The sequence below is a fragment of the Phyllobates terribilis genome, unplaced genomic scaffold, assembly GCF_046119375.1.
Source record: "Phyllobates terribilis strain yellow unplaced genomic scaffold, ASM4611937v1 Scaffold_3099__1_contigs__length_90560, whole genome shotgun sequence".
Lineage (NCBI taxonomy): Eukaryota > Metazoa > Chordata > Amphibia > Anura > Dendrobatidae > Phyllobates > Phyllobates terribilis.
Window position 1 is genome coordinate 14,741 of NW_027365853.1, and position 72,089 is coordinate 86,829.

At 51.1% G+C, this 72,089-nt stretch overlaps 1 protein-coding gene and 1 long non-coding RNA gene across 2 annotated transcripts; both read right to left on the reverse strand.

The window, feature by feature from the left end:
- Nucleotides 1–24,660: 24,660 nt before the first annotated feature.
- Nucleotides 24,661–28,862, reverse strand: LOC141247535 (uncharacterized). The gene is made up of 3 exons (XR_012310985.1): nt 27,540–28,862; nt 26,120–27,502; nt 24,661–26,045 (listed from the first exon to the last, which is right to left on the reverse strand). It is a non-coding gene; the product is annotated as an uncharacterized lncRNA (long non-coding RNA).
- Nucleotides 28,863–49,686: 20,824 nt separating this feature from the next.
- Nucleotides 49,687–57,191, reverse strand: LOC141247536 (mothers against decapentaplegic homolog 6-like). The gene is made up of 4 exons (XM_073669229.1): nt 57,074–57,191; nt 56,514–56,989; nt 52,342–52,452; nt 49,687–50,446 (listed from the first exon to the last, which is right to left on the reverse strand). Exons 2-4 carry the CDS (start codon nt 56,932–56,934, stop codon nt 49,911–49,913), a joined length of 1,068 nt encoding a protein of 355 aa, XP_073525330.1. The 5' UTR covers nt 56,935–56,989; nt 57,074–57,191; the 3' UTR covers nt 49,687–49,910.
- Nucleotides 57,192–72,089: the final 14,898 nt, after the last annotated feature.

Consider the following 72,089-nt stretch of genomic DNA (forward strand, 5'->3'; position numbering starts at 1 on the left):
ACAGCTCTTTGATGTCACAGGTCCTGTGTATGGTGACTGCGGCATGTCATGTGATGTCACAGCTCTGATGTCACGGGTCCTGTGTATTGTGACTGCGTCATGTCATGTGATGATGTCACAGCTGTATGATGTAACGGGTCCTGTGTATTGTGACTGCGGCATGTCATGTGATGATGTCACAGCTCTATGATGTCACGGGTCCTGTGTATGGTGACTGCGGCATGTCATGTGATGTCACAGCTCTATGATGTCACGGGTCCTGTGTATTGTGACTGCGGCATGTCATGTGATGATGTCACAGCTCTATGATGTCTTGGGTCCTGTGTATTGTGACTGCGGCATGTCATGTGATGATGTCACAGCTCCATGATGTCACAGGTCCTGTGTATTGTGTCTGAGGCATGTCATGTGATGATGTCACAGCTCTGTGATGTCACGGGTCCTGTGTATTGTGACTGCAGCATGTCATGTGATGTCACAGCTCTGTGATGTCACGAGTCCTGTGTATTGTGACTGCGGCATGTCATGTGATGATGTCGCAGCTCTATGATGTCACAGGTCCTGTGTATTGTGACTGCGGCGTCATGTGATGATGTCACAGCTCTATGATGTCACTGGGGTCCTGTGTATTGTGACTGCTTCATGTCATGTGATGATGTCACAGCTCTATGGTGTCACAGGTCCCGTGTATTGTGACTGCGGCATGTCATGTGATGATGTCACAGCTCTGATGTCACAGGTCCTGTGTATTGTAACTGCGGCATGTCATGTGATGATGTCACGGGTCCTGTGTATTGTGACTGCGGCATGTCATGTGATGATGTCACAGCTCTATGGTGTCACAGGTCCTGTGTATTGTGACTGCGGCATGTCATGTGATGATGTCACAGGTCCTATGTATTGTGACTGCGGCATGTCATGTGATGATGTCACAGCTCTATGATGTCACAGGTCCTGTGAATTGTGACTGCGGCGTGTCATGTCATGTGATGTCACAGCTCTATGATGTCACGGGTCCTGTGAATTGTGACTGCGGGGTGTCATGTGATGTCACAGCTCTATGATGTCACGGGTCCTGTGAATTGTGACTGCGGCGTGTCATGTGATGATGTCACAGCTCTATGATGTCACGGGTCCTGTGTATTGTGACTGCGGCATGTCATGTGATGTCACAGCTCTATGATGTCACGGGTCCTGTGTATTTTGACTGCGGCATGTCATGTGATGATGTCACAGCTCTATGATGTCACAGGTCCTGTGAATTGTGACTGCGGCGTGTCATGTCATGTGATGTCACAGCTCTATGATGTCACGGGTCCTGTGAATTGTGACTGCGGGGTGTCATGTGATGTCACAGCTCTATGATGTCACGGGTCCTGTGTATTGTGACTGCAGCGTGTCATGTGATGATGTCACAGCTCTATGATGTCACGGGTCCTGTGAATTGTGACTGCGGCGTGTCATGTGATGATATCACAGCTCTATGAAGTCACGGGTCCTGTGTATTGTGACTGCGGCATGTCATGTGATGATGTCACAGCTCTATGATGACACAGGTCCTGTGTATTGTGACTGCGGCATGTCATGTGATGTCACAGCTCTATGATGTCACGGGTCCTGTGTATTTTGACTGCGGCATGTCATGTGATGATGTCACAGCTCTATGATGTCACGGGTCCTGTGTATTGTGACTGCGGCATGTCATGTGATGTCACAGCTCTATGATGTCACGGGTCCTGTGTATTTTGACTGCGGCATGTCATGTGATGATGTCACAGCTCTATGATGTCACAGGTCCTGTGTATTGTAACTGCGGCGTGTCATGTGATGATGTCACGGGTCCTGTGTATTGTGACTGCGGCATGTCATGTGATGATGTCACAGCTCTATGATGTCACGGGTCCTGTGTATTGTGACTGCGGCATGTCATGTGATGTCACAGCTCTATGATGTCACGGGTCCTGTGTATTGTGACTGCGGCATGTCATGTGATTATGTCACAGCTCTATGATGTCACAGGTCCTGTGTATTTTGACTGCGGCATGTCATGTGATGTCACAGCTCTATGATGTCACAGGTCCTGTGTATTGTGACTGCGGCGTGTCGTGATGATGTCACAGCTCTATGATGTCACAGGTCCTGTGTATTGTGACTGCAGCATGTCATGTGATGATGTCACAGCTCTATGATGTTACAGGTCCTGTTTATTGTGACTGCGGCGTGTCATGTGATGATGTCACGGGTTCTGTGTATTGTGACTGCGGCGTGTCATGTGATGATGTCACAGCTCTATGATGTCACGGGTCCTGTGTATTGTGACTGCGGCATGTCATGTGATGATGTCACAGCTCTATGATGTCACGGGTCCTGTGTATTGTGACTGCGGCGTGTCATGTGATGATGTCACAGGTCCTGTGTATTGTGACTGCGGCATGTCATGTGATGATGTCACAGCTCTATGATGTCACGGGTCCTGTGTATTGTGACTGCTTCATGTCATGTGATGATGTCACAGCTCTATGATGTCACGGGTCCTGTGTATTGTGACTGCGGCATGTCATGTGATGTCACGGGTCCTGTGTATTGTGACTGCGGCGTGTCATGTGATGATGTCACAGCTCTATGATGTCACTGGGGTCCTGTGTATTGTGATTGTGGCATGTCATGTGATGATGTCACGGGTCCTGTGTATTGTGACTGCGGCGTGTCATGTGATGATGTCACAGTTCAGCAGCGGATGGTGTTGCGGCGGTGGTGCTGACTGATCCTGGTCTCTTCTGCTATCTCGGTGTGGCCGGCTGGCCCCCGTTCGCACGGAGGACTGTCAGGTATGTTCTCGTCTGCAGAGCTTGCTCTCTGTTACCATGGTGACAGCACTGTCACAGGCCCCGCGCCCGGCCATGACACATCTTCTAATGATCCTCCCCCCACACACACACTCAGGGAGGGATTACAGGATAGACCTGTTCTGCAGCATCCCCTCCATCCAGTCTCCCCTCCCCCATCCACCCGCTGGGCACAACAACCTGTCCTGCCTCCACCCTCACCTGATGTCGGCTGGTGCCAGCCCTCTGCCACACAAACAAGCCCGAACACAGGGCCAGACCCTCACCCGGCTGTGCGCAGAGCACAGAGTCCTGTTAAAAGTAAGTGCCCCCGTGTGCAGAGTTACCATATGTGGACACCTCAGTATCTGCCGCTCAGGGCACGACTACCGTACACGGACAGAGACCAATACAATGTCTCATCACATACACACCGTTCCCTTCTGTGGCATAAGTAAGTGCCCCCTCCATCTATCACTTCCATCACTGGCCCCACCACTACACGTGGAGAAGAGTTCTCACAGTGTGTCTTCTCGAAGAAACTTTATCCTACAAGACGCTGTCACCACTGCTGAGATCATAGTGCAGGAGGAGGCCATCATGGAAGAACACATCTTCACAGGTCATTGCAAGAAGGAGACCACCACTTCCCAGGAGGAACATCAGAGGAGGACTAAAGATTATGAAAATTCCCTCTTGAGGTCTACCAGGCCTTTGACCACTTCACATGACCACTCCTTGGCCACAGCAGCCTCAACTGTGAGGACTAAAAAAGGTACCAAAAAGTAGGGGAATGGTATTTGGCACATCCCAAGAAGTGTTGTATGGCCAAGAAAGCAATGAGGGTCAATTGGTCGCCCCTTAGCAGAAACAATGTAAATCAGAAGGTTGGCCATGTTGCTGAAGACCTTGTTCTGCTGGTCACGAAAGAGGACAGTCCACACATGAGGCTACTGAAGTTTGGGAGAAAAGGTAAGTACATTGGTGAGATAAACCAGGACAGATATATGTAGAAGACTTCTGAATATGTGATAAATCCCCATAGAGCGTTACAATGACTACATTTTGGTGCTGACCATCACAGATATTGGTATTGACCATCACAGGTCATGAGAACATCCTCCTTTGCTACGAAAATGAAGAGAAACAAGACCCACTTCAACAAATGTTCTTGTATATGTGGCCTCACACAGAAAAGGTGGTAAATATGACCACAAGGATGGTCTGATGGCCCGATCAGATTAACAAGAAGATGACATCTGGACACAAAATATAAAAAAGGGGGAAAAACTTGGAGCATGCGACAACAAGATGAAGTTAGACCGGTGTCTATTTCCGAAAGCTTTCTGTGCCCTAGTGAAGAATGTCGGCAGACAACCAGTCTATGGTGGTAGCCAAAATATCTTCAGAAGTAGAGGGCTAACAAGACAGCTTTATTAGGGCGAGGGATTAGTCAGAATAGGAAATGTTGGGGGAAATATTAATTGTCCTGTGATGCAATTTGACCCGATCAATTTACTTAGCCGCCAAACCAGTTAATGGCACGTTAGTGATGATGGTGGACCTACATTTACTCTAAATGTTGGGGTCAGACTGGGACAATCCTGGCATGTTATGTCGCTCCTTACAGAACAAAAATGCATTCTGGTAACGATATGACCAACGAGGGGTATGGACACACTAGCCTTACACCTATCACTGCGATACTAGGAATCGGTGAAGCTTTGTCCTCCGCGTGATGCATTTTTCCAGTTATCTTCCATCTTTCCTGTAAGTGGTGGCTGGGAGACATATATAGATATGACAAGCGCAATCTTTCAGGAGATAGAAGTCGCCCACTTTCCACCAGTGCGCCTAACCACAGCCCCACTCTCAGCTCGACTTCATAGACACCCCACTTCCCTGTGGAAACCCAGATATACACACCACCAAGACCACCAGACAGGAGAGAAGACAACCTCCGTCACGAAGATTTCCGCTGCAACCAGGCTTATATATAACTGCACCTGTGATGTGAGGAGCAGATACCGCAAGACCCCCACATTACAAGGGAGAGGGAAGCTGAGATTGAGCGGGGGCGACAGGAAACAAAGGGGGGCAGACTACAAAGAAAAGCTTAAAAGGGGAAAACTGCACTTCATAAAAGAATGTGTAATGAGTGCATAGATGAGATACTTATATACACGGCTCAAAAACATAAAGGGAACACTACAACAACACGATGTAACTCCAAGTCAATGACACTTCTGTGAAATCTACCTGTCCAGTTATGAAGCGACACTGATTGTGAATCAATGTCTCCTGCTGTTGTGTAAATGGAACCGACAACTGGTAGAAATGATCGGCAATTAGCAAGATACCACCTGTAAAGAAGCGGTTCTGCAGGTGGTGACCACAGACCATTTCTCTGTTCTCATCCTTTTTCGCTGTTGTTTTGGTCACTTTTTCATTTTGCCATTGCTCTCATCCCTAGAGGTACAGTAGCATAAGGCGGTGTCTACAGTACAACCCACAGAAGTTGCTCAGGTAGTGCAGCTCATCCAGGATGGCACATCATTGCGAGCTGTGGCAAGAAGATTTGCTGTGTCAGCGTAGTGTCCAGAGGCTGGAGGCGCTACCAGGAGACAGGCCAGTACAGCAGGAGACGTGGAGGCCACACACAATACTCAGCCTCATCAGGAGCATGCCCAGGCGTTGTAGGGAGGTCATACAGGCACGTGGAGGCCACACACAATACTCAGCCTCATCAGGAGCATGCCCAGGCGTTGTAGGGAGGCCATACAGGCACGTGGAGGCCACACACAATACTCAGCCTCATCCGGAGCATGCCCAGGCGTTGTAGGGAGGTCATGCAGGCACGTGGAGGCCACACACAATACTCAGCCTCATCAGGAGCATGCCCAGGCGTTGTAGGGAGGTCATACAGGCACGTGGAGGCCACACACAATACTCAGCCTCATCAGGAGCATGCCCAGGCATTGTAGGGAGGTCATACAGGCACGTGGAGGCCACACACAATACTCAGCCTCATCAGGAGCATGCTCAGGCGTTGTAGGGAGGTCATACCGGCACGTGGAGGCCACACACAATACTCAGCCTCATCAGGAGCATGCTCAGGCGTTGTAGGGAGGCCATACAGGCACGTGGAGGCCACACACAATACTCAGCCTCATCAGGAGCATGTCCAGGCGTTGTAGGGAGGTCATACAGGCACGTGGAGGCCACACACAATACTGAGCCTCATCAGGAGCATGCCCAGGCGTTGTAGGGAGGTCATACAGGCACGTGGAGGCCACACACAATACTCAGCCTCATCAGGAGCATGCCCAGGCGTTGTAGGGAGGTCATACAGGCACGTGGAGACCACACACAATACTCAGCCTCATCAGGAGCATGCCCAGGCATTGTAGGGGGGTCATACAGGCACGTGGAGGCCACACACAATACTCAGCCTCATCAGGAGCATGCCCAGGCGTTGTAGGGAGGTCATACAGGCACGTGGAGGCCACACACAATACTCAGCCTCATCAGGAGCATGCCCAGGCATTGTAGGGGGGTCATACAGGCACGTGGAGACCACACACAATACTCAGCCTCATCAGGAGCATGCCCAGGCGTTGTAGGGAGGTCATACAGGCACGTGCAGGCCACACACAATACTGAGCCTCATAAGGAGCATGCCCAGGCGTTGTAGGGAGGTCATACAGACACGTGGAGGCCACACACAATACTCAGCCTCATCAGGATCATGCCCAGGCGTTGTAGGGGGGTCATACAGGCACGTGGAGGCCACATACAATACTCAGCCTCATCAGGAGCATGCCCAGGCATTGTAGGGAGGTCATACAGGCACGTGGAGGCCACACACAATACTCAGCCTCATCAGGAGCATGCTCAGGCGTTGTAGGGAGGTCATACCGGCACGTGGAGGCCACACACAATACTCAGCCTCATCAGGAGCATGCTCAGGCGTTGTAGGGAGGCCATACAGGCACGTGGAGGCCACACACAATACTCAGCCTCATCAGGAGCATGTCCAGGCGTTGTAGGGAGGTCATACAGGCACGTGGAGGCCACACACAATACTGAGCCTCATCAGGAGCATGCCCAGGCGTTGTAGGGAGGTCATACAGGCACGTGGAGGCCACACACAATACTCAGCCTCATCAGGAGCATGCCCAGGCGTTGTAGGGAGGTCATACAGGCACGTGGAGACCACACACAATACTCAGCCTCATCAGGAGCATGCCCAGGCATTGTAGGGAGGCCATACAGGCACGTGGAGGCCACACACAATACTCAGCCTCATCAGGAGCATGCCCAGGCGTTGTAGGGAGGTCATACAGGCACGTGGAGGCCACACACAATACTCAGCCTCATCAGGAGCATGCCCAGGCATTGTAGGGGGGTCATACAGGCACGTGGAGACCACACACAATACTCAGCCTCATCAGGAGCATGCCCAGGCGTTGTAGGGGGGTCATACAGGCACGTGGAGGCCACACACAATACTCAGCCTCATCAGGAGCATGCCCAGGCGTTGTAGGGAGGTCATACAGGCACGTGCAGGCCACACACAATACTGAGCCTCATAAGGAGCATGCCCAGGCGTTGTAGGGAGGTCATACAGGCATGTGGAGGACACACACAATACTCAGCCTCATCAGGAGCATGCCCAGGCGTTGTAGGGAGGTCATACAGGCACGTGGAGGCCACACACAATACTCAGCCTCATCAGGGGCATGCCCAGGCGTTGTAGGGAGGTCATACAGACACATGGAGGCCACACACAATACTCAGCCTCATCAGGAGCATGCCCAGGCGTTGTAGGGAGGTCATACAGGCACGTGGAGGCCACACACAATACTCAGCCTCATCAGGAGCATGCCCAGGCGTTGTAGGGAGGTCATACAGGCACGTGCAGGCCACACACAATACTGAGCCTCATCAGGAGCATGCCCAGGCGTTGTAGGGAGGTCATACAGGCACGTGGAGGCCACACACAATACTCAGACTCATCAGGAGCATGCCCAGGCGTTGTAGGGAGGTCATACAGGCACGTGGAGGCCACACACAATACTCAGCCTCATCAGAAGCATGCCCAGGCGTTGTAGAGGGGTCATACAGGCACGTGGAGGCCACACACAATACTCAGCCTCATCAGGAGCATGCCCAGGCGTTGTAGGGAGGTCATACAGGCACGTGGAGGCCACACACAATACTCAGCCTCATCAGGAGCATGCCCAGGCGTTGTAGGGAGGTCATACAGGCACGTGCAGGCCACACACAATACTGAGCCTCATCAGGAGCACGCCCAGCCGTTGTAGGGAGGTCATACAGGCACGTGGAGGCCACACACAATACTCAGCCTCATCAGGAGCATGCCCAGGCGTTGTAGGGAGGTCATACAGGCACGTGGAGGCCACACACAATACTCAGACTCATCAGGAGCATGCTCAGGCGTTGTAGGGAGGTCATACAGGTACGTGGAGGCCATACACAATACTCAGCCTCATCAGGAGCATGCCCAGGCGTTGTAGGGAGGTCATACAGGCACGTGGAGGCCGCACACAATACTCAGCCTCATCAGGAGCATACCCAGGCGTTGTAGGGAGGTCATACAAGCACGTGGAGGTCGCACACAATACTCAGCCTCATCAGAAGCATGCCCAGGCGTTGTAGGGGGGTCATACAGGCACGTGGAGGCCACACACAATACTCAGACTCATCAGGAGCATGCTCAGGCGTTGTAGGGAGGTCATACAGGCACGTGGAGGCCACACACAATACTCAGACTCATCAGGAGCATGCTCAGGCGTTGTAGGGAGGTCATACAGGTACGTGGAGGCCATACACAATACTCAGCCTCATCAGGAGCATGCCCAGGCGTTGTAGGGAGGTCATACAGGCACGTGGAGGCCGCACACAATACTCAGCCTCATCAGAAGCATGCCCAGGCGTTGTAGGGGGGTCATACAGGCACGTGGAGGCCACACACAATACTCAGCCTCATCAGGAGCATGCCCAAGCGTTGTAGGGAGGTCATACAGGCACGTGGAGGCCACACACAATACTCAGCCTCATCAGGAGCATGCCCAGGCGTTGTAGGGAGGTCATACAGGCACGTGGAGGCCACACACAATACTCAGCCTCATCAGGAGCATGCCCAGGCGTTGTAGGGAGGTCATACAGGCACGTTGAGGCCACACACAATACTCAGTCTCATCAGGAGCATGCTCAGGCGTTGTAGGGAGGCCATACAGGCACGTGGAGGCCACACACAATACTCAGCCTCATCAGGAGCATGCCCAGGCGTTGTAGGGAGGTCATACAGGCACGTGGAGGCCACACACAATAATCAGCCTCATCAGGAGCATGCCCAGGCGTTGTAGGGAGGTCATACAGGCACGTGGAGGCCACACACAATACTCAGCCTCATCAGGAGCATGCCCAGGCATTGTAGGGAGGTCATACAGGCACGTGGAGGCCACACACAATACTCAGCCTCATCAGGAGCATGCTCAGGCGTTGTAGGGAGGTCATACCGGCACGTGGAGGCCACACACAATACTCAGCCTCATCAGGAGCATGCTCAGGCGTTGTAGGGAGGCCATACAGGCACGTGGAGGCCACACACAATACTCAGCCTCATCAGGAGCATGCCCAGGCGTTGTAGGGAGGTCATACAGGCACGTGGAGGCCACACACAATACTGAGCCTCATCAGGAGCATGCCCAGGCGTTGTAGGGAGGTCATACAGGCACGTGGAGGCCACACACAATACTCAGCCTCATCAGGAGCATGCCCAGGCGTTGTAGGGAGGTCATACAGGCACGTGGAGACCACACACAATACTCAGCCTCATCAGGAGCATGCCCAGGCGTTGTAGGGAGGTCATACAGGCACGTGGAAGCCACACACAATACTCAGCCTCATCAGGAGCATGCCCAGGCGTTGTAGGGAGGTCATACAGGCACGTGGAGGCCACACACAATACTCAGCCTCATCAGGAGCATGCCCAGGCGTTGTAGGGAGGTCATAAAGGCACGTGGAGGCCACACACAATACTCAGCCTCATCAGGAGCATGCCCAGGCGTTGTAGGGAGGTCATACAGGCACGTGGAGGCCACACACAATACTCAGCCTCATCAGGAGCATGCCCAGGCGTTGTAGGGAGGTCATACAGGCACGTGGAGGCCACACACAATACTCAGCCTCATCAGGAGCATGCCCAGGCGTTGTAGGGAGGTCATACACAATACTCAGCCTCATCAGGAGCATGCCCAGGCGTTGTAGGGAGGTCATAAAGGCACGTGGAGGCCGCACACAATACTCAGCCTCATCAGGAGCATGCCCAGGCGTTGTAGGGAGGTCATACATGCACGTGGAGGCCGCACACAATACTCAGCCTCATCAGAAGCATGCCCAGGCGTTGTAGGGGGGTCATACAGGCACGTGGAGGCCACACACAATACTCAGCCTCATCAGGAGCATGCCCAGGCGTTGTAGGGAGGTCATACAGGCACGTGGAGGCCACACACAATACTCAGCCTCATCAGGAGCATGCCCAGGCGTTGTAGGGAGGTCATACAGGCACGTGGAGGCCACACACAATACTCAGCCTCATCAGAAGCATGCCCAGGCATTGTAGGGGGGTCATACAGGCACGTGGAGGCCACACACAATACTCAGCCTCATCAGGAGCATGCCCAGGCGTTGTAGGGAGGTCATACAGGCATGTGGAGGCCACACACAATACTCAGCCTCATCAGGAGCATGCCCAGGCGTTGTAGGGAGGTCATAAAGGCACGTGGAGGCCACACACAATACTCAGCCTCATCAGGAGCATGCCCAGGCGTTGTAGGGAGGTCATACAGGCACGTGGAGGCCGCACACAATACTAAGCCTCATCAGAAGCATGCCCAGGCGTTGTAGGGGGGTCATACAGGCACGTGGAGGCCACACACAATACTCAACCTCATCAGGAGCATGCCCAGGCGTTGTAGGGAGGACATACAGGCACGTGGAGGCCACACACAATACTCAGCCTCATCAGGAGCATGCCCAGACGTTGTAGGGAGGTCATAAAGGCACGTGGAGGCCACACACAATACTCGGCCTCATCAGGAGCATGCCCAGGCGTTGTAGGAAGGTCATACAGGCACGTGGAGGCCACACACAATACTTAGCCTCATCAGGAGCATGCCCACGCGTTGTAGGGAGGTCATACAGGCACGTGGAGGCCACACACAATACTCCGCCTCATCAGGAGCATGCCCAGGCGTTGTAGGGAGGTCATACAGGCACGTGGAGGCCACACACAATACTCAGCCTCATCAGGAGCATGCCCAGGCATTGTAGGGAGGTCATACAGGCACGTGGAGGCCACACACAATACTCAGCCTCATCAGGAGCATGCTCAGGCGTTGTAGGGAGGTCATACCGGCACGTGGAGGCCACACACAATACTCAGCCTCATCAGGAGCATGCTCAGGCGTTGTAGGGAGGCCATACAGGCACGTGGAGGCCACACACAATACTCAGCCTCATCAGGAGCATGTCCAGGCGTTGTAGGGAGGTCATACAGGCACGTGGAGGCCACACACAATACTCAGCCTCATCAGGAGCATGCCCAGGCGTTGTAGGGAGGTCATACAGGCACGTGGAGGCCACACACAATACTCAGCCTCATCAGGAGCATGCCCAGGCGTTGTAGGGTGGTCATACAGGCACGTGGAGGCCACACACAATACTCAGCCTCATCAGGAGCATGCCCAGGCGTTGTAGGGTGGTCATACAGGCACGTGGAGGCCACACACAATACTCAGCCTCATCAGGAGCATGTCCAGGCGTTGTAGGGAGGTCATACAGGCACGTGGAGGCCACACACAATACTCAGCCTCATCAGGAGCATGCCCAGGCGTTGTAGGGAGGTCATACAGGCACGTGGAGGCCACACACAATACTCAGCCTCATCAGGAGCATGCCCAGGCGTTGTAGGGAGGTCATACAGGCACGTGGAGGCCACACACAATACTCAGCCTCATCAGGAGCATGCCCAGGCGTTGTAGAGAGGTCATACAGGCACGTGGAGGCCACACACAATACTCAGCCTCATCAGGAGCATGCCCAGGCGTTGTAGGGAGGTCATACAGGCACGTGGAGGCCACACACAATACTCAGCCTCATCAGGAGCATGCCCAGGCGTTGTATGGTGGTCATACAGGCACGTGGAGGCCACACACAATACTCAGCCTCATCAGGAGCATGCCCAGGCGTTGTAGGGAGGTCATGCAGGCACGTGGAGGCCACACACAATACTCAGCCTCATCAGGAGCATGCCCAGGCGTTGTAGGGTGGTCATACAGGCACGTGGAGGTCACACACAATACTCAGCCTCATCAGGAGCATGCCCAGGCGTTGTAGAGAGGTCATACAGGCACGTGGAGGCCACACACAATACTCAGCCTCATCAGGAGCATGCCCAGGCGTTGTAGGGAGGTCATACAGGCACGTGGAGGCCACACACAAAACTCAGCCTCATCAGGAGCATGCCCAGGCGTTGTAGAGAGGTCATACAGGCACGTGGAGGCCACACACAATACTCAGCCTCATCAGGAGCATGCCCAGGCGTTGTAGAGAGGTCATACAGGCACGTGGAGGCCACACACAATACTCAGCCTCATCAGGAGCATGCCCAGGCGTTGTAGGGAGGTCATACAGGCACGTGGAGGCCACACACAATACTCAGCCTCATCAGGAGGCATGTCCAGGCGTTGTAGGGAGGTCATACAGGCACGTGGAGGCCACACACAATACTCAGCCTCATCAGGAGCATGCCCAGGCGTTGTAGGGAGGTCATACAGGCACGTGGAGGCCACACACAATACTCAGCCTCATCAGGAGCATGCCCAGGCGTTGTAGGGAGGTCATACAGGCACGTGGAGGCCACACACAATACTCAGCCTCATCAGGAGCATGCCCAGGCGTTGTAGAGAGGTCATACAGGCACGTGGAGGCCACACACAATACTCAGCCTCATCAGGAGCATGCCCAGGCGTTGTAGGGAGGTCATACAGGCACGTGGAGGCCACACACAATACTCAGCCTCATCAGGAGCATGTCCAGGCGTTGTAGGGAGGTCATACAGGCACGTGGAGGCCACACACAATACTCAGCCTCATCAGGAGCATGCCCAGGCGTTGTAGGGTGGTCATACAGGCACGTGGAGGCCACACACAATAGTCAGCCTCATCAGGAGCATGCTCAGGCGTTGTAGGGAGGTCATACCGGCACGTGGAGGCCACACACAATACTCAGCCTCATCAGGAGCATGCCCAGGCGTTGTAGGGAGGTCATACAGGCACGTGGAGGCCACACACAATACTAAGCCTCATCAGGAGCATGCCCAGGCGTTGTAGGGAGGTCATACAGGCACGTGGAGGCCACACACAATACTCAGCCTCATCAGGAGCATGCCCAGGCGTTGTAGGGAGGTCATACAGGCTCGTGGAGGCCACACACAATACTCAGCCTCATCAGGAGCATGCCCAGGCGTTGTAGGGAGGTCATACAGGCACGTGGAGGCCACACACAATACTCAGCCTCATCAGGAGCATGCCCAGGCGTTGTAGGGAGGTCATACAGGCACGTGGAGGCCACACACAATACTCAGCCTCATCAGGAGCATGCCCAGGCATTGTAGGGAGGTCATACAGGCACGTGGAGGCCACACACTATACTCAGCCTCATCAGGAGCATGCCCAGGCGTTGTAGGGAGGTCATACAGGCACGTGGAGGCCACACACAATACTCAGCCTCATCAGGAGCATGCCCAGGCGTTGTAGGGAGGTCATACAGGCACGTGGAGGCCACACACAATACTCAGCCTCATCAGGAGCATGCCCAGGCGTTGTAGAGAGGTCATACAGGCACGTGGAGGCCACACACAATACTCAGCCTCATCAGGAGCATGCCCAGGCGTTGTAGGGAGGTCATACAGGCACGTGGAGGCCACACACAATACTCAGCCTCATCAGGAGCATGTCCAGGCGTTGTAGGGAGGTCATACAGGCACGTGGAGGCCACACACAATACTCAGCCTCATCAGGAGCATGCCCAGGCGTTGTAGGGTGGTCCTACAGGCACGTGGAGGCCACACACAATAGTCAGCCTCATCAGGAGCATGCTCAGGCGTTGTAGGGAGGTCATACCGACACGTGGAGGCCACACACAATACTCAGCCTCATCAGGAGAATGCCCAGGCGTTGTAGGGAGGTCATACAGGCACGTGGAGGCCACACACAATACTAAGCCTCATCAGGAGCATGCCCAGGCATTGTAGGGAGGTCATACAGGCACGTGGAGGCCACACACAATACTCAGCCTCATCAGGAGCATGCCCAGGCGTTGTAGGGAGGTCATACAGGCTCGTGGAGGCCACACACAATACTCAGCCTCATCAGGAGCATGCCCAGGCGTTGTAGGGAGGTCATACAGGCACGTGGAGGCCACACACAATACTCAGCCTCATCAGGAGCATGCCCAGGCATTGTAGGGAGGTCATACAGGCACGTGGAGGCCACACACTATACTCAGCCTCATCAGGAGCATGCCCAGGCGTTGTAGGGAGGTCATACAGGCACGTGGAGGCCACACACAATACTCAGCCTCATCAGGAGCATGCCCAGGCGTTGTAGGGAGGTCATACAGGCACGTGGAGGCCACACACAATACTCAGCCTCATCAGGAGCATGCCCAGGCGTTGTAGGGAGGTCATACAGGCACGTGGAGGCCACACACAATACTCCGCCTCATCAGGAGCATGCCCAGGCGTTGTAGGGAGGTCATACAGGCACGTGGAGGCCACACACAATACTCAGCCTCATCAGGAGCATGCCCAGGCGTTGTAGGGAGGTCATACAGGCACGTGGAGGCCACACACAATACTCAGCCTCATCAGGAGCATGCCCAGGCGTTGTAGGGAGGTCATACAGGCATGTGGAGGCCACACACAATACTGTGCCTCATCAGGAGCATGCCCAGGCGTTGTAGGGAGGTCATACAGGCACGTGGAGGCCACACACAATACTCAGCCTCATCAGGAGCATGCCCAGGCGTTGTAGGGAGGTCATACAGGCACGTGGGGGCCACACACAATACTCAGCCTCATCAGGAGCATGCCCAGGCGTTGTAGGGAGGTCATACAGGCACGTGGAGGCCACACACAATACTCAGCCTCATCAGGAGCATGCCCAGGCGTTGTAGGGAGGTCATACAGGCACGTGGAGGCCACACACAATACTCAGCCTCATCAGGAGCATGCCCAGGCCTTGTAGGGAGGTCATACAGGCACGTGGAGGCCACACACAATACTCAGCCTCATCAGGAGCATGCCCAGGCGTTGTAGCGAGGTAATACAGGCACGTGGAGGCCACACACAATACTCAGCCTCATCAGGAGCATGCCCAGGTGTTGTAGGGAGGTCATACAGGCACGTGGAGGCCACACACAATACTCAGCCTCATCAGGAGCATGCCCAGGCGTTGTAGGGAGGTCATACAGGCACGTGGAGGCCACACACAATACTCAGCCTCATCAGGAGCATGCCCAGGCGTTGTAGGGAGGTCATACAGGCACGTGGAGGCCACACACAATACTCAGCCTCATCAGGAGCATGCCCAGGCGTTGTAGGGAGGTCATACAGGCACGTGGAGGCCACACACAATACTCAGCCTCATCAGGAGCATGCCCAGGCGTTGTAGGGAGGTCATACAGGCACGTGGAGGCCACACACAATACTCAGCCTCATCAGGAGCATGCCCAGGCGTTGTAGGGAGGTCATACAGGCACGTGGAGGCCACACACAATACTCAGCCTCATCAGGAGCATGCCCAGGCGTTGTAGGGAGGTCATACAGGCACGTGGAGGCCACACACAATACTCAGCCTCATCAGGAGCATGCCCAGGCGTTGTAGGGAGGTCATACAGGCACGTGGAGGCCACACACAATACTCAGCCTCATCAGGAGCATGCCCAGGCCTTGTAGGGAGGTCATACAGGCACGTGGAGGCCACACACAATACTCAGCCTCATCAGGAGCATTCCCAGGCGTTGTAGCGAGGTAATACAGGCACGTGGAGGCCACACACAATACTCAGCCTCATCAGGAGCATGCCCAGGCGTTGTAGGGAGGTCATACAGGCACGTGGAGGCCACACACAATACTCAGCCTCATCAGAAGCGTGCCCAGGTATTGTAGGGAGGTCATACAGGCACGTGGAGGCCACACACAATACTGAGCCTCATCAGGAGCATGCCCAGGCGTTGTAGGGAGGTCATACAGGCACGTGGAGGCTACACACAATACTCAGCCTCATCAGGAGCATGCCCAGGCGTTGTAGGGAGGTCACACAGGCACGTGGAGGCCACACACAATACTCAGCCTCATCAGGAGCATGCCCAGGCGTTGTAGGGAGGTCATACAGGCACGTGGAGGCCACACACAATACTCAGCCTCATCAGGAGCATGCCCAGGCATTGTAGGGAGGTCATACAGGCACGTGGAGGCCACACACAATACTCAGCCTCATCAGGAGCATGCCCAGGCGTTGTAGGGAGGTCACACAGGCACGTGGAGGCCACACACAATACTCAGCCTCATCAGGAGCATGCCCAGGCGTTGTAGGGAGGTCATACAGGCACGTGGAGGCCACACACAATACTCAGCCTCATCAGGAGCATGCCCAGGCGTTGTAGGGAGGTCATACAGGCACGTGGAGGCCACACACAATACTCAGCCTCATCAGGAGCATGCCCAGGCATTGTAGGGAGGTCATACAGGCACGTGGAGGCCACACACAATACTCAGCCTCATCAGGAGCATGCCCAGGCATTGTAGGGAGGTCATACAGGCACGTGGAGGCCACACACAATACTCAGCCTCATCAGGAGCATGCCCAGGCGTTGTAGGGAGGTCACACAGGCACGTGGAGGCCACACACAATACTCAGCCTCATCAGGAGCATGCCCAGGCGTTGTAGGGAGGTCATACAGGCACGTGGAGGCCACACACAATACTCAGCCTCATCAGGAGCATGCCCAGGCGTTGTAGGGAGGTCACACAGGCACGTGGAGGCCACACACAATACTCAGCCTCATCAGGAGCATGCCCAGGCGTTGTAGGGAGGTCATACAGGCACGTGGAGGCCACACACAATACTCACCCTCATCAGGAGCATGCCCAGGCGTTGTAGGGAGGTCATACAGGCACGTGGAGGCCACACACAATACTCAGCCTCATCAGGAGCATGCCCAGGCGTTGTAGGGAGGTCATACAGGCACGTGGAGGCCACACACAATACTCAGCCTCATTGTGACTTGTTTTAAGGACATTACATCAAAGTTGGATCAGCCTCTATTGTGTTTTTCCACTATAATTTTGGGGGTGACTCCACATCCAGGCCTCCATTGGTTAATAAATTTGATTTCCATTGATAATTTTTGTGTGATTTTGTTGTCAGCACATTCAACTTTGTACAGAATGTAGCATTGGCGTCTCTGCCCTCTGCCAGGCAGAGATGCCGCCCCCCTTACCGCCGCGGTCCTGCTCCGGTGTCTTGCGGCCTCCCTGCAGCTGCTGGTGCATGCTGCTTCCCTGGCTCTGTGCTTAGGTTGCGCGCGCTCCCTCTTAAATGGGCTGCGCGCGCCGTCCTATAAAGTCCCCGGCCAATGGCCGGAGGACTTTCCCTATAAAAGGCACCTCCAATATGGAGGTGCCCGTGCAAGGTTGTTGCTTTGTGTTTCTTACTTTGCTTCAGCCCTCAGGTCCTCTGCAAGTCAGTCCTGTCCGCCAGCCTGTTCTACAGTCCAGTCCGCCAGTCTGACTACTATCCAGCCCGACAGTCTGTCTACAGTCCAGTCCACCAGTCTGTCTATGGGCTCTGGCCACTCGCTTACCTGGAAGCACCTGCCAGCTATCTGTTGTGCCCGCCTGCCCGCTTACCTGGAAGCATCTGCCAGCTACCTGTTGTGCCCGCCAGCTTGCCTACCCGGAACACTCACCTGACTACCAGCCTAATCAGCCTGCTTGTCTACCCGGACCACCTGTCAGCCTGCCATCCGAGCTCATCCGCATTACCGGTCAGTTCCTGCCTTCTGACCCGTTGGAGTCTCCTGCTCTCACACAAGGTCGGTCCCAGAGTGGCACCTGGTCCCTCTGCTCGGTTCCTCCCTGGTTCACGGAGTCGACTAAGCCGCCATGCGACCTTGGTCGGGCCGAGTAGATACTTAGTCACACCCCTCTGGTCCCTCCTTGCACCGTAGCACAGAGGTTCCACCACCCAGATCCGTAACAGTTTGCACGGGCCATGGAACCCTGTGCCTCCCAGGCTCCTTCACTCTCTGACCTGTACCAGTAGGTTTCTCGTCAGAGTTCCCAACAGGAAACTATCCTGACTTACCTGCGGTCTGTCAACTCCCGCCTGGACACGCTGTCCATCCCACCTGTGTCCGTCTCGAGCCAAGCGGCACCTGCTCCGACGGCACCTCAGCCTACTAGTGCCATGACATCCAGCTCTGGGCCCCGGCTCTCTGCGCCTCCACGTTTTGGTGGTGACCCCGTCTTATCTCAGGGTTTTCTGAACCAGTGCACGCTGCACTTTGGACTCCTGGCACATCAGTTTCCCTCAGACCGGGCCAAGGTACCGTTCATCATGTCTCACCTCACCGGGGAAGCATTGGCATGGCTAAACCCCTTATGGGAGAGATGGGATCCCCTGGTGTCCGATCTTCCGGCTTTCCTCACTGCCTTCCGGAAGGTCTTCGATGAGCCCGGACGGAAGACTTCTTCTGCCTCCTCACTGCTCCGTCTCTGCCAAGGGAGTCTCACCGTGGGCCAGTATGCCATACAGTTCCGTACCCTCGCATCTGAGCTTGCCTGGAACAACGAGGCCCTGGTGTCCACCTTCTGGGAGGGTCTTTCCGGACGAATCAAGGATGAACTAGCCGGTCGTGACATCCCTTCCACCCTGGACGACCTGGTATCACTAGCTACCCGGATTGACATCCGTTTCTTGGAGCGAGTTAAGGAGACTACCCGGGAGAGAAGATTTCCTTGTCTTGCTCCTGTTTTCCAGAAACCTGCCTCCTAACCAGCAATTCCCCAGGCACGCTCACCCAAACCCATGCAGATTGACCAGACCAAGATTGTCAAGTCTCGCCAAGAAACGCGCTGAGCCGACGGGAGCTGTTTCTACTGTGGCAGTAAGGAGCATTTGATCTGTTCCTGTCCGGTGAAGCCGGGAAACTCCAGTGTCTAGGACCGCTCAGAGAGGTCGTCCTAGGCAAGAGTAAATCCTCTCCATCCTTGACTCTATCCGTTTCTATTTCCAGTGGTGTGACTCGCTTATTTGAGACCGCCCACCTGGATTCCGGAGCCGCTGGGAATCTCATTTCTCAGTCCCTTGTGGAGCAGTATCAGATTCCCACCAAATGTCTGGCCGAACCATTGGCAGTCGCTTCTGTGGATGGGAGACTCCTTCCAGTGACCATCTTGCTCGTCACAGAGCCTGTAACCCTTCAGGTGGGAATGCTGCACTCGGAGAGGATCTCCTTCCATGTGCTATCCGGACTCTCTCACTCCCTTTTGCTAGGTCTACCCTGGCTACAGAAACATGAACCCGTCCTGAATTGGCGATCTGGTGAGGTGCTCCATTGGAGGCAGCATTGCCATGAGCCCTGCCTGGTTCCGGTTCGCCCGGCTCGACCTCCGTCTACTTTGGCTAATCTACCTGGTCTACTGGCACCCTACTGGTCCTATGTGGACGTCTTCGACAAGAAGGAAGCCGAGACACTACTACCTCATAGGCCGTATGATTGCCCCATTGACTTGGTACCTGGTGCTTCACCTCCCCGCGGGCGTATCTACCCCTTGTCTCTGGCTGAGACCCGGGCCATGTCTGAGTACATCAAGGAGAATCTTGCTAGGGGATTCATTCAGAAATCTACTTCCCTGGCTGGTGCAGGATTCTTCTTCGCTGAAAAGAAAGCCGGCTCGCTACGGCCGTGTATCGATTCCAGGGGCTTAACCAAATTACCATCAAGAATAAGTACCCCCTGCCTCTCATCTCGGAGCAGTTCGACCGCCTTAAAGGCGCGAGGGTCTTCACCAAGCTCGATCTACGTGGGGCGTACAATTTGGTCCGGATCCGTCAGGGAGACGAGTGGAAGACGGCATTCAACACTTGGGACGGTCACTATGAATACCGCGTGATGCCCTTTGGTCTCTGTAATGCCCCAGCCGTCTTCCAGGAGTTAAAGTTTTAACGACATTTTCCGTGACCTCTTGTATTCTTGCGTAGTGGTGCACCTGGACGATAGCGTGGTCTTCTCTCCGTATCTGCTCTCACACCGGAGGGATGTTCGTCAGGTTCTGCTAAGGCTCCGGCAGAATCGTCTCTACGCAAAATTTGAAAAATGTCTCTTCAAGCAGACTTCCCTTCCGTTCCTGGTATATATTATCTCCGAGACTGGTCTGCGGATGGATCCCGAGAAGGTTTCTGCTGTCTTAAAATAGCCCCGACCGGAGGGGTTGAAGGCGATTCAGCGATTCCTGGGCTTCGCAAATTATTACCGCCTCTTCATTCCTCATTTCTCCTCCCGGACCGCTCCCATCTCCGCGCTCACCCGTAAGGGAGCAAATCCCAAGGAATGGACTCCCGAAGCGGAGGAGGCCTTCGTCTCCCTAAAACAAGGCTTCTCTTCCGCCCCTGTGCTGCACCATCCGGATTGCAATAGGCAGTTCTTCCTGGAGGTTGATGCATTCTCTGCCGGAGCCGGAGCGGTGCTCACCCAGAAATCTCTGTCGGGGAGAATGGTAACCTGCGGCTTCTTCTCCAAGCTCTTCTCCTCGTCCGAGCGCAACTACTCCATGGGAGATCATGAGCTGCTGGCCATCAAATTGGCGCTGGAGGAGTGGCGCTACCTGCTGGAAGGGGCTCTGCACCCGGTGATCATCTACACAGATCACAAAAACCTGGCCTATCTCCAAAACGCCCAGAGACTCAATCCGCGTCTGGCCCGGTGGTCTCTGTTCTTTGCCCGGTTCTGCTTTTCTCTACATTACCGCCCTGCGGACAAGAACATTGAAGCCGACGCTCTATCCCGCCTATTCCTGTCTTCCGACCAAGAGGAGGAGCCTCTGCATATCATCGACCCCTCCAGAGCCAGAGTAATGACTGTGGCCCCATTTGACCTGTCTCGTCTTCCACCCGGTAAGACTTTTGTAGCTGTTCCGGATCGTAAGAAGGTTCTTCTCTGGGGCCATTCGTCCAAACTAGCCGGCCATGCTGACCAAAGGAAGACCTTCCTGCTCATCGCCCGGCATTACTGGTGGCCTTCGCTACGCAAGGATGTTGTGGATTTCGTCTCGGCTTGTTCCTCCTGTACCTGTAACAAAGTTCCCAGGCATCTTCCCGCTGGCCGTCTCCTGCCTCTACGCGTACCTTCCGCTCCGTGGCAACACATTGCTATGGACTTTATTACGGATCTCCCTGTTTCTGCCGGCTGTACAGTCATTTGGGTGGTCGCTGACCGCTTTTCTAAAATGGCCCACTTCATCCCTCTGCCTGGTCTCCCGTCAGCATCTGTGCTGGCTAAGGATTTCATCCTTCACATCTTTCGTCTCCACGGCCTTCCCCTCCACATTGTGTATGATCGAGGGGTCCAGTTCACTTTGCGCTTCTGGAGAGCTACGTGTAAGCTGCTGGATGTCACCTTGGATTTCTCCTCTGCTTACCATCCGCAGTCCAATGGCCAAGTGGAACGTATCAACCAGGTCCTTACCGGCTTTCTCCGGCATTTCGTCAATGCTCACCATACCGATTGGGTTGAGCTCCTACCATGGGCTGAGTTCTCCTATAACAACCATGAGAGCGAATCTTCTTCCAAGTCCCCGTTCTTTGTGGTCTACGGTCAACATCCCCGGATTCCGTTTCCCATCTCCGCTTCTGTGGACAATCCTACCGCTGAGTCCCTGGTCAGCGAATTTTCTACTATTTGGGAAGACACTAGATCCGCACTTCTTCAGTCCTCTGAACGGATGAAGGAACATGCCGATAAGAGACGTCTGGATCCGCCTCTATTCCGTCCAGGAGAGCGGGTCTGGCTCTCCTCCAAACATGTTCGGCTCAAAATACCATCGTATAAGTTTGAGGTTCTCAAGCAAATCAATCCCGTGGCTTACAAGCTAAAACTCCCGGCCACCTTACGGATCCCCAACTCCTTCCACGTATCTCTCTTCAAGCCAGTTGTTCTTAATTCTTTTTCTTACGATCCAGGTACCGCTCCAGCTCCGGTCTCCGCTGAGGACGTCTATGAGGTAGAGAACATTTTGGCCACCAAGAGGGTAAGAGGAAAAACCTTTTTTCTGGTGGATTGGAAGGGGTTTGGCCCGGAGGAGAGGTCTTGGGAACCCAGGGAGAACATCTATGCCCCTCTTCTCCTTAAAGAATTTCTTGCTGGCCTGAAAAAGGGGGGGGGTACTGTAGCATTGGTGTCTCTGCCCTCTGCCAGGCAGAGACGCCGTCCCCCTTACCGCCGCGGTCCTGCTCCGGCGTCTTCTGGCCTCCCTGCAGCTGCTGGTGCATGCTGCTTCCCTGGCTCTGTGCTTAGGGCGCGCGCGCTCCCTCTTAGATGGGCCGCGCGCGCCGTCCTAAGAAGTCCCCGGCCAATGGCCGGAGGACTTTCCCTATAAAAGGCACCTCCTCCAATATGGAGGTGCCCGTGCAAGGTTGTTGCTTTTGTGTTTCTTACTTTGCTTCAGCCCTCAGGTCCTCTGCAAGTCAGTCCTGTCCGCCAGCCTGTTCTACAGTCCAGTCCGCCAGTCTGACTACTATCCAGCCCGACAGTCTGTCTACTATCCAGTCCGCCAGTCTGTCTATGGGCTCTGCTCACTGGCTTACCTGGAAGCACCTGCCAGCTATCTGTTGTGCCCGCTTACCAGGAAGCATCTGCCAGCTACCTGTTGTGCCCGCCAGCTTGTCTACCCAGAACACTCGCCTGACTATCAGCCTAATCAGCCTGCTTATCTACCCGGACCACCCGTCAGCCTGCCTGCTGTGCTCATCCGCTGTACCGGTCAGTTCCTGCCTTCTGACCCGTGGGAGTCACCTGCTCTCATACAAGGTCGGTCCCAGAGTGGCACCTGGTCCCTCTGCCCGGTCCCTCCCTGGTTCACGGAGTCGACTAAGCCGCCGTGTGACCTAAATACTTAGTTACGCCCCTCTTTGCACCGCAGCACAGAGGTTCCACCACCCGGATCCGTAACGCAGAACAAAGTATTCAATGAGAATATTTCATTCATTCAGATCTAGGATGGGTTATTTGAGTGTTTCCTTTATTTTTTTGAGCAGTGTATATATATATATATATATATATATATATAATCAAAACTTTTCCCCCTTTAATGTCGCCCACAATCTGTACAAATTCAGTGAGAAATTAACAAATGAAAATTCCAAAACTACAATAATGTGGTTGGTTGCACAAGTGTGCACACCCTCTTATAATTGTGGTTGTGTTCAGAATCAGCCGTCTTGTTACACAGTAGTCGCCGTCATTTACAATGATTCTGATTAACTCCAGAGAAAGTGTCGCTGATCTAGGAGGATTTTCCTGACATTTTCTGGCCTGTAAACAGCTGACAACACAGCAAAGGATCTCGCTGTGGAAAGTTGTCAGTCAGGAGAAGGTACAAAGACATTTCCCAGGCATCAGATCCACCATGGACACTGAAGACGGCATCAAGAAGAGACCTAAATGTGGTACAAGAGTGACATTACCGAGAACTGGACGTCCCAGAAATATGAATGAAAAGACAAGAAAATTGGTGCTGGAAGCCGACAACAGCATTAAAGCGCACCTGTCAGCAGGATTGCGCTTAGTAAACCACATACACTGTCAGGTGGGCGCCGTTACTCTGAGTAAAATGATACCTTTGTTGATGAAATCCGTCCTGCGGTTCTTCTATTTTAATTTCTGCCGTAATGATATGCATGTGATCTGCTTCTGTATTCATGTATGCCCATCGGTGCCTTGTGACTGGTCACTGTGCTTTCAGTCACCTGCCTACTATTTTACATACTGTGTAATTTGTGCATCATATTGAAATTCTACATTCCCCAAGATGGCCGCCGCGGCCACCAGCGCATGCGCAGTAGCATTTTTCGTTTGCCGAGAGATACCACTGCGCATGTGCGAAGATGGAAGCCTTTTCTTACAAAGAAAAACATCCAGGCCGGCAAAGTTCTGCCAAAGCCTTCATCACGTCGTCCAGAAGCAGAAAACGTCTGATGAGACCGAGGGGGAAACGTTGTGTCCAAAAGGCACGAAGCAGAGATCGCTCATCGTCAGAAGACCATCATCCCAACAGTGAGGCATGGTGGGGGCAGTATTGGGCTCTGGGGCTGGTTTTCAGCACCTGGAACTGTGGCTTTAGCCAAGGGGGAGGGAACTATAGACAATTTTACATCAGAACAATCAGGGTTTCTACTAAAAAGCAGAAGATGAATTTAATTTTCCACCTAAAAAGCTTTCTGATTATTCCTCACTGGATTTGTACAGATTATGGCGACATTAAGAGTCATATTGGGACTTTTTCCCCCTTTACACATGAGAAAGACCCAATGTATATATGTGTAATGTACAGCCATAGGTCAGGCGTGATTACACCGTGATTATAGTGGAGGGCTGTGGCGAGACAATTACACCAGTGACAAATGAAATGTTTATTATTAGTTACAACAGAGAGTAAATTAGGCCATCCTGGCCCCGCCCACATGTGTAATAACAAGTACAGGAAGATCCTCAATATAATGCCCTCCCTATAAGTCACATATCCACCCACATAACATATAGAAATAATGAGAAATAAGTATGATAGGCGTGATATACATCATAGAATAACCCTGCATAGTGCCACCTGCTGGTCAGTCCTCATAACAGCTCCACACCTCCACCTGCTGGTCAGTCCACATAACAGCTCCACACCTCCACCTGGTGGACAGTCCACATAACAGCTCCACAACTCCACCTCCTGATCAGTACTCCCAGCTCCACACCTCCACCTGGTGGACAGTCCACATAACAGCTCCACACCTCCACCTGGTGGTCAGTCCACATAACAGCTCCACACCTCCACCTGGTGGTCAGTTCACATAACAGCTCCACACCTCCACCTGATGGTCAGTCCACATAACAGCTCCACACCTCCACCTGGTGGTCAGTCCACATAACAGCTCCACACCTCCACCTGCTGATCAGTCCACATAACAGCTCCACACCTCCACCTGCTGGTCAGTCCACATAACATCTCCACACCTCCACCTGGTGGTCAGTCCACATAACAGCTCCACACCTCCACCTGGTGGTCAGTCCACATAACAGCTCCACACCTCCACCTCCTGATCAGTACTCCCAGCTCCACACCTCCACCTGGTGGTCAGTCCACATAACATCTCCACACCTCCACCTGGTGGTCAGTCCACATAACAGCTCCACACCTCCACCTCCTGATCAGTACTCCCAGCTCCGCACCTCCACCTGGTGGTCAGTCCACATAACATCTCCACACCTCCACCTGGTGGTCAGTCCACATAACAGCTCCACACCTCCACCTGGTGGTCAGTCCACATAACAGCTTCACACCTCCACCTGGTGGACAGTCCACATAACAGCTCCGCACCTCCACCTGGTGGACAGTCCACATAACCGCTCCACACCTCCACATGCTGATCAGTCCACATAACAGCTCCACACCTCCACCTGGTGGTCAGTCCACATAACATCTCCATACCTCCACCTGCTGGTCAGTCCACATAACAGCCCACACCTCCACCTGGTGGTCAGTCCACATGACAGCTCCACACCTCCACCTGGTGGTCAGTCCACATAACATCTCCACACCTCCACCTGGTGGTCAGTCCACATAACATCTCCACACCTCCACCTGGTGGTCAGTCCACATAACAGCTCCATACCTCCACCTCCTGGTCAGTCCACATAACAGCTCCACACCTCCACCTGGTGGTCAGTCCACATAACAGCTCCACACCTCCACCTGGTGGTCAGTCCACATAACAGCTCCACACCTCCACCTGATGGTCAGTCCACATAACAACCCACACCTCCACCTGGTGGTCAGTCCACATAACAGCTCCGCACCTCCACCTGGTCGTCAGTCCTCATAACAGCTCCATACCTCCACCTCCTGGTCAGTCCACATAACAGCTCCACACCTCCACCTGGTGGTCAGTCCACATAACATCTCCACACCTCCACCTGCTGATCAGTCCACATAACAGCTCCACACCTCCACCTGGTGGTCAGTCTACATAACAGCCCACACCTCCACCTGGTGGACAGTCCACATAACAGCTGCACACCTACACATAACATCTCCACACCTCCACCTGGTGGTCAATCTACATAACAGCCCACACCTCCACCTGGTGGACAGTCCACATAACAGCCCACACCTCCACCTGATGGTCAGTCCACATAACAGCCCACACCTCCACCTGCTGATCAGTCCACATAACAGCTCCATACCTCCACCTGCTGGTCAGTCCACATAACAGCTCCGCACCACCTGGTGGACAGTCCACATAACAGCTGCACACCTACACATAACATCTCCACACCTCCACCTGGTGGTCAGTCCACATAACAGCCCACACCTCCACCTGGTGGTCAGTCCACATAACAGCTCCATACCTCCACCTCCTGGTCAGTCCACATAACAGCTCCACACCTCCACCTGGTGGTCAGTCCACATAACAGCTGCACACCTACACATAACAGCTCCACACCTCCACCTGGTGGTCAGTCTACATAACAGCTCCACACCTCCACGTGCTGATCAGTCTACATAACAGCTCCACACCGCCACCTGCTGATCAGTCTACATAACAGCTCCACACCTCCACGTGCTGATCAGTCTACATAACAGCTCCACACCTCCACCTGGTGGTCAGTCCTCATAACAGCTCCACACCTCCACCTGGTGGTCAGTACACATAACAGCTCCACACCTCCACCTGGTGGTCAGTCCTCATAACAGCTCCACACCTCCACCTGGTGGTCAGTCCACATAACAGCTCCATACCTCCACCTGCTGGTCAGTCCACATAACAGCTCCACACCTCCACCTGCTGATCTGTCCACATAACAGCTCCACACCTCCACCTGGTGGACAGTCCACATAACAGCCCACACCTCCACCTGGTGGACAGTCCACATAACAGCTCCATACCTCCACCTGGTGGACAGTCCACATAACAGCCCACACCTCCACCTGGTGGACAGTCCACATAACAGCCCACACCTCCACCTGGTGGACAGTCCACATAACAGCTCCACACCTCCACCTGCTGATCTGTCCACATAACAGCTCCACACCTCCACCTGGTGGACAGTCCACATAACAGCTCCACACCTCCACCTCCTGATCAGTACTCCCAGCTCCACACCTCCACCTGGTGGTCAGTCCACATAACAGCTCCACACCTCCACCTGGTGGTCAGTCCACATAACAACCCACACCTCCACCTGGTGGTCAGTCCACATAACAGCTCCATACCTCCACCTGCTGGTCAGTCCACATAACAGCTCCGCACCACCTGGTGGACAGTCCACATAACAGCTCCACACCTCCACCTGGTGGTCAGTCCACATAACAGCTGCACACCTACACATAACAGCTCCACACCTCCACCTGGTGGTCAGTCCACATAACAGCTCCATACCTCCACTTGCTGATCATTCTACATAACAACCTACACCTCCACCTGCTGGTCAGTCCACATAACAGCTCCACACCTCCACGTGCTGATCAGTCTACATAACAGCTCCACACCTCCACCTGGTGGTCAGTCCACATAACAGCTCCACACCTCCACCTCGTGGTCAGTCCACATAACAGCTCCACACCTCCACCTGGTGGTCAGTCCTCATAACAGCTCCACACCTCCACCTGGTGGTCAGTCCACATAACAGCTCCATACCTCCACCTGGTGGTCAGTCCTCATAACAGCCCACACCTCCACCTGGTGGTCAGTCCACATAACAACCCACACCTCCACCTGGTGGTCAGTCCACATAACAGCTCCACACCTCCACCTGGTGGTCAGTCCACATAACAGCTCCATACCTCCACCTGCTGGTCAGTCCTCATAACAGCCCACACCTCCACCTGGTGGTCAGTCCACATAACAGCTCCACACCTCCACCTGGTGGTCAGTCCACATAACAGCTGCACACCTACACATAACAGCTCCACACCTCCACCTGGTGGTCAGTCCACATAACAGCTGCACACCTACACATAACATCCCCACACCTCCACCTGGTGGTCAGTCCACATAACAGCTGCACGCCTACATATAACATCTCCACACCTCCACCTGGTGGTCAGTCCACATAACAGCTCCATCCCTCGCATCCTTCACAGGGGTCTCAGGCCGGTGGCACTAAGATATCATAGTCTGCAGGACAGATCCTTGCACATGATGATACAACTTGTGCTGGAGACAGATCCCTGCACCTAATGATGGAGCTTGTGCTGGAGACAGATCCCTGCACCTAATGATGGAGCTTGTGCTGGAGACAGATCCCTGCACCTGATGATGGAGCTTGTGCTGGAGACTGATCTCTGCACCTGATGATGGAGCTTGTGCTGGAGACAGATCTCTGCACCTGATGATGGAGCTTGTGCTGGAGACAGATCCCTGCACCTGATGATGGAGCTTGTGCTGGAGACAGATCCCTGCACCTGATGATGGAGCTTGTGCTGGAGACAGATCCCTGCACCTGATGATTGAGCTTGTGCTGGAGACAGATCCCTGCACCTGATGATGGAGCTTGTGCTGGTGACTGATTTCTGCACCTGATGATGGAGCTTGTGCTGGTGACTGATTTCTGCACCTGATGATGGAGCTTGTGCTGGAGACTGATTTCTGCACCGGATGATGGAGCTTGTGCTGGAGACAGATCCCTGCACCGGATGATGGAGCTTGTGCTGGAGAAAGATCCCTGCACCTGATGATGGAGCTTGTGCTGGAGACAAATCCCTGCACCTGATGATGGAGCTTGTGCTGGAGACAGATCCCTGCACCTTGTGATGGAGCTTGTGCTGGAGACAGATCCCTGCACCTGATGTTGGAGCTTGTGCTGGAGACAGATCCCTGCACCTGATGATTGAGCTTGTGCTGGTGACTGATTTCTGCACCTGATGATGGAGCTTGTGCTGGAGACAGATCCCTGCACCTGATGATGGAGTTTGTGCTGGAAACAGATCCCTGCACCTGATGATGGAGCTTGTTCTGGAGACAGATCTCTGCACCTGATGACGGAGCTTGTGCTGGAGATGGATCCCTGCACCTGATGATGGAGTTTGTGCTGGAGACAGATCTCTGCACCTGATGACGGAGCTTGTGCTGAAGATGGATCCCTGCACCTGATGATGGAGCTTGTTCTGGAGACAGATCCCTGCACCTGATGACGGAGCTTGTGCTGGAGATGGATCCCTGCACCTGATGATGGAGTTTGTGCTGGAGACAGATCCCTGCACCTGATGATGGAGCTTGTTCTGGAGACAGATCCCTGCACCTGATGACAGAGCTTGTGCTGGAGATGGATCCCTGCACCTGATGATGGAGCTTGTGCTGGAGACTGATTTATGCAGCTGATGATGGAGCTTGTGCTGGTGACTGATTTCTGCACCAGATGATGGAGCTTGTGCTGGTGACTGATTTCTGCACCTGATGATGGAGCTTGTGCTGGAGACGGATCCCTGCACCTGATGATGGAGCTTGTGCTGGAGATAGATCCCTGCACCTGATGATGGAGCTTGTGCTGGAGACGGATCCCTGCACCAGATGATGGAGCTTGTGCTGGAGATGGATCTCTGCACCTGATGATGGAGCTTGTGCTGGAGACAGATCCCTGCACCTGATTATGGAGATTATGCTGGAGACGGATCCCTGCACCTGATGATGGAGCTTGTGCTGCATACGGATCCCAGCACCTGATGATGGAGCTTGTGCTGGAGACGGATCTCTGCACCAGATGATGGAGCTTGTGCTGGAGACAGATCCCTGCACCTGATGATGGAGCTTGTGTTGAAGACGGATTTCTGCACCAGATGATGGAGCTTGTGCTGGAGACAGATCCCTGCACCTGATGATGGAGCTTGTGTTGAAGACGGATCTCTGCACCTGATGTTGAAGCTTGTGCTGGAGACAGATCCCTGCACCTGATGATGGAGCTTGTGCTGGAGAGAGATCCCTGCACCTGATGATGAAGCTTGTGCTGGAGAGAGATCCCTGCACCTGATGATGGAGCTTGTGCTGGAGACAGATCCCTGCACCTGATGATGGAGATTGTGCTGGAGACAGATCCCTGCACCTGATGATGGAGCTTGTGCTGGAGAGAGATCCCCGCACCTGATGATGGAGCTTGTTCTGGAGACAGATCCCTGCACCTGATGATGGAGCTTGTTCTGGAGACTGATCTCTGCACCTGATGATGGAGCTTGTGCTGGTGACTGATTTCTGCACCTGATGATGGAGCTTGTGCTGGAGACAGATCCCTGCACCTGATGATGGAGCTTGTGCTGGAGACAGATCCCTGCACCTGATGATGGAGCTTGTGCTGGAAACAGATCCCTGCACCTGATGATGGAGCTTGTTCTCGAGACAGATCCCTGCACCTGATGACGGAGCTTGTGCTGGAGATGGATCCCTGCACCTGATGATTGAGCTTGAGCTGGAGATGGATCTCTGCACCTGATGATGGAGCTTGTGCTGGAGACTGATTTCTGCACTTGATGGAGCTTGTGCTGGAGACTGATCCCTGCACCTGATGAGGGAGCTTGTGCTGGAGACAGATCCCTGCACCTGATGATGGAGTTTGTGCTGGAGACAGATCTCTGCACCTGATGATGGAGCTTGTGCTGTAGACTGATTTCTGCAGCTGATGATGGAGCTTGTGCTGGTGACTGATTTCTGCACCAGATGATGGAGCTTGTGCTGGTGACTGATTTCTACACCTGATGATGGAGCTTGTGCTGGAGACAGATCTCTGCACCAGATGATGGAGCTTGTGCTGGAGATTGATCTCTGCACCAGATGATGGAGCTTGTGCTGGAGACAGATTCCTGCACCTGACGATGGAGCTTGTGCTGGAGATGGATCTCTGCACCAGATGATGGAGCTTGAGCTGGAGACTTATCTCTGCACCTGATGATGGAGCTTGTGCTGGAGACGGATCTCTGCACCTGATGATGGAGCTTGTGCTGGTGACTGATCTCTGCACCAGATGATGGAGCTTGTGCTGGAGACTGATCTCTGCACCTGATGATGGAGCTTGTGTTGAAGACAGATCTCTGCACCTGATGATGGAGCTTGTGCTGGTGTCTGATTTCTGCACCTGATGATGGAGCTTGTGCTGGTGACTGATTTCTGCACCGGATGATGGAGCTTGTGCTGGTGACTGATTTCTGCACCTGATGATGGAGCTTGTGCTGGAGACAGAGCCCTGCACCTGATGATGGAGCTTGTGCTGGAGGCGGATCCCTGCACCTGATGATGGAGCTTGTGCTGGAGACTGATCCCTGCACCTGATGATGGAGCTTGTGCTGGTGACTGATTTCTGCACCTGATGATGGAGCTTGTGCTGGTGACTGATTTCTGCACCTGATGATGGAGCTTGTGCTGGAGACAGATCCCTCCACCCGATGATGAAGCTTGTGCTGGAGACAGATCCCGGCACCGGATGATGGAACTTGTGCTGGAGATGGCTCCCTGCACCTGATGATGGAGCTTGTGCTGGAGATGGATCCCTACACCCAATGATGGAGCTTGTGCTAGAGACAGATCCCTGCACCTGATGATGGAGCTTGTGCTGGAGGCCGATCCCTGCACCTGATGATGGAGCTTGTGCTGGAGACAGATCTCTGCACCTGATGATGGAGCTTGTGCTGGAGGCGGATCCCTGCACCTGATGATGGAGCTTGTGCTGGAGACGGATCCCTGCACCTGATGATGGAGCTTGTGCTGGAGACGGATCCCTGCACCAGATGATGGAGCTTGTGCTGGTGTCTGATTTCTGCACCTGATGATGGAGCTTGTGCTGGTGTCTGATTTCTGCACCTGATGATGGAGCTTGTGCTGGTGACTGATTTCTGCACCTGATGATGGAGCTTTTGCTAGTGACTGATTTCTGCACCTGATGTTGGAGCTTGTGCGGGAGACAGATCCCTGCACCTGATGATGGAGCTTGTGCTGGAGACAGATCCCTGCACCTGATGATGGAGCTTGTGCTGGAGACAGATCTCTGCACCTGATGATGGAGCTTGTGCTGGAGGCAGATCTCTGCACCTGATGATGGAGCTTGTGCTGGAGGCAGATCCCTGCACCTGATGATGGAGCTTGTGCTGGAGGCGGATCCCTGCACCTGATGATGGAGCTTGTGCTGGAGACGGATCCCTGCACCTGATGATGGAGCTTGTGCTGGAGACGGATCCCTGCACCTGATGATGGAGCTTGTGCTGGAGACGGATCTCTGCACCGGATGATGGAGCTTGTGCTGGTGACTGATTTCTGCACCTGATGATGGAGCTTGTGCTGGTGACTGATTTCTGCACCTGATGATGGAGCTTTTGCTAGTGACTGATTTCTGCACCTGATGTTGGAGCTTGTGCGGGAGACAGATCCCTGCACCTGATGATGGAGCTTGTGCTGGAGACAGATCCCTGCACCTGATGATGGAGCTTGTGCTGGAGACAGATCTCTGCACCTGATGATGGAGCTTGTGCTGGAGGCAGATCTCTGCACCTGATGATGGAGCTTGTGCTGGAGGCAGATCCCTGCACCTGATGATGGAGCTTGTGCTGGAGACAGATCCCTGCACCAGATGATGGAGCTTGTGCTGTAGACTGATCCCTGCACCTGATGATGGAGCTTGTGCTGGTGACTGATTTCTGCACCTGATGATGAAGCTTGTGCTGGTGACTGATTTCTGCACCTGATGATGGAGCTTGTGCTGGAGACAGATCCCTGCACCTGATGATGGAGCTTGTGCTGGAGACGGATCCCTGCACATGATGATGGAGCTTGTGCTGGAGACGGATCCCTGCACCTGATGATGGAGCTTGTGCTGGAGACGGATCCCTGCACCTGATGATGGAGCTTGTGCTGGTGACTGATTTCTGCACCAGATGATGGAGCTTGTGCTGGTGACTGATTTCTGCACCTGATGATGGAGCTTGTGCTGGTGACTGATTTTTGAACCTGATGATGGAGCTTGTGCTGGAGACAGATTCCTGCACCTGATGATGGAGCTTGTGCTGGTGACTGATTTCTGCACCTGATGATGGAGCTTGTGCTGGAGACAGATCTCTGCACCTGATGATGGAGCTTGTGCTGGAGACAGATCTCTGCACCTGATGATGGAGCTTGTGCTGGAGACAGATCTCTGCACCTGATGATGGAGCTTGTGCTGGAGACAGATCTCTGCACCTGATGATGGAGCTTGTGCTGGAGACAGATCTCTGCACCTGATGATGGAGCTTGTGCTGGAGACAGATCTCTGCACCTGATGATGGAGCTTGTGCTGGAGACAGATCTCTGCACCTGATGATGGAGCTTGTGCTGGTGACTGATTTCTGCACCTGATGATGGAACTTGTGCTGGTGACTGATTTCTGCACCTGATGATGGAGCTTGTGCTCGTGACTGATTTCTGCACCTGATGATGGAGCTTGTGCTGGTGACTGATTTCTGCACCTGATGATGGAGCTTGTGCTGGTGACTGATTTCTGCACCTGATGATGGAGCTTGTGCTGGAGACTGATCTTTGCACCTGATGATGTAGCTAGTGCTGGTGTCTGATTTCGGCACCTGATGATGGAACTTGTGCTGGTGTCTGATTTCTGCATCTGATGATGAAGCTTGTGCTGGTGACTGATTTCTGCACCTGATGATGGAGCTTGTGCTGGTGACTGATTTCTGCACCTGATGATGGAGCTTGTGCTGGTGACTGATTTCTGCACCTGATGATGGAGCTTGTGCTGGTGACTGATTTCTGCACCTGATGATGGAGCTTGTGCTGGAGACAGATCTCTGCACCTGGTGATGGAGTTTGTGCTGGTGACTGATTTCTGCACCTGATGATGGAGCTTGTGCTGGAGACTGATCCCTGCACCTGATGATGGAGCTTGTGCTGGAGACCGATCCCTGCACTCAATGATGGAGCTTGTGCTGGAGACAGATTTTTGCACCTGATGATGGAGCTGGTGCTGGTGACTGATCTCTGCACCGGATGATGGAGCTTGTGCTGGTGACTGATTTCTGCACTGGATGATGGAGCTTGTGCTGGAGACGGATCCCTGCACCTGATGATGGAGCTTGTGCTGGTGACTGATTTCTGCACCTGATGATGGAGCTTGTGCTGGAGACAGATCCCTGCACCTGATGATGGAGCTTGTGCTGGAGATGGATCCCTGCACCTGATGATGGAGCTTGTGCTGGTGACTAATCTCTGCACCTGATGATGGAGCTTGTGCTGGAGACAGATCCCTGCACCTGATGATGGAACTTGTGCTGGTGACTGATTTCTGCACCTGATGATGGAGCTTGTGCTGGTGACTGATTTCTGCACCGGATGATGGAGCATGTGCTGGAGACGGATCCCTGCACCTGATGATGGAGCTTGTGCTGGTGACTGATTTCTGCACCTGATGATGGAGCTTGTGCTGGAGACAGATCCCTGCACCTAATGATGGAGCTTGTGCTGGAGACAGATCCCTGCACCTAATGATGGAGCTTGTGCTGGAGACAGATCCCTGCACCTGATGATGGAGCTTGTGCTGGAGACTGATCTCTGCACCTGATGATGGAGCTTGTGCTGGAGACAGATCTCTGCACCTGATGATGGAGCTTGTGCTGGAGACAGATCCCTGCACCTGATGATGGAGCTTGTGCTGGAGACAGATCCCTGCACCTGATGATGGAGCTTGTGCTGGAGACAGATCCCTGCACCTGATGATTGAGCTTGTGCTGGAGACAGATCCCTGCACCTGATGATGGAGCTTGTGCTGGTGACTGATTTCTGCACCTGATGATGGAGCTTGTGCTGGTGACTGATTTCTGCACCTGATGATGGAGCTTGTGCTGGAGACTGATTTCTGCACCGGATGATGGAGCTTGTGCTGGAGACAGATCCCTGCACCGGATGATGGAGCTTGTGCTGGAGAAAGATCCCTGCACCTGATGATGGAGCTTGTGCTGGAGACAGATCCCTGCACCTGATGATGGAGCTTGTGCTGGAGACAGATCCCTGCACCTGATGATGGAGCTTGTGCTGGAGACAGATCCCTGCACCTGATGTTGGAGCTTGTGCTGGAGACAGATCCCTGCACCTGATGATTGAGCTTGTGCTGGTGACTGATTTCTGCACCTGATGATGGAGCTTGTGCTGGTGACTGATTTCTGCACCTGATGATGGAGCTTGTGCTGGAGATGGATCCCTGCTCCTGATGATGGAGTTTGTGCTGGAGACAGATCTCTGCACCTGATGATGGAGCTTGTGCTGGAGACTGATTTATGCAGCTGATGATGGAGCTTGTGCTGGTGACTGATTTCTGCACCTGATGATGGAGCTTGTGCTGGAGACAGATCCCTGCACCTGATCATGGAGCTTGTGCTGGAGACAGATCCCTGCACCTGATGATGGAGCTTGTGCTGGAGACTGATCCCTGCACCTGATGATGGAGCTTGTGCTGAAGATGGATCCCTACACCCGATGATGGAGCTTGTGCTGGAGATGGATCCCTGCACTGGATGATGGAGCTTGTGCTGAAGACTGGTTTCTGCACCTGATGATGGAGCTTGTGCTGGAGACAGATCCCTGCACCTGATGATGGAGCTTGTGCTGGAGACAGATCCCTGCACCTGATGATGGAGCTTGTGCTGGAGACAGATCCCTGCACCTGATGATGGAGCTTGTGCTGGTGACTGATTTCTGCCCCTGATGATGGAGCTTGTGCTGGAGACTGATTTCTGCACCGGTTGATGGAGCTTGTGCTGGAGACAGATCCCTGCACCTGATGATGGAGCTTGTGCTGGAGACAGATCCCTGCACCTGATGTTGGAGCATGTGCTGGAGACAGATCCCTGCACCTGATGATTGAGCTTGTGCTGGAGACAGATCCCTGCACCTGATAATGGAGCTTGTGCTGGTGACTGATTTCTGCACCTGATGATGGAGCTTGTGCTGGTGACTGATTTCTGCACCTGATGATGGAGCTTGTGCTGGAGACTAATTTCTGCACCTGATGGAGCTTGTGCTGGAGACCGATCCCTGCACCTGATGGAGCTTGTGCTGGAGACCGATCCCTGCATCTGATGATGGAGCTTGTGCTGGAGACTGATCTCTGCACCTGATGATGGAGCTTGTGCTGGTGACAGATCCCTGCACCTGATGATGGAGCTTGTGCTGGAGACAGATCCCTGCACCTGATGATGGAGTTTGTGCTGGAAACAGATCCCTGCACCTGATGATGGAGCTTGTTCTGGAGACAGATCTCTGCACCTGATGACGGAGCTTGTGCTGGAGATGGATCCCTGCACCTGATGATGGAGTTTGTGCTGGAGACAGATCTCTGCACCTGATGACGGAGCTTGTGCTGGAGATGGATCCCTGCACCTGATGATGGAGCTTGTTCTGGAGACAGATCCCTGCACCTGATGACGGAGCTTGTGCTGGAGATGGATCCCTGCACCTGATGATGGAGTTTGTGCTGGAGACAGATCCCTGCACCTGATGATGGAGCTTGTTCTGGAGACAGATCCCTGCACCTGATGACAGAGCTTGTGCTGGAGATGGATCCCTGCACCTGATGATGGAGCTTGTGCTGGAGACTGATTTATGCAGCTGATGATGGAGCTTGTGCTGGTGACTGATTTCTGCACCAGATGATGGAGCTTGTGCTGGTGACTGATTTCTGCACCTGATGATGGAGCTTGTGCTGGAGACGGATCCCTGCACCTGATGATGGAGCTTGTGCTGGAGATAGATCCCTGCACCTGATGATGGAGCTTGTGCTGGAGACGGATCCCTGCACCAGATGATGGCGCTTGTGCTGGAGATGGATCTCTGCACCTGATGATGGAGCTTGTGCTGGAGACAGATCCCTGCACCTGATTATGGAGCTTATGCTGGAGACGGATCCCTGCACCTGATGATGGAGCTTGTGCTGGAGACGGATCCCAGCACCTGATGATGGAGCTTGTGCTGGAGACGGATCTCTGCACCAGATGATGGAGCTTGTGCTGGAGACAGATCCCTGCACCTGATGATGGAGCTTGTGTTGAAGACGGATTTCTGCACCAGATGATGGAGCTTGTGCTGGAGACAGATCCCTGCACCTGATGATGGAGCTTGTGTTGAAGACGGATCTCTGCACCTGATGTTGAAGCTTGTGCTGGAGACAGATCCCTGCACCTGATGATGGAGCTTGTGCTGGAGAGAGATCCCTGCACCTGATGATGAAGCTTGTGCTGGAGAGAGATCCCTGCACCTGATGATGGAGCTTGTGCTGGAGACAGATCCCTGCACCTGATGATGGAGATTGTGCTGGAGACAGATCCCTGCACCTGATGATGGAGCTTGTGCTGGAGAGAGATCCCCGCACCTGATGATGGAGCTTGTTCTGGAGACAGATCCCTGCACCTGATGATGGAGCTTGTTCTGGAGACTGATCTCTGCACCTGATGATGGAGCTTGTGCTGGTGACTGATTTCTGCACCTGATGATGGAGCTTGTGCTGGAGACAGATCCCTGCACCTGATGATGGAGCTTGTGCTGGAGACAGATCCCTGCACCTGATGATGGAGCTTGTGCTGGAAACAGATCCCTGCACCTGATGATGGAGCTTGTTCTCGAGACAGATCCCTGCACCTGATGACGGAGCTTGTGCTGGAGATGGATCCCTGCACCTGATGATTGAGCTTGAGCTGGAGATGGATCTCTGCACCTGATGATGGAGCTTGTGCTGGAGACTGATTTCTGCACTTGATGGAGCTTGTGCTGGAGACTGATCCCTGCACCTGATGAGGGAGCTTGTGCTGGAGACAGATCCCTGCACCTGATGATGGAGTTTGTGCTGGAGACAGATCTCTGCACCTGATGATGGAGCTTGTGCTGTAGACTGATTTCTGCAGCTGATGATGGAGCTTGTGCTGGTGACTGATTTCTGCACCAGATGATGGAGCTTGTGCTGGTGACTGATTTCTACACCTGATGATGGAGCTTGTGCTGGAGACAGATCTCTGCACCAGATGATGGAGCTTGTGCTGGAGATTGATCTCTGCACCAGATGATGGAGCTTGTGCTGGAGACAGATTCCTGCACCTGACGATGGAGCTTGTGCTGGAGATGGATCTCTGCACCAGATGATGGAGCTTGAGCTGGAGACTTATCTCTGCACCTGATGATGGAGCTTGTGCTGGAGACGGATCTCTGCACCTGATGATGGAGCTTGTGCTGGTGACTGATCTCTGCACCAGATGATGGAGCTTGTGCTGGAGACTGATCTCTGCACCTGATGATGGAGCTTGTGTTGAAGACAGATCTCTGCACCTGATGATGGAGCTTGTGCTGGAGACAGATCCCTGCACTCAATGATGGAGCTTGTGCTGGAGATGGGACTTTGCACCTGTTGATGGAGCTTGTGCTGGAGACAGATCCCTGCACCTGATGATGGAGCTTGTGCTGGAGACGGATCCCTGCACCTGATGATGGAACTTGTGCTGGAGACAGATTTCTGCACCTGATGATGGAGTTTGTGCTGGAGACAGATCCCTGCACCTGATGATGGAGCTTGTGCTGGAGACAGATCCCTGCACCAGATGATGGAGCTTGTGCTAGAGACAGATTTCTGCACCTGATGATGGAGCTTGTGCTGGTGACTGATTTCTGCACCGGATGACGGAGCTTGTGCTGGTGTCTGATTTCTGCACCGGATGATGGAGCTTGTGCTGGAGACGGATCCCTGCACCTGATGATGGAGCTTGTGCTGGTGACTGATTTCTGCACCTGATGATGGAGCTTGTGCTGGAGACTGATTTCTGCACCTGATGATGGAGCTTGTGCTGGTGGCGGATCCCTGCACCTGATGATGGAGCTTGTGCTGGAGACAGATCCCTGCACCTGATGATGGAGCTTGTCATGGAGACTGATCTCTGCACCAGATGATGGAGCTTGTGCTGGAGACAGATTTCTGCACCTGATGATGGAGCTTGTGCTGGAGACTGATTTCTGCACCTAATGATGGAGCTTGTGCTGCTGACTGATTTCTGCACCTGATGATGGAGCTTGTGCTGGAGGCGGATCCCTGCACCTGATGATGGAGCTTGTGCTGCTGACTGATTTCTGCACCTGATGATGGAGCTTGTGCTGGAGGCGGTTCCCTGCACCTGATGATGGAGCTTGTGCTGGAGACAGATCCCTGCACCTGATGATGGAGCTTGTGCTGGAGACAGATCCCTCCACCCGATGATGAAGCTTGTACTGGAGACAGATCCCTGCACCTGATGACGGAGCTTGTGCTGGAGATGGATCCCTGCACCTGATGATTGAGCTTGAGCTGGAGATGGATCTCTGCACCTGATGATGGAGCTTGTGCTGGAGACTGATTTCTGCACTTGATGGAGCTTGTGCTGGAGACTGATCCCTGCACCTGATGAGGGAGCTTGTGCTGGAGACAGATCCCTGCACCTGATGATGGAGTTTGTGCTGGAGACAGATCTCTGCACCTGATGATGGAGCTTGTGCTGTAGACTGATTTCTGCAGCTGATGATGGAGCTTGTGCTGGTGACTGATTTCTGCACCAGATGATGGAGCTTGTGCTGGTGACTGATTTCTACACCTGATGATGGAGCTTGTGCTGGAGACAGATCTCTGCACCAGATGATGGAGCTTGTGCTGGAGATTGATCTCTGCACCAGATGATGGAGCTTGTGCTGGAGACAGATTCCTGCACCTGACGATGGAGCTTGTGCTGGAGATGGATCTCTGCACCAGATGATGGAGCTTGAGCTGGAGACTTATCTCTGCACCTGATGATGGAGCTTGTGCTGGAGACGGATCTCTGCACCTGATGATGGAGCTTGTGCTGGTGACTGATCTCTGCACCAGATGATGGAGCTTGTGCTGGAGACTGATCTCTGCACCTGATGATGGAGCTTGTGTTGAAGACAGATCTCTGCACCTGATGATGGAGCTTGTGCTGGAGACAGATCCCTGCACTCAATGATGGAGCTTGTGCTGGAGATGGGACTTTGCACCTGTTGATGGAGCTTGTGCTGGAGACAGATCCCTGCACCTGATGATGGAGCTTGTGCTGGAGACGGATCCCTGCACCTGATGATGGAACTTGTGCTGGAGACAGATTTCTGCACCTGATGATGGAGTTTGTGCTGGAGACAGATCCCTGCACCTGATGATGGAGCTTGTGCTGGAGACAGATCCCTGCACCAGATGATGGAGCTTGTGCTAGAGACAGATTTCTGCACCTGATGATGGAGCTTGTGCTGGTGACTGATTTCTGCACCGGATGACGGAGCTTGTGCTGGTGTCTGATTTCTGCACCGGATGATGGAGCTTGTGCTGGAGACGGATCCCTGCACCTGATGATGGAGCTTGTGCTGGTGACTGATTTCTGCACCTGATGATGGAGCTTGTGCTGGAGACTGATTTCTGCACCTGATGATGGAGCTTGTGCTGGTGGCGGATCCCTGCACCTGATGATGGAGCTTGTGCTGGAGACAGATCCCTGCACCTGATGATGGAGCTTGTCATGGAGACTGATCTCTGCACCAGATGATGGAGCTTGTGCTGGAGACAGATTTCTGCACCTGATGATGGAGCTTGTGCTGGAGACTGATTTCTGCACCTAATGATGGAGCTTGTGCTGCTGACTGATTTCTGCACCTGATGATGGAGCTTGTGCTGGAGGCGGATCCCTGCACCTGATGATGGAGCTTGTGCTGCTGACTGATTTCTGCACCTGATGATGGAGCTTGTGCTGGAGGCGGTTCCCTGCACCTGATGATGGAGCTTGTGCTGGAGACAGATCCCTGCACCTGATGATGGAGCTTGTGCTGGAGACAGATCCCTCCACCCGATGATGAAGCTTGTACTGGAGACAGATCCCTGCACCTGATGATGGAGCTTGTGCTGGAGATGGATCCCTGCACTGAATGATGGAGCTTGTGCTGGAGATGGATCCCTGCACTGAATGATGGAGCTTGTGCTGGAGACAGATCCCTGCACCTGATGATGAAGCTTGTACTGGAGACAGATCCCTGCACCTGATGATGGAGCTTGTGCTGGAGATGGATCCCTGCACTGAATGATGGAGCTTGTGCTGGAGATGGATCCCTGCACTGAATGATGGAGCTTGTGCTGGAGAGAGATCACTGCACCTGATGATGGAGCTTGTGCTGGAGACAGATTCCTGCACCTGATGATGGAGCTTATGCTGGAGACAGATCCCTGCACCGGATGATGGAGCTTGTGCTGGAGACTGATCTCTGCACCTGATGATGGAGCTTGTGTTGTAGACGGATCCGTGCACCAGATGATGGAGCTTGTGCTGGAGACTGATCTCTGCACCTGATGATGGAGCTTGTGTTGAAGACGGATCCCTGCACCAGATGATGGAGCTTGTTTTGAAGACAGATCTCTGCACCTGATGATGGAGCTTGTGCTGGAGACAGATCACTGCATCTGATGATGGAGCTTGTGCTGGAGACAGATCCCTGCACTTAATGATGGAGCTTGTGCTGGAGATGGGACTTTGCACCTGATGATGGAGCTTGTTTTGAAGACAGATCTCTGCACCGGATAATGGAGCTTGTGCTGGAGACAGATCCCTGCACCTGATGATGGAGCTTGTGCTGGAGACCGATCCCTGCACTCAATGATGGAGCTTGTGCTGGAGACAGATTTTTGCACCTGATGATGGAGCTTGTGCTGGAGACGGATCCCTGCACCTGATGATGGAGCTTGTGCTGGTGTCTGATTTCTGCACCAGATGATGGAGCTTGTGCTGGTGACTGATTTCTGCACCGGATGATGGAGCTTGTGCTGGTGACTGATTTCTGCATCGGATGATGGAGCTTGTGCTGGTGACTGATTTCTGCACCTGATGATGGAGCTTGTGCTGGAGACGGATCCCTGCACCAGATGATGGAGCTTGTGCTGGTGTCTGATTTCTGCACCTGATGATGGAGCTTGTGCTGGTGTCTGATTTCTGCACCTGATGATGGAGCTTGTGCTGGTGACTGATTTCTGCAACGGATGATGGAGCTTCTGCTGGTGACTGATTTCTGCACCTGATGATGGAGCTTGTGCTGGAGACAGATCCCTGCACCTGATGATGGAGCTTGTGCTGGAGACTGATCCCTGCACCTGATGTTGGAGCTTGTGCTGGTGTCTGATTTCTGCACCAGATGATGGAGCTTGTGCTGGAGACGGATCCCTGCACCAGATGATGGAGCTTGTGCTGGTGTCTGATTTCTGCACCTGATGATGGAGCTTGTGCTGGTGTCTGATTTCTGCACCTGATGATGGAGCTTGTGCTGGTGTCTGATTTCTGCACCGGATGATGGAGCTTGTGCTGGTGACTGATTTCTGCACCTGATGATGGAGCTTGTGCTGGAGACAGAGCCCTGCACCTGATGATGGAGCTTGTGCTGGAGGCGGATCCCTGCACCTGATGATGGAGCTTGTGCTGGAGACTGATCCCTGCACCTGATGATGGAGCTTGTGCTGGTGACTGATTTCTGCACCTGATGATGGAGCTTGTGCTGGTGACTGATTTCTGCACCTGATGATGGAGCTTGTGCTGGAGACAGATCCCTCCACCCGATGATGAAGCTTGTGCTGGAGACAGATCCCGGCACCGGATGATGGAACTTGTGCTGGAGATGGCTCCCTGCACCTGATGATGGAGCTTGTGCTGGAGATGGATCCCTACACCCAATGATGGAGCTTGTGCTAGAGACAGATCCCTGCACCTGATGATGGAGCTTGTGCTGGAGGCCGATCCCTGCACCTGATGATGGAGCTTGTGCTGGAGACAGATCTCTGCACCTGATGATGGATCTTGTGCTGGAGGCGGATCCCTGCACCTGATGATGGAGCTTGTGCTGGAGACAGATCTCTGCACCTGATGATGGAGCTTGTGCTGGAGACGGATCTCTGCACCGGATGATGGAGCTTGTGCTGGTGACTGATTTCTGCACCTGATGATGGAGCTTGTGCTGGTGACTGATTTCTGCACCTGATGATGGAGCTTGTGCTAGTGACTGATTTCTGCACCTGATGTTGGAGCTTGTGCGGGAGACAGATCCCTGCACCTGATGATGGAGCTTGTGCTGGAGGCAGATCTCTGCACCTGATGATGGAGCTTGTGCTGGAGGCAGATCCCTGCACCTGATGATGGAGCTTGTGCTGGAGACAGATCCCTGCACCTGATGATGGAGCTTGTGCTGTAGACTGATCCCTGCACCTGATGATGGAGCTTGTGCTGGTGACTGATTTCTGCACCTGATGATGAAGCTTGTGCTGGTGACTGATTTCTGCACCTGATGATGGAGCTTGTGCTGGAGACAGATCCCTGCACCTGATGATGGAGCTTGTGCTGGAGACGGATCCCTGCACATGATGATGGAGCTTGTGCTGGAGACGGATCCCTGCACCTGATGATGGAGCTTGTGCTGGAGACGGATCCCTGCACCTGATGATGGAGCTTGTGCTGGTGACTGATCCCTGCACCTGATGATGGAGCTTGTGCTGGTGACTGATTTCTGCACCAGATGATGGAGCTTGTGCTGGTGACTGATTTCTGCACCTGATGATGGAGCTTGTGCTGGTGACTGATTTTTGCACCTGATGATGGAGCTTGTGCTGGAGACAGATCCCTGCACCTGATGATGGAGCTTGTGCTGGTGACTGATTTCTGCACCTGATGATGGAGCTTGTGCTGGAGACAGATCTCTGCACCTGATGATGGAGCTTGTGCTGGAGACAGATCTCTGCACCTGATGATGGAGCTTGTGCTGGAGACAGATCTCTGCACCTGATGATGGAGCTTGTGCTGGAGACAGATCTCTGCACCTGATGATGGAGCTTGTGCTGGAGACAGATCTCTGCACCTGATGATGGAGCTTGTGCTGGAGACAGATCTCTGCACCTGATGATGGAGCTTGTGCTGGTGACTGATTTCTGCACCTGATGATGGAACTTGTGCTGGTGACTGATTTCTGCACCTGATGATGGAGCTTGTGCTGGTGACTGATTTCTGCACCTGATGATGGAGCTTGTGCTGGTGACTGATTTCTGCACCTGATGATGGAGCTTGTGCTGGTGACTGATTTCTGCACCTGATGATGGAGCTTGTGCTGGAGACTGATCTTTGCACCTGATGATGTAGCTAGTGCTGGTGTCTGATTTCGGCACCTGATGATGGAACTTGTGCTGGTGTCTGATTTCTGCATCTGATGATGGAGCTTGTGCTGGTGACTGATTTCTGCACCTGATGATGGAGCTTGTGCTGGTGACTGATTTCTGCACCTGATGATGGAGCTTGTGCTGGTGACTGATTTCTGCACCTGATGATGGAGCTTGTGCTGGTGACTGATTTCTGCACCTGATGATGGAGCTTGTGCTGGAGACAGATCTCTGCACCTGGTGATGGAGTTTGTGCTGGTGACTGATTTCTGTACCTGATGATGGAGCTTGTGCTGGAGACTGATCCCTGCACCTGATGATGGAGCTTGTGCTGGAGACCGATCCCTGCACTCAATGATGGAGCTTGTGCTGGAGACAGATTTTTGCACCTGATGATGGAGCTGGTGCTGGTGACTGATCTCTGCACTGGATGATGGAGCTTGTGCTGTTGACTGATTTCTGCACTGGATGATGGAGCTTGTGCTGGAGACGGATCCCTGCACCTGATGATGGAGCTTGTGCTGGTGACTGATTTCTGCACCTGATGATGGAGCTTGTGCTGGAGACAGATCCCTGCACCTGATGATGGAGCTTGTGCTGGAGATGGATCCCTGCACCTGATGATGGAGCTTGTGCTGGTGACTAATCTCTGCACCTGATGATGGAGCTTGTGCTGGAGACAGATCCCTGCACCTGATGATGGAACTTGTGCTGGTGACTGATTTCTGCACCTGATGATGGAGCTTGTGCTGGTGACTGATTTCTGCACCGGATGATGGAGCATGTGCTGGAGACGGATCCCTGCACCTGATGATAGAGCTTGTGCTGGTGACTGATTTCTGCATCTGATGATGGAGCTTGTGCTGGAGACAGATCCCTGCACCTGATGATGGAGCTTGTGCTGGAGACAGATCCCTGCACCGGATGATGGAGCTTGTGCTGGAGACGGATCCCTGCACCTGATGATGGAGCTTGTGCTGGTTACTGATTTCTGCACCTGATGATGGAGCTTGTGCTGGAGACAGATCCCTGCACCTGATGATGGAGCTTGTGCTGGAGACGGATCCCTGCACCTGATGATGGAGCTTGTGCTGGTGACTGATCTCTGCACCTGATGATGGAGCTTGTGCTGGAGACAGATCCCTGCACCTGATGATGGAACTTGTGCTGGTGACTGATCTCTGCACCTGATGATGGAGCTTGTGCTGGAGACGGATCCCTGCACCTGATGATGGAACTTGTGCTGGTGACTGATTTCTGCACCTGATGATGGAGCTTGTGCTGGAGACAGATCCCTGCACCTGATGATGGAGCTTGTGCTGGAGACGGATCCCTGCACCTGATGATGGAGCTTGTGCTGGTGACTGATCTCTGCACGTTATGATGGAGCTTGTGCTGGTGACTGATTTATGCACCTGATGATGGAGCTTGTGCTGGAGACGGATCCCTGCACCTGATGATGGAGCTTGTGCTGGAGGCGGATCCCTGCACCTGATGATGAAGCTGATGCTGGAGACGGATCCCTGCACCTGATGATGGAGCTTGTGCTGGAGACGGATCCCTGCACCAGATGATGAAGCTTGTGCTGGAGACAGATTTCTGCACCTGATGATGGAGCTTGTGCTGGTGACTGATTTCTGCACCTGATGATGGAGCTTGTGCTGGTGACTGATCTCTGCACCGGATGATGGAGCTTGTGCTGGTGACTGATCTCTGCACCGGATGATGGAGCTTGTGCTGGTGACAGATTTCTGCACCGGATGATGGAGCTTGTGCTGGTGACTGATCTCTGCACCGGATGATGGAGCTTGTGCTGGTGACAGATCCCTGCACCTGATGATGGAGCTTGTGCTGGAGACGGATCCCTGCACCTGATGATGGAGCTTGTGCTGGTGTCTGATTTCTGCACCAGATGATGGAGCTTGTGCTGGTGACTGATTTCTGCACCGGATGATGGAGCTTGTGCTGGTGACTGATTTCTGCACCGGATGATGGAGCTTGTGCTGGTGATTGATTTCTGCACCGGATGATGGAGCTTGTGCTGGTGACTGATTTCTGCACCTGATGATGGAGCTTGTGCTGGAGACGGATCCCTGCACCAGATGATGGAGCTTGTGCTGGTGTCTGATTTCTGCACCTGATGATGGAGCTTGTGCTGGTGTCTGATTTCTGCACCTGATGATGGAGCTTGTGCTGGTGACTGATTTCTGCAACGGATGATGGAGCTTGTGCTGGTGACTGATTTCTGCACCTGATGATGGAGCTTGTGCTGGAGACAGATCCCTGCACCTGATGATGGAGCTTGTGCTGGAGACAGATCCCTGCACCAGATGATGGAGCTTGTGCTGGAGACTGATCCCTGCACCTGATGATGGAGCTTGTGCTGGTGTCTGATTTCTGCACCAGATGATGGAGCTTGTGCTGGAGACGGATCCCTGCACCAGATGATGGAGCTTGTGCTGGTGTCTGATTTCTGCACCTGATGATGGAGCTTGTGCTGGTGTCTGATTTCTGCACCTGATGATGGAGCTTGTGCTGGTGACTGATTTCTGCACCGGATGATGGAGCTTGTGCTGGTGACTGATTTCTGCACCTGATGATGGAGCTTGTGCTGGAGACAGAGCCCTGCACCTGATGATGGAGCTTGTGCTGGAGGCGGATCCCTGCACCTGATGATGGAGCTTGTGCTGGAGACTGATCCCTGCACCTGATGATGGAGCTTGTGCTGGTGACTGATTTCTGCACCTGATGATGGAGCTTGTGCTGGTGACTGATTTCTGCACCTGATGATGGAGCTTGTGCTGGAGACAGATCCCTCCACCCGATGATGAAGCTTGTGCTGGAGACAGATCCCGGCACCGGAAGATGGAACTTGTGCTGGAGATGGCTCCCTGCACCTGATGATGGAGCTTGTGCTGGAGATGGATCCCTACACCCAATGATGGAGCTTGTGCTAGAGACAGATCCCTGCACCTGATGATGGAGCTTGTGCTGGAGGCCGATCCCTGCACCTGATGATGGAGCTTGTGCTGGAGACAGATCTCTGCACCTGATGATGGAGCTTGTGCTGGAGGCGGATCCCTGCACCTGATGATGGAGATTGTGCTGGAGACAGATCTCTGCACCTGATGATGGAGCTTGTGCTGGAGACGGATCTCTGCACCGGATGATGGAGCTTGTGCTGTGACTGATTTCTGCACCTGATGATGGAGCTTGTGCTGGTGACTGATTTCTGCACCTGATGATGGAGCTTTTGCTAGTGACTGATTTCTGCACCTGATGTTGGAGCTTGTGCGGGAGACAGATCCCTGCACCTGATGATGGAGCTTGTGCTGGAGACAGATCCCTGCACCTGATGATGGAGCTTGTGCTGGAGACAGATCTCTGCACCTGATGATGGAGCTTGTGCTGGAGGCAGATCTCTGCACCTGATGATGGAGCTTGTGCTGGAGGCAGATCCCTGCACCTGATGATGGAGCTTGTGCTGGAGACAGATCCCTGCACCTGATGATGGAGCTTGTGCTGTAGACTGATCCCTGCACCTGATGATGGAGCTTGTGCTGGTGACTGATTTCTGCACCTGATGATGAAGCTTGTGCTGGTGACTGATTTCTGCACCTGATGATGGAGCTTGTGCTGGAGACAGATCCCTGCACCTGATGATGGAGCTTGTGCTGGAGACGGATCCCTGCACATGATGATGGAGCTTGTGCTGGAGACGGATCCCTGCACCTGATGATGGAGCTTGTGCTGGAGACGGATCCCTGCACCTGATGATGGAGCTTGTGCTGGTGACTGATTTCTGCACCTGATGATGGAGCTTGTGCTGGTGACTGATTTCTGCACCAGATGATGGAGCTTGTGCTGGTGACTGATTTCTGCACCTGATGATGGAGCTTGTGCTGGTGACTGATTTTTGCACCTGATGATGGAGCTTGTGCTGGAGACAGATCCCTGCACCTGATGATGGAGCTTGTGCTGGTGACTGATTTCTGCACCTGATGATGGAGCTTGTGCTGGAGACAGATCTCTGCACCTGATGATGGAGCTTGTGCTGGAGACAGATCTCTGCACCTGATGATGGAGCTTGTGCTGGAGACAGATCTCTGCACCTGATGATGGAGCTTGTGCTGGAGACAGATCTCTGCACCTGATGATGGAGCTTGTGCTGGAGACAGATCTCTGCACCTGATGATGGAGCTTGTGCTGGAGACAGATCTCTGCACCTGATGATGGAGCTTGTGCTGGTGACTGATTTCTGCACCTGATGATGGAACTTGTGCTGGTGACTGATTTCTGCACCTGATGATGGAGCTTGTGCTGGTGACTGATTTCTGCACCTGATGATGGAGCTTGTGCTGGTGACTGATTTCTGCACCTGATGATGGAGCTTGTGCTGGTGACTGATTTCTGCACCTGATGATGGAGCTTGTGCTGGAGACTGATCTTTGCACCTGATGATGTAGCTAGTGCTGGTGTCTGATTTCGGCACCTGATGATGGAACTTGTGCTGGTGTCTGATTTCTGCATCTGATGATGGAGCTTGTGCTGGTGACTGATTTCTGCACCTGATGATGGAGCTTGTGCTGGTGACTGATTTCTGCACCTGATGATGGAGCTTGTGCTGGAGACTGATCCCTGCACCTGATGATGGAGCTTGTGCTGGTGACTGATCCCTGCACCTGATGATGGAGCTTGTGCTGGTGACTGATTTCTGCACCTGGTGATGGAGCTTGTGCTGGAGACAGATCTCTGCACTTGATGATGGAACTTGTGCTGGTGACTGATTTCTGCACCTGATGATGGAGCTTGTGCTGGTGACTGATTTCTGCACCTGATGATGGAGCTTGTGCTGGTGACTGATTTCTGCACCTGATGATGGAGCTTGTGCTGGAGACAGATCTCTGCACCTGGTGATGGAGTTTGTGCTGGTGACTGATTTCTGCACCTGATGATGGAGCTTGTGCTGGAGACTGATCCCTGCACCTGATGATGGAGCTTGTGCTGGTGACTGATCCCTGCACCTGATGATGGAGCTTGTGCTGGTGACTGATTTCTGCACCTGATGATGGAGCTTGTGCTGGAGACAGATCTCTGCACCTGGTGATGGAGTTTGTGCTGGTGACTGATTTCTGCACCTGATGATGGAGCTTGTGCTGGAGACTGATCCCTGCACCTGATGATGGAGCTTGTGCTGGTGACTGATCCCTGCACCTGATGATGGAGCTTGTGCTGGTGACTGATTTCTGCACCTGATGATGGAGCTTGTGCTGGTGACTGATTTCTGCACCTGATGATGGAGCTTGTGCTGGAGACAGATCTCTGCACTTGATGATGGAACTTGTGCTGGTGACTGATCTCTGCAGCTGATGATGGAACTTGATACACAATGATATATATCTCAGTGAGTGACGCTTCGTGGGCCTGTCATGTCGGCTGCCATTACTCTATTCAGAAGCAATCAATGACACCCTTTGGAGATGGTCCACGTCCATCTTTAGTGTCAGCCCCTTACTTTGGGGTGTTGAGAAGAATCTCCAGCCAGCAGGGGCATGAAGTGATGAATTGTCGGGAGTAGCAGACACCCCAACCTTTGGCAAAGCTGATGCGAACACTGTGGGGATCGTAAGGCCCATCCCCCAGGTCCGAGCGCCCCACTAAGTTAGCTGCTATTTCAGCATCAAACACTTTGATGGAGTAGCCGGGCAGAAGTTTGTGAACAGCCTGCCCAGGAGCATGGACAGGAGCCAGGGTGGGCGAGTTGATAAAGATGGGGTGCTCGCTCTGGTTATACACCCACACCTCCCCCTGCTCGTGGCTCAGGACCAGACCCAGGCCGATTTTCTTACGGGTCCGTTTCACTGTTTCATTGCGGGGCTCGGAGCCCTGGAACCCCAGGCACAATCCACTGGCCTTGGGCAGGTCGTGGAAGATGTGGATGGAGGATTCGGTGACACTGTAGAGGCCCCCCACACGTGTGCGGTGCTCCCAGTATGCCAGCTTGCACCAGTGACCATCACGGATGGAGCCTCGAGACAGAGTGGTGTCTGCAACGACCAAAGAAGAGACATCAGACTCCCATAACAGAGGTGCTGCTCCCTAAAGCCCATATTTTGGGGTCATTCCTATTATACTAGTATATACAATAGAAGGGGGGGTGGGCACCTCAGGTTGTTCACTAGACTGTAAACTTTTTGTGTCAGAGTTCCCCTAGATAACAAAAAATCTGAACAAATATTGAATATACAGTGCCTACAAGTAGTATTCAACCCCCTGCAGATTTAGCTGGTTTGATAAGATGCAAATAAGTTAGAGCCTTCAAACTGCAAACGAGAGTAGGTTTTATGAACAGAAGCATAAATCTTACAAACCAAAAAGTTATGTTGCTCAGTTGAATTTTATTAAATTTTAAACATAAAAGTGTGGGTCAATTATTATACAACCCCTATGTTTAATATTTTGTGGAATAACCCTTGTTTGCAATTACAGCTAATAATCGTCTTTTATAAGACCTGATCAGGCCGGCACAGGTCTGTGGAGTTATCTTGGCCCACTCCTCCATGCAGATCTTCTCCAAGTTATCTAGGTTCTTTGGGTGTCTCATGTGGACTTTATTCTTGAGCTCCTTCCACAAGTTTTCAATTGGGTTAAGGTCAGGAGACTGACTAGGCCACTCCAACACCTTGACTTTTTCCCTCTTGAACCAGGCCTTGGTTTTCTTGGCTGTGTGCTTTGGGTTGTTGTCTTGTTGGAAGATGAAATTACGACCCATCTTAAGATCCTTGATGGAGGAGCGGAGGTTCTTGGCCAAAATCTCCAGGTAGGCCGTGCTATCCATCTTCCCATGGATGCGGACCAGATGGCCAGGCCCCTTGGCAGAGAAACAGCCCCACAGCATGATGCTGCCACCACCATGCTTGACTGTAGGGATGGTATTCTTGGGGTCGTATGCAGTGCCATCCAGTCTCCAAACGTCACGTGTGTTGTTGGCACCAAAGATCTCGATCTTGGTCTCATCAGACCATAGAACCTTGAACCAGTCTGTCTCAGAGTCCTCCAAGTGATCATGAGCAAACTGTAGACGAGCCTTGACATGACGCTTTGAAAGTAAAGGTACCTTACGGGCTCGTCTGGAACGGAGACCATTGCGGTGGAGTACGTTACTTATGATATTGACTGAAACCAATGTCCCCACTGCCATGAGATCTTCCCGGAGCTCCTTCCTTGTTGTCCTTGAGTTAGCCTTGACTCTTCGGACAAGCCTGGCCTCGGCACGGGAGGACACTTTCAAAGGCTGTCCTGGCCGTGGAAGGCTAACAGTAGTTCCATAAGCCTTCCACTTACGGATGATGCTCCCAACAGTGGAGACAGGTAGGCCCAACTCTTTGGAAAGGGTTTTGTACCCCTTGCCAGCCTTGTGACCCTCCACGATCTTGTCTCTGATGGCCTTGGAATGCTCCTTTGTCTTTCCCATCTTGACCATGTCTGAGTGCTGTTCACAAGTTTGGGGAGGGTCTTAAATAGTCAGAAAAGGCTGGCAAAAGAGATCTTTAATCCACACATGTGAAGCTCATTATTCTTGGTGCCTGAACTACTTCTTAATACTTTAGGGGGACCAAACAGAATTCTTGTGGTTTGAGGGGTTGAATAATAAATGACACTCTGAATTAACTTTTTACGTTTTTAAAAAAAAAAAAAAAAAAAATTGCTGCAGTGCATTTCCCACTTCCAGGCTGATCTACAGTACAAATGTCACAATGCCAAGTTAATTCCGCATGTGTCAACCAGCTAAATCTGCAGGGGGTTGAATACTACTTGTAGGCACTGTAACCCAGGACCCCACATCTCCTCCTGCTGGACAATGCCGGTGTCTGGGTCAATATTCAGGGCTCCGCAGAGTATGAGAGTGTAAGCTCTATGTATTCCTGTCCCCCATCCGTACCGTGTAATCCTCGCACAGTATGGCGGCTGAACTCCTTCTCCATGAGCGCCACCTTACACAGGGCGGGACGGGCAGCCTCTCGTGTCTTGTTGATGGGCGAGGCAGACGCTTCTGCTCAGGGTAAAAATAACATGCGTGAAAAACAAGAGGTAAACCATGGACCAAGCCCCATATAACTGTGCTGATCATATCCTCCGATCTCTCCCATCATCATCAGTCCTCTCCCCCGTTATTCTCAGTCTTTCTGTTATTCTCAGTCCTTCTGTTATTCTCAGTCCTTCTGTTATTCTTAGTCCCCTTCTCCCATTATTTTCGGTTCTCAGTCCTGTTATCCTCCATCCTCTCTACAGTTATCCTCTGTCTGCCCTCCAGTTATCTCCCGTCCCCTCTCCCATTATCCTCCATCCCTCTCCCGCTATTCTCGGTCCTCTCTCCCATTATCCTCCATCCCTCGTCAAGTTATTCTCCGTCCCCTCTCCCGCTATTCTCCGTCCCCTCTCCCGCTATTCTCCGTCCCCTCTCCCGCTATTCTCCGTCCCCTCTCCCGCTATTTTCCGTCCCCTCTCCCGCTATTCTCCGTCCCCTCTCCTGTTATTCTCCATCCCTTGTCAAGTTATTCTCAGTCCTCTCTCCCATCATCTCCTCTCCCGTTATTCTTTGTCATTTCTCCTGCTATTCTCCATTTCCTCTCTCCCATTATTCTTTGTCCCCTCTCCCGTTATTCTCCGTCCCCCTGTGGTTATTCTCGGTTCTGCCTCCCATTACCCTTGGTGCTCTCTCCTGTTATTCTTTATATCTTCTCCCATTATTCTCCGTCCCCTCTCCCGCTATTCTCCCTCCCTTCTCCCGCTATTTTCCGTCCCCTCTCCCTCTATTCTCCGTCCCCTCTCCCGCTATTTTCCGTCCCTTCTCCCGCTATTCTCTGTCCCCCCTCCAGCTATTCCCAGTCCCCTCTCCCATTATTCTCTGTCCCCCCTCCTGCTATTCCCAGTCCCCTCTCCCATTATTCTCTGTCCCTCCTCCAGCTATTCCCAGTCCCCTCTCCCATTATTCTCTGTCCCCCCTCCAGCTATTTCCACTCCCCTCTCCCATTATTCTCTACCCCCCCTCCAGCTATTCCCACTCCCCTCTCCCATTATCCTCTGTCCCCTCTCCAGCTATTCCCAGTCCCCTCTCCCATTATTCTCTGTCCCCCCTCCTGCTATTCCCACTCCCCTCTCCCATTATCCTCTGTCCCCTCTCCAGCTATTCCCAGTCCCCTCTCCCATTATTCTCTGTCCCCCCTCCTGCTATTCCCAGTCCCCTCTCCCATTATTCTCTGTCCCCCCTCCAGCTATTCCTTGTCCCCTCTCCCATTATTCTCTGTCCCCCCTCCAGCTATTCCCAGTCCCCTCTCCCATTCTCTGTCCCCCCTCCAGCTATTCCCACTCCCCTCTCCCATTATCCTCTGTCCCCTCTCCAGCTATTCCCAGTCCCCTCTCCCATTATTCTCTGTCCCCCCTCCTGCTATTCCCAGTCCCCTCTCCCATTATTCTCTGTCCCCCCTCCAGCTATTCCTTGTCCCCTCTCCCATTATTCTCTGTCCCCCCTCCAGCTATTCCCAGTCCCCTCTCCCATTATTCTCTGTCCCTCCTCCAGCTATTCCCAGTCCCCTCTCCCATTATTCTCTGTCCCTCCTCCAGCTATTCCCAGTCCCCTCTCCCATTATTCTCTGTCCCCCCTCCAGCTATTCCTTGTCCCCTCTCCCATTATTCTCTGTCCCCCCTCCAGCTATTCCTTGTCCCCTCTCCCATTATTCTCTGTCCCCCCTCCAGCTATTCCTTGTCCCCTCTCCCATTATTCTCTGTCCCCCCTCCAGCTATTCCTTGTCCCCTCTCCCATTATTCTCTGTCCCCCCTCCAGCTATTCCCAGTCCCCTCTCCCATTATTCTCTGTCCCCCCTCCAGCTATTCCCAGTCCCCTCTCCCATTATTCTCTACCCCCCCTCCAGCTATTCCCAGTCCCCTCTCCCATTATTCTCTGCCCCCCTCAAGCTATTCCCAGTCCCCTCTCCCATTATTCTCTGTCCCCCCTCCAGCTATTCCCACTCCCCTCTCCCATTATTCTTTGTCCCCCCTCCAGCTATTCCCACTCCCCTCTCCCATTATTCTCTGTGCCCCCTCCAGCTATTCCCAGTCCCCTCTCCCATTATTCTTTGTCCCCCCTCCAGCTATTCCCACTCCCCTCTCCCATTATTCTTTGTCCCCCCTCCAGCTATTCCCACTTCCCTCTCCCATTATTCTCTGTCCCCCCTCCAGCTATTCCCACTCCCCTCTCCCATTATTCTTTGTCACCCCTCCAGCTATTCCCACTCCCCTCTCCCATTATTCTCTGTCCCCCCTCCAGCTATTCCCAGTCCCCTCTCCCATTATTCTTTGTCCCCCCTCCAGCTATTCCCAGTCCCCTCTCCCATTATTCTCTGTGCCCCCTCCAGCTATTCCCACTCCCCTCTCCCATTATTCTCTACCCCTCCTCCAGCTATTCCCAGTCCCCTCTCCCATTATTCTCTGTCCCCCCTCCAGCTATTCCCACTCCCCTCTCCCATTATTCTCTGTGCCCCCTCCAGCTATTCCCACTCCCCTCTCCCATTATTCTCTACCCCTCCTCCAGCTATTCCCAGTCCCCTCTCCCATTATTCTCTGTCCCCCCTCCAGCTATTCCCAGTCCCCTCTCCCATTATTCTCTGTCCCCCCTCCAGCTATTCCCACTCCCCTCTCCCATTATTCTCTGTCCCTCCTCCAGCTATTCCCAGTCCCCTCTCCCATTATTCTCTGTCCCTCCTCCAGCTATTCCCAGTCCCCTCTCCCATTATTCTCTGTCCCCCCTCCAGCTATTCCTTGTCCCCTCTCCCATTATTCTCTGTCCCCCCTCCAGCTATTCCTTGTCCCCTCTCCCATTATTCTCTGTCCCCCCTCCAGCTATTCCCAGTCCCCTCTCCCATTATTCTCTGTCCCCCCTCCAGCTATTCCCAGTCCCCTCTCCCATTATTCTCTGTCCCCCCTCCAGCTATTCCCACTCCCCTCTCCCATTATTCTTTGTCCCCCCTCCAGCTATTCCCACTCCCCTCTCCCATTATTCTCTGTGCCCCCTCCAGCTATTCCCAGTCCCCTCTCCCATTATTCTTTGTCCCCCCTCCAGCTATTCCCACTCCCCTCTCCCATTATTCTCTGTCCCCCCTCCAGCTATTCCCACTCCCCTCTCCCATTATTCTTTGTCCCCCCTCCAGCTATTCCCACTCCCCTCTCCCATTATTCTCTGTCCCCCCTCCAGCTATTCCCAGTCGCCTCTCCCATTATTCTTTGTCCCCCCTCCAGCTATTCCCAGTTCCCTCTCCCATTATTCTCTGTGCCTCCTCCAGCTATTCCCACTCTCCTCTCCCATTATTCTCTACCCCTCCTCCAGCTATTCCCAGTCCCCTCTCCCATTATTCTCTGTCCCCCCTCCAGCTATTCCCACTCCCCTCTCCCATTATTCTCTGTCCCCCCTCCAGCTATTCCCAGTCCCCTCTCCCATTATTCTCTGTGCCCCCTCCAGCTATTCCCAGTCCCCTCTCCCATTATTCTCTGTGCCCCCTCCAGCTATTCCCACTCCCCTCTCCCATTATTCTCTGTCCCCCCTCCAGCTATTCCCACTCCCCTCTCCCATTATTCTCTGTCCCCCCTCCAGCTATTCCCAGTCCCCTCTCCCATTATTCTCTGTCCCCCCTCCAGCTATTCCCAGTCCCCTCTCCCATTATTCTCTGTCCCCCCTCCAGCTATTCCCACTCCCCTCTCCCATTATTCTCTGTGCCCCCTCCAGCTATTCCCACTCCCCTCTCCCATTATTCTCTACCCCTCCTCCAGCTATTCCCAGTCCCCTCTCCCATTATTCTCTGTCCCCCTCCAGCTATTCCCAGTCCCCTCTCCCATTATTCTCTATCCCCCCTCCAGCTATTCCCAGTCCCCTCTCCCATTATTCTCTGTCCCCCCTCCAGCTATTCCCAGTCCCCTCTCCCATTATTCTCTATCCCCCCTCCAGCTATTCCCAGTCCCCTCTCCCATTATTCTCTGCCCCCCTCCAGCTATTCCCAGCCCCATTTCCCGCTATCTTCGGTCCTTTTCTCATTCACTTTCCTGTTATCCTCCCCATGATACCTGGTGCTGCCAGCCGGCTGAGGTGGTAAGGGTTGCAGCAGACAGTGGTGCCCTCTACACTCCTCCTCCAGAAGTTCTCGCAGTGGCTCAGGCTCTTGAGCTCAGTTGTGGTGCGGACGTCCGGCCATCTGTACAACCTGCAAACCAGCACCTGAGGCGGCAGCACCTGTTTGCCAGCACGCCCTTCCCAGGGCAACCAGACGCAGCCGGAGTCCCAGCGCCCCCGACTCTCCACTGCCTCCGACAACCGACACAGCTGTTCATCTTTTAGCTTCTTAAAGAGTAGGTGGGCCACTGGCCGCAGGGCATTGTGGTGGTCCTCAGGGGTTGGAGGCACCGCTTCTCCTTGACTACGGCTGGGTGTTGTGCAGCGCTGCTTCCAAAGCTGCCACACCAACAGAGAGCGTCGAGACCGCAACATAAGGTGGAGACGATCGCTTTTCAGGACAAGAGTGCTGAAAACGGGCCAGGAGAACCTGCAGGAGATGAGAAGAACCAGCGTCATTGTGAACCACCTCTGCATCCAGCCGCAAAGGGTCCGGTGGAAAGAGGACACTTACCGGCTCAGTCACAGGTTCTGTGTGTAAAGGTCCTGAACACAGAAGTAGCAGAGGGGCAACGGGGAAGCAAGTCATCCCACGTTACATGTGCAGCCACCAGGGAGCGCTGTCCTGCTGTAACATGGCACAAAGGAATCAGTGTATAATGCAGGATGTAACTCAGGATCAGTAATGTAATGTATGTAACAGTGACTGCACCAGCAGAATAGTGAGTGCAGCTCTGGAGTATAATACAGGATGTAACTCAGGATCAGTAATGTAATGTATGTACACAGTGACTGCACCAGCAGAATAGAGAGTGCAGCTCTGGAGTATAATACAGGAGGTAACTCAGGATCAGTAATGTAATGTATGTACACAGTGACTGCACCAGCAGATTAGTGAGTGCAGCTCTGGAGTATAATACAGGAGGTAACTCAGGATCAGTAATGTAATGTATGTACACAGTGACTGCACCAGCAGAATAGTGAGTGCAACTCTGGAGTATAATACAGGAGGTAACTCAGGATGAGTAATGTAATGTATGTACACAGTGACTGCACCAGCAGAATAGTGAGTGCAGCTCTGGAGTATAATACAGGAGGTAACTCAGGATCAGTAATGTAATGTATGTACACAGTGACTCCACCAGCAGAATAGTGAGTGCAGCTCTGGAGTATAATACAGGAGGCAACTCAGGATCAGTAATGTAAGGTATGTACACAGTGACTGCACCAGCAGAATAGTGAGTGCAGCTCTGGAGTATAATACAGGAGGTAACTCAGGATCAGTAATGTAATGAATGTACACAGTGACTGCACCAGCAGAATAGTGAGTGCAGCTCTGGAGTATAATACAGGATGTAACTCAGGATCAGTAATGTAATGTATGTACACAGTGACTGCACTAGCAGAATAGTGAGTGCAGCTCTGGAGTATAATACAGGAGGTAACTCAGGATCAGTAATGTAATGTATGTACACAGTGACTGCACCATCAGAATAGTGAGTGCAGCTCTGGAGTATAATACAGGAGGTAACTCAGGATCAGTAATGTAATGTATGTACACAGTGACTGCACCAGCAGAATAGTGAGTGCAGCTCTGGAGTATAATACAGGAGGTAACTCAGGATCAGTAATGTAATGTATGTACACAGTGACTGCACCAGCAGAATAGTGAGTGCAGCTCTGGAGTATAATACAGGAGGTAACTCAGGATCAGTAATGTAATGTATGTACACAGTGACTGCACCAGCAGAATAGTGAGTGCAGCTCTGGAGTATAATACAGGATGTAACTCCGGATCAGTAATGTAATGTATGTACACAGTGACTGCACCAGCAGAATAGTGAGTGCAGCTCTGGAGTATAATACAGGAGGTAACTCAGGATCAGTAATGTAATGTATGTACACAGTGACTGCACCAGCAGAATAGTGAGTGCAGCTCTGGAGTATAATACAGGATGTAACTCAGGATCAGTAATGTAATGTATGTACACAGTGACTGCACCAGCAGAATAGTGAGTGCAGCTCTGGAGTATAATACAGGAGGTAACTCAGGATCAGTAATGTAATGTATGTACACAGTGACTGCACCAGCAGAATAGTGAGTGCAGCTCTGGAGTATAATACAGGATGTAACTCAGGATCAGTAATGTAATGAATGTACACAGTGACTGCACCAGCAGAATAGTGAGTGCAGCTCTGGAGTATAATACAGGATGTAACTCAGGATCAGTAATGTAATGTATGTACACAGTGACTGCACCAGCAGAATAGTGAGTGCAGCTCTGGAGTATAATACAGGATGTAACTCAGGATCAGTAGTGTAATGTGTGTACACAGTGACTGCACCAGCAGAATAGTGAGTGCAGCTCTGGGGTATAATACAGGATATAACTCAGGATCAGTAATGTAATGTATGTACACAGTGACTGCACCAGCAGAATAGTGAGTGCAGCTCTGGAGTATAATACAGGAGGTAACTCAGGATCAGTAATGTAATGTATGTACACAGTGACTGCACCAGCAGAATAGTGAGTGCAGCTCTGGAGTATAATACAGGAGGTAACTCAGGATCAGTAATGTAATGTATGTACACAGTGACTGCACCAGCAGAATAGTGAGCGCAGCTCTGGAGTATAATACAGGATGTAACTCAGGATCAGTAATGTAATGTATGTACACAGTGACTGCACCAGCAGAATAGTGAGTGCAGCTCTGGAGTATAATACAGGATGTAACTCAGGATCAGTAATGTAATGTATGTACACAGTGACTGCACCAGCAGAATAGTGAGCGCAGCTCTGGAGTATAATACAGGAGGTAACTCAGGATCAGTAATGTAATGTATGTACACAGTGACTGCACCAGCAGAATAGTGAGCGCAGCTCTGGAGTATAATACAGTAGGTAACTCGGGATCAGTAATGTAATGTATGTACACAGTGACTGCACCAGCAGAATAGTGAGTGCAGCTCTGGAGTATAATACAGGAGGTAACTCAGGATCAGTAATGTAATGTATGTACACAGTGACTCCACCAGCAGAATAGTGAGTGCAGCTCTGGAGTATAATACAGGATGTAACTCAGGATCAGTAATGTAATGTATGTAACAGTGACTGCACCAGCAGAATAGTGAGTGCAGCTCTGGAGTATAATACAGGAGGTAACTCAGGATCAGTAATGTAATGTATGTACACAGTGACTGCACCAGCAGAATAGTGAGTGCAGCTCTGGAGTATAATACAGGAGGTAACTCAGGATCAGTAATGTAATCTATACACACAGTGACTGCACCAGCAGAATAGTGAGTGCAGCTCTGGAGTATAATACAGGAGGTAACTCAGGATCAGTAATGTAATGTATATACACAGTGACTGCACCAGCAGAATAGTGAGTGCAGCTCTGGAGTATAATACAGGATGTAACTCAGGATCAGTAATGTAATGTATGTACACAGTGACTCCCCCAGCAGAATAGTGAGTGCAGCTCTGGGGTATAATACAGGATGTAACTCAGGATCAGTAATGTAATGTATGTACACAGTGACTGCACCAGCAGAATAGTGAGTGCAGCTCTGGAGTATAATACAGGATGTAACTCAGGATCAGTAATGTAATGTATGTACACAGTGACTGCACCAGCAGAATAGTGAGTGCAGCTCTGGAGTATAATACAGGATGTAACTCAGGATCAGTAATGTAATGTATGTACACAGTGACTTCACCAGCAGAATAGTGAGTGCAGCTCTGGAGTATAATACAGGATGTAACTCAGGATCAGTAATGTAATGTATGTACACAGTGACTTCACCAGTAGAATAGTGAGTGCAGCTCTGGAGTATAATACAGGATGTAACTCAGGATCAGTAATGTAATGTATGTACACAGTGACTCCCCCAGCAGAATAGTGAGTGCAGCTCTGGAGTATAATGCAGGAGGTAACTCAGGATCAGTAATGTAATCTATACACACAGTGACTGCACCAGCAGAATAGTGAGTGCAGCTCTGGAGTATAATACAGGATGTAACTCAGGATCAGTAATGTAATGTATGTACACAGTGACTTCACCAGCAGAATAGTGAGTGCAGCTCTGGAGTATAATACAGGATGTAACTCAGGATCAGTAATGTAATGTATGTACACAGTGACTGCACCAGCAGAATAGTGAGTGCAGCTCTGGAGTATAATACAGGAGGTAACTCAGGATCAGTAATGTAATGTATGTACACAGTGACTGCACCAGCAGAATAGTGAGTGCAGCTCTGGAGTATAATACAGGATGTAACTCAGGATCAGTAATGTAATCTATACACACAGTGACTGCACCAGCAGAATAGTGAGTGCAGCTCTGGAGTATAATACAGGAGGTAACTCAGGATCAGTAATGTAATGTATATACACAGTGACTGCACCAGCAGAATAGTGAGTGCAGCTCTGGAGTATAATACAGGATGTAACTCAGGATCAGTAATGTAATGTATGTACACAGTGACTGCACCAGCAGAATAGTGAGTGCAGCTCTGGAGTATAATACAGGATGTAACTCAGGATCAGTAATGTAATGTATGTACACAGTGACTTCACCAGCAGAATAGTGAGTGCAGCTCTGGAGTATAATACAGGATGTAACTCAGGATCAGTAATGTAATGTATGTACACAGTGACTTCACCAGTAGAATAGTGAGTGCAGCTCTGGAGTATAATACAGGATGTAACTCAGGATCAGTAATGTAATGTATGTACACAGTGACTCCCCCAGCAGAATAGTGAGTGCAGCTCTGGAGTATAATACAGGAGGTAACTCAGGATCAGTAATGTAATCTATACACACATTGACTGCACCAGCAGAATAGTGAGTGCAGCTCTGGAGTATAATACAGGATGTAACTCAGGATCAGTAATGTAATGTATGTACACAGTGACTTCACCAGCAGAATAGTGAGTGCAGCTCTGGAGTATAATACAGGATGTAACTCAGGGTCAGTAATGTAATGTATGTACACAGTGACTGCACCAGCAGAATAGTGAGTGCAGCTCTGGAGTATAATACAGGATGTAACTCAGGATCAGTAATGTAATGTATGTACACAGTGACTGCACCAGCAAAATAGTGAGTGCAGCTCTGGAGTATAATACAGGATGTAACTCAGAATCAGTAATGTAATGTATGTACACAGTGACTACACCAGCAGAATAATGAGTGCAGCTCTGGGGTATAATACAGGAGGTAACTCAGGATCAGTAATGTAATGTATGTACACAGTGACTCCACCAGCAGAATAGTGAGTGCAGCTCTGGAGTATAATACAGGATGTAACTCAGGATCAGTAATGTAATGTATGTACACAGTGACTGCACCAGCAGAATAGTGAGTGCAGCTCTGGAGTATAATACAGGATGTAACTCAGAATCAGTAATGTAATGTATGTACACAGTGACTGCACCAGCAGAATAATGAGTGCAGCTCTGGGGTATAATACAGGAGGTAACTCAGGATCAGTAATGTAATGTATGTACACAGTGACTGCACCAGCAGAATAGTGAGTGCAGGTCTGGAGTATAATACAGGATGTAACTCAGGATCAGTAATGTAATGTATGTACACAGTGACTGCACCAGCAGAATAGTGAGTGCAGCTCTGGAGTATAATACAGGAGGTAACTCAGGATCAGTAATGTAATGTATGTACACAGTGACTGCACCAGCAGAATAGTGAGTGCAGCTCTGGAGTATAATACAGGAGGTAACTCAGGATCAGTAATGTAATGTATGTACACAGTGACTCCACCAGCAGAATAGTGAGTGCAGCTCTGGAGTATAATACAGGATGTAACTCAGGATCAGTAATGTAATGTATGTACACAGTGACTGCACCAGCAGAATAGTGAGTGCAGCTCTGGAGTATAATACAGGATGTAACTCAGAATCAGTAATGTAATGTATGTACACAGTGACTCCACCAGCAGAATAGTGAGTGCAGCTCTGGAGTATAATACAGGATGTAACTCAGGATCAGTAATGTAATGTATGTACACAGTGACTGCACCAGCAGAATAGTGAGTGCAGCTCTGGAGTATAATACAGGATGTAACTCAGAATCAGTAATGTAATGTATGTACACAGTGACTGCACCAGCAGAATAGTGAGTGCAGCTCTGGGGTATAATACAGGATGTAACTCAGAATCAGTAATGTAATGTATGTACACAGTGACTGCACCAGCAGAATAATGAGTGCAGCTCTGGGGTATAATACAGGAGGTAACTCAGGATCAGTAATGTAATGTATGTACACAGTGACTGCACCAGCAGAATAGTGAGTGCAGCTCTGGAGTATAATACAGGAGGTAACTCAGGATCAGTAATGTAATGTATGTACACAGTGACTGCACCAGCAGAATAGTGAGTGCAGCTCTGGAGTATAATACAGGAGGTAACTCAGGATCAGTAATGTAATGTATGTACACAGTGACTGCACCAGCAGAATAGTGAGTGCAGCTCTGGAGTATAATACAGGAGGTAACTCAGGATCAATAATGTAATGTATGTACACAGTGACTGCACCAGCAGAATAGTGAGTGCAGCTCTGGAGTATAATACAGGAGGTAACTCAGGATCAGTAATGTAATGTATGTACACTGTGACTGCACCAGCAGAATAGTGAGTGCAGCTCTGGAGTATAATACAGGATGTAACTCAGGATCAGTAATGTAATGTATGTACACAGTGACTGCACCAGCAGAATAGTGAGTGCAGCTCTGGGGTATAATACAGGAGGTAACTCAGGATCAGTAATGTAATGTATGTACACAGTGACTGCACCAGCAGAATAGTGAGTGCAGCTCTGGAGTATAATACAGGATGTAACTCAGGATCAGTAATGTAATGTATGTACACAGTGACTGCACCAGCAGAATAGTGAGTGCAGCTCTGGAGTATAATACAGGAGGTAACTCAGGATCAGTAATGTAATGTATGTACACAGTGACTGCACCAGCAGAATAGTGAGTGCAGCTCTGGAGTATAATACAGGATGTAACTCAGGATCAGTAATGTAATGTATGTACACAGTGACTGCACCAGCAGAATAGTGAGTGCAGCTCTGGAGTATAATACAGGAGGTAACTCAGGATCAGTAATGTAATGTATGTACACAGTGACTGCACCAGCAGAATAGTGAATGCAGCTCTGGAGTATAATACAGGATGTAACTCAGGATCAGTAATGTAATGAATGTACACAGTGACTGCACCAGCAGAATAGTGAGTGCAGCTCTGGAGTATAATACAGGATGTAACTCAGGATCAGTAATGTAATGTATGTACACAGTGACTGCACCAGCAGAATAGTGAGTGCAGCTCTGGAGTATAATACAGGATGTAACTCAGGATCAGTAGTGTAATGTGTGTACACAGTGACTGCACCAGCAGAATAGTGAGTGCAGCTCTGGGGTATAATACAGGATATAACTCAGGATCAGTAATGTAATGTATGTACACAGTGACTGCACCAGCAGAATAGTGAGTGCAGCTCTGGGGTATAATACAGGATGTAACTCAGGATCAGTAATATAATGTATGTACACAGTGACTGCACCAGCAGAATAGTGAGTGCAGCTCTGGAGTATAATACAGGATGTAACTCAGGATCAGTAATGTAATGTATGTACACAGTGACTGCACCAGCAGAATAGTGAGTGCAGCTCTGGGGTATAATACAGGATGTAACTCAGGATCAGTAATGTAATGTATGTACACAGTGACTGCACCAGCAGAATAGTGAGTGCAGCTCTGGGGTATAATACAGGATGTAACTCAGGATCAGTAATGTAATGTATGTACACAGTGACTGCACCAGCAGAATAGTGAGTGCAGCTCTGGGGTATAATACAGGATGTAACTCAGGATCAGTAATGTAATGTATGTAACAGTGACTGCACCAGCAGAATAGTGAGTGCAGCTCTGGAGTATAATACAGGATGTAACTCAGGATCAGTAATGTAATGTATGTACACAGTGACTGCACCAGCAGAATAGTGAGTGGAGCTCTGGAGTATAATACAGGAGGTCACTCAGGATCAGTAATGTATGTACACAGTGACTGCACCAGCTGAATAGTGAGTGCAGCTCTGGAGTATAATACAGGATATAACTCAGGATCAGTAATGCAATGTATGTACACAGTGACTGCACCAGCAGAATAGTGAGTGCAGCTCTGGAGTATAATACAGGAGATAACTCAGGATCAGTAATGTAATGTATGTACACAGTGACTGCACCAGCAGAATAGTGAGTGTAGCTCTGGAGTATAATACAGGAGGTAACTCAGGATCAGTAATGTAATGTATGTACACAGTGACTGCACCAGCAGAATAGTGAGTGCAGCTCTGGAGTATAATACAGGAGGTAACTCAGGATCAGTAATGTAATGTATGTACACAGTGACTGCACCAGCAGAATAGTGAGCGCAGCTCTGGAGTATAATACAGGATGTAACTCAGGATCAGTAATGTAATGTATGTACACAGTGACTGCACCAGCAGAATAGTGAGTGCAGCTCTGGAGTATAATACAGGAGGTAACTCAGGATCAGTAATGTAATGTATGTACACAGTGACTGCACCAGCAGAATAGTGAGCGCAGCTCTGGAGTATAATACAGGAGGTAACTCAGGATCAGTAATGTAATGTATGTACACAGTGACTGCACCAGCAGAATAGTGAGCGCAGCTCTGGAGTATAATACAGTAGGTAACTCGGGATCAGTAATGTAATGTATGTACACAGTGACTGCACCAGCAGAATAGTGAGTGCAGCTCTGGAGTATAATACAGGAGGTAACTCAGGATCAGTAATGTAATGTATGTACACAGTGACTCCACCAGCAGAATAGTGAGTGCAGCTCTGGAGTATAATACAGGATGTAACTCAGGATCAGTAATGTAATGTATGTAACAGTGACTGCACCAGCAGAATAGTGAGTGCAGCTCTGGAGTATAATACAGGAGGTAACTCAGGATCAGTAATGTAATGTATGTACACAGTGACTGCACCAGCAGAATAGTGAGTGCAGCTCTGGAGTATAATACAGGAGGTAACTCAGGATCAGTAATGTAATCTATACACACAGTGACTGCACCAGCAGAATAGTGAGTGCAGCTCTGGAGTATAATACAGGAGGTAACTCAGGATCAGTAATGTAATGTATATACACAGTGACTGCACCAGCAGAATAGTGAGTGCAGCTCTGGGGTATAATACAGGATGTAACTCAGGATCAGTAATGTAATGTATGTACACAGTGACTCCCCCAGCAGAATAGTGAGTGCAGCTCTGGGGTATAATACAGGATGTGACTCAGGATCAGTTATGTAATGTATGTACACAGTGACTGCACCAGCAGAATAGTGAGTGCAGCTCTGGAGTATAATACAGGATGTAACTCAGGATCAGTAATGTAATGTATGTACACAGTGACTCCCCCAGCAGAATAGTGAGTGCAGCTCTGGGGTATAATACAGGATGTAACTCAGGATCAGTAATGTAATGTATGTACACAGTGACTGCACCAGCAGAATAGTGAGTGCAGCTCTGGAGTATAATACAGGATGTAACTCAGGATCAGTAATGTAATGTATGTACACAGTGACTTCACCAGCAGAATAGTGAGTGCAGCTCTGGAGTATAATACAGGATGTAACTCAGGATCAGTAATGTAATGTATGTACACAGTGACTTCACCAGTAGAATAGTGAGTGCAGCTCTGGAGTATAATACAGGATGTAACTCAGGATCAGTAATGTAATGTATGTACACAGTGACTCCCCCAGCAGAATAGTGAGTGCAGCTCTGGAGTATAATACAGGAGGTAACTCAGGATCAGTAATGTAATGTATGTACACAGTGACTGCACCAGCAGAATAGTGAGTACAGCTCTGGAGTATAATACAGGAGGTAACTCAGGATCAGTAATGTAATCTATACACACAGTGACTGCACCAGCAGAATAGTGAGTGCAGCTCTGGAGTATAATACAGGATGTAACTCAGGATCAGTAATGTAATGTATGTACACAGTGACTCCACCAGCAGAATAGTGAGTACAGCTCTGGAGTATAATACAGGATGTAACTCAGGATCAGTAATGTAATGTATGTACACAGTGACTGCACCAGCAGAATAGTGAGTACAGCTCTGGAGTATAATACAGGAGGTAACTCAGGATCAGTAATGTAATGTATGTACACAGTGACTTCACCAGCAGAATAGTGAGTGCAGCTCTGGAGTATAATACAGGATGTAACTCAGGATCAGTAATGTAATGTATGTAACAGTGACTGCACCAGCAGAATAGTGAGTGCAGCTCTGGAGTATAATACAGGAGGTAACTCAGGATCAGTAATGTAATGTATGTGCACAGTGACTGCACCAGCAGAATAGTGAGTGCAGCTCTGGAGTATAATACAGGATGTAACTCAGGATCAGTAATGTAATCTATACACACAGTGACTGCACCAGCAGAATAGTGAGTGCAGCTCTGGAGTATAATACAGGAGGTAACTCAGGATCAGTAATGTAATGTATATACACAGTGACTGCACCAGCAGAATAGTGAGTGCAGCTCTGGAGTATAATACAGGATGTAACTCAGGATCAGTAATGTAATGTATGTACACAGTGACTGCACCAGCAGAATAGTGAGTGCAGCTCTGGAGTATAATACAGGATGTAACTCAGGATCAGTAATGTAATGTATGTACACAGTGACTGCACCAGCAGAATAGTGAGTGCAGCTCTGGAGTATAATACAGGATGTAACTCAGGATCAGTAATGTAATGTATGTACACAGTGACTTCACCAGCAGAATAGTGAGTGCAGCTCTGGAGTATAATACAGGATGTAACTCAGGGTCAGTAATGTAATGTATGTACACAGTGACTGCACCAGCAGAATAGTGAGTGCAGCTCTGGAGTATAATACAGGATGTAACTCAGGATCAGTAATGTAATGTATGTACACAGTGACTGCACCAGCAAAATAGTGAGTGCAGCTCTGGAGTATAATACAGGATGTAACTCAGAATCAGTAATGTAATGTATGTACACAGTGACTGCACCAGCAGAATAATGAGTGCAGCTCTGGGGTATAATACAGGAGGTAACTCAGGATCAGTAATGTAATGTATGTACACAGTGACTCCACCAGCAGAATAGTGAGTGCAGCTCTGGAGTATAATACAGGATGTAACTCAGGATCAGTAATGTAATGTATGTACACAGTGACTGCACCAGCAGAATAGTGAGTGCAGCTCTGGAGTATAATACAGGATGTAACTCAGAATCAGTAATGTAATGTATGTACACAGTGACTGCACCAGCAGAATAATGAGTGCAGCTCTGGGGTATAATACAGGAGGTAACTCAGGATCAGTAATGTAATGTATGTACACAGTGACTGCACCAGCAGAATAGTGAGTGCAGCTCTGGAGGATAATACAGGATGTAACTCAGGATCAGTAATGTAATGTATGTACACAGTGACTGCACCAGCAGAATAGTGAGTGCAGCTCTGGAGTATAATACAGGATGTAACTCACGATCAGTAATGTAATGTATATACACAGTGACTGCACCAGCAGAATAGTGAGTGCAGCTCTGGAGTATAATACAGGATGTAACTCAGGATCAGTAATGTAATGTACGTACACAGTGACTGCACCAGCAGAATAGTGAGTGCAGCTCTGGAGTATAATACAGGATGTAACTCAGGATCAGTAATGTAATGTATGTACACAGTGACTCCCCCAGCAGAATAGTGAGTGCAGCTCTGGGGTATAATACAGGATGTAACTCAGGATCAGTAATGTAATGTATGTACACAGTGACTGCACCAGCAGAATAGTGAGTGCAGCTCTGGAGTATAATACAGGATGTAACTCAGGATCAGTAATGTAATGTATGTACACAGTGACTTCACCAGCAGAATAATGAGTGCAGCTCTGGAGTATAATACAGGATGTAACTCAGGATCAGTAATGTAATGTATGTACACAGTGACTTCACCAGTAGAATAGTGAGTGCAGCTCTGGAGTATAATACAGGATGTAACTCAGGATCAATAATGTAATGTATGTACACAGTGACTCCCCCAGCAGAATAGTGAGTGCAGCTCTGGAGTATAATACAGGAGGTAACTCAGGATAAGTAATGTAATCTATACACACAGTGACTGCACCAGCAGAATAGTGAGTGCAGCTCTGGAGTATAATACAGGATGTAACTCAGGATCAGTAATGTAATGTATGTACACAGTGATTGCACCAGCAGAATAGTGAGTGCAGCTCTGGAGTATAATACAGGATGTAACTCAGGATCAGTAATGTAATGTATGTACACAGTGACTGCACCAGCAGAATAGTGAGTGCAGCTCTGGAGTATAATACAGGATGTAACTCAGGATCAGTAATGTAATGTATGTACACAGTGACTGCACCAGCAGAATAGTGAGTGCAGCTCTGGAGTATAATACAGGAGGTAACTCAGGATCAGTAATGTAATGTATGTACACAGTGACTGCACCAGCAGAATAGTGAGTGCAGCTCTGGAGTATAATACAGGATGTAACTCAGGATCAGTAATGTAATGTATGTACACAGTGACTGCACCAGCAGAATAGTGAGTGCAGCTCTGGAGTATAATACAGGAGGTAACTCAGGATCAATAATGTAATGTATGTACACAGTGACTCCACCAGCAGAATAGTGAGTGCAGCTCTGGAGTATAGTACAGGATGTAACTCAGGATCAGTAATGTAATGTATGTACACAGTGACTGCACCAGCAGAATAGTGAGTGCAGCTCTGGAGTATAATACAGGATGTAACTCAGGATCAGTAATGTAATGTATGTACACAGTGACTTCACCAGCAGAATAGTGAGTGCAGCTCTGGAGTATAATACAGGATGTAACTCAGGGTCAGTAATGTAATGTATGTACACAGTGACTCCACCAGCAGAATAGTGAGTGCAGCTCTGGAGTATAATACAGGATGTAACTCAGGATCAGTAATGTAATGTATGTAACAGTGACTGCACCAGCAGAATAGTGAGTGCAGCTCTGGAGTATAATACAGGAGGTCACTCAGGATCAGTAATGTAATGTATGTACACAGTGACTGCACCAGCAGAATAGTGAGTGCAGCTCTGGAGTATAATACAGGAGGTAACTCAGGATCAGTAATGTAATGTATATACACAGTGACTGCACCAGCAGAATAGTGAGTGCAGCTCTGGAGTATAATACAGGATGTAACTCAGGATCAGTAATGTAATGTATGTACACAGTGACTGCACCAGCAGAATAGTGAGTGCAGCTCTGGGGTATAATACAGGATGTAACTCAGGATCAGTAATGTAATGTATGTACACAGTGACTGCACCAGCAGAATAGTGAGTGCAGCTCTGGAGTATAATACAGGATGTAACTCAGGATCAGTAATGTAATGTATGTACACAGTGACTTCACCAGCAGAATAGTGAGTGCAGCTCTGGAGTATAATACAGGATGTAACTCAGGATCAGTAATGTAATGTATGTACACAGTGACTTCACCAGTAGAATAGTGAGTGCAGCTCTGGAGTATAATACAGGATGTAACTCAGGATCAGTAATGTAATGTATGTACACAGTGACTCCCCCAGCAGAATAGTGAGTGCAGCTCTGGAGTATAATACAGGAGGTAACTCAGGATCAGTAATGTAATCTATACACACAGTGACTGCACCAGCAGAATAGTGAGTGCAGCTCTGGAGTATAATACAGGATGTAACTCAGGATCAGTAATGTAATGTATGTACACAGTGACTTCACCAGCAGAATAGTGAGTGCAGCTCTGGAGTATAATACAGGATGTAACTCAGGGTCAGTAATGTAATGTATGTACACAGTGACTGCACCAGCAGAATAGTGAGTGCAGCTCTGGAGTATAATACAGGATGTAACTCAGGATCAGTAATGTAATGTATATACACAGTGACTGCACCAGCAGAATAATGAGTGCAGCTCTGGAGTATAATACAGGATGTAACTCAGGATCAGTAATGTAATGTATGTACACAGTGACTGCACCAGCAGAATAGTGAGTGCAGCTCTGGGGTATAATACAGGATATAACTCAGGATCAGTAATGTAATGTATGTACACAGTGATTGCACCAGCAGAATAGTGAGTGCAGCTCTGGAGTATAATACAGGATGTAACTCAGGAACAGTAATGTAATGTATGTACACAGTGACTGCACCAGCAGAATAGTGAGTGCAGCTCTGGAGTATAATACAGGATGTAACTCAGGATCAGTAATGTAATGTATGTACACAGTGACTGCACCAGCAAAATAGTGAGTGCAGCTCTGGAGTATAATACAGGATGTAACTCAGAATCAGTAATGTAATGTATGTACACAGTGACTGCACCAGCAGAATAGTGAGTGGAGCTCTGGAGTATAATACAGGAGGTCACTCAGGATCAGTAATGTATGTACACAGTGACTGCACCAGCTGAATAGTGAGTGCAGCTCTGGAGTATAATACAGGATATAACTCAGGATCAGTAATGCAATGTATGTACACAGTGACTGCACCAGCAGAATAGTGAGTGCAGCTCTGGAGTATAATACAGGAGATAACTCAGGATCAGTAATGTAATGTATGTACACAGTGACTGCACCAGCAGAATAGTGAGTGCAGCTCTGGAGTATAATACAGGAGGTCACTCAGGATCAGTAATGTATGTACACAGTGACTGCACCAGCTGAATAGTGAGTGCAGCTCTGGAGTATAATACAGGATATAACTCAGGATCAGTAATGCAATGTATGTACACAGTGACTGCACCAGCAGAATAGTGAGTGCAGCTCTGGAGTATAATACAGGAGGTAACTCAGGATCAGTAATGTAATGTATGTACACAGTGACTGCACCAGCAGAATAGTGAGTGCAGCTCTGGAGTATAATACAGGAGGTAACTCAGGATCAGTAATGTAATGTATGTACACAGTGACTGCACCAGCAGAATAGTGAGTGCAGCTCTGGAGTATAATACAGGAGGTAACTCAGGATCAGTAATGTAATGTATGTACACAGTGACTGCACCAGCAGAATAGTGAGCGCAGCTCTGGAGTATAATACAGGATGTAACTCAGGATCAGTAATGTAATGTATGTACACAGTGACTGCACCAGCAGAATAGTGAGTGCAGCTCTGGAGTATAATACAGGATGTAACTCAGGATCAGTAATGTAATGTATGTACACAGTGACTGCACCAGCAGAATAGTGAGCGCAGCTCTGGAGTATAATACAGGAGGTAACTCAGGATCAGTAATGTAATGTATGTACACAGTGACTGCACCAGCAGAATAGTGAGCGCAGCTCTGGAGTATAATACAGTAGGTAACTCGGGATCAGTAATGTAATGTATGTACACAGTGACTGCACCAGCAGAATAGTGAGTGCAGCTCTGGAGTATAATACAGGAGGTAAC

What these genes read in the sequence shown, in the direction of transcription:
- LOC141247536 (XM_073669229.1), bottom strand. Translation starts at nt 56,934, where the DNA reads ATGTTGCGGTCTCGACGCTCTCTGTTGGTGTGGCAGCTTTGGAAGCAG. An exon ending in CAGCCGGCTGGCAGCACCAG is followed by an intron (nt 52,453 to 56,513) that starts GTATCATGGGGA and finishes TACCCTGAGCAG; the next exon opens with AAGCGTCTGCCTCGCCCATC. An exon ending in TACTGTGCGAGGATTACACG is followed by an intron (nt 50,447 to 52,341) that starts GTACGGATGGGG and finishes TGGTCGTTGCAG; the next exon opens with ACACCACTCTGTCTCGAGGC.